At 41.7% G+C, this 71,907-nt stretch overlaps 1 protein-coding gene and 1 long non-coding RNA gene across 5 annotated transcripts; one reads left to right on the top strand and one right to left on the bottom strand.

Annotated features, from left to right (window-relative positions):
- Window positions 1-34,187: 34,187 nt before the first annotated feature.
- Window positions 34,188-47,436, bottom strand: LOC123803987 (uncharacterized). The gene is made up of 5 exons (XR_015723171.1): window positions 47,305-47,436; window positions 45,916-46,038; window positions 37,384-37,472; window positions 36,024-36,136; window positions 34,188-34,355 (listed from the first exon to the last, which is right to left on the bottom strand). It is a non-coding gene; the product is annotated as an uncharacterized LOC123803987 (long non-coding RNA).
- Window positions 47,437-47,832: 396 nt separating this feature from the next.
- ARHGAP11A (Rho GTPase activating protein 11A) lies at window positions 47,833-71,694 on the top strand. 4 transcript variants are annotated; one of them, XM_045815844.2, is made up of 12 exons: window positions 47,833-48,722; window positions 52,248-52,318; window positions 54,752-54,848; window positions 55,773-56,026; window positions 56,667-56,830; window positions 56,992-57,084; window positions 61,403-61,477; window positions 62,240-62,407; window positions 65,458-65,587; window positions 66,621-66,729; window positions 68,753-68,891; window positions 69,265-71,694. In XM_045815844.2, the coding sequence occupies exons 1-12, from the start codon at window positions 48,594-48,596 to the stop codon at window positions 70,830-70,832; spliced, it is 2,997 nt and encodes a 998-aa protein (XP_045671800.2). In that variant the 5' UTR covers window positions 47,833-48,593; the 3' UTR covers window positions 70,833-71,694. The 4 variants fall into 4 exon arrangements, with proteins under 4 accessions (XP_045671800.2, XP_045671789.2, XP_045671782.2 ...); XM_045815833.2 differs by having other exon boundaries at window positions 56,992-57,108; XM_045815826.2 differs by having other exon boundaries at window positions 56,992-57,138.
- The last annotated feature ends 213 nt before the right edge of the window (window positions 71,695-71,907 follow it).

Genomic DNA, 71,907 nt, shown 5'->3' with positions numbered 1-71,907 from the left:
AATGATCAAAATTTCTCCCCTCTTCCTCCCAAACCATCAGCTTCTCCTCTTTCCCTGAAACCACTGATCTGCTCTCTATTTCTCAAGTTTTGTCATTTCAAAAATGTCCTATTAATGGGATCATATAGTATATACCCTTTTGGGATTTGCTTTTTGTTACTCAGGATAATTCTCTGAAGATTTGTCCAGTTGTTGTGTGTGTCAACGGTTAGTTTCTTTTTATTGCTTTGTCATATTGCATGGTGTGTGTACACCACACTTTGCTTACTCATTCACCTGTTGAAGGATATTTGAACTGATTCTGGTTTTTGGCTGTTACGAATAAAGCTGCTCTGGACGTTCATTCATGAGTTTTTATGCGAACATAAGTTTCCATTTTTCTGGGATAAATACCTCAGAGTACAATTGCTGGGTCATATGGCAATTACAGGTTTAGTTTTATAAAAAAACTTCCAACCGTCTTTCAGGGCGGCTGCACCATCGTATGTTCCCATCAGCAATGCATGAGTGATGGATTTCCTCTGCATCCTTACAGGATCTGCTGTTATCACTATATATTTTACTAATCTCAGCCATTTTGATGAGTGTGTACTGATAGCTCATTGTGGTTTTAATTTGCATTTCCATGATAGCTAATAATGTTGAACATCTTTTCATGTGCTTATTTCCATCTGCATATCAACTTCAATGAAGGTCTGTTCATATCTTTTGCCCATATCTTTCAGATCTTCATATCTTTTCTTTCTTTTTTTTTTTTTAGATTTTATTTATTTATTTATTTGACAGAGATAGAGACAGCCAGAGAGAGAGGGAACACAAGCAGGGGGAGTGGGAGAGGAAGAAGCAGGCTCCTAGCGGAGCAGGGAGCCTGATGCGGGGCTCGATCCCAGAACGCTGAGATCATGACCTGAACCGAAGGCAGACGCTTAACTACTGAGCCACCCAGGCATCCCCTCTGCTAGCCTTTTAATACATCACAGTCATGCTTTAGCCTCCACCATCAAAAGGAATGTCTCTTATTGAGTTTACTCAATGGTGGTGATTAATTTTATGTGTCATCTTGGCTTGGCCACAATACCCAGATGTTTGCTCACACGTTACTCTAGATGTGTCTGTGACGTTATTTTTTAGATGAGATTAACATTTAAATCAGTAAACTTTAAGTTTAGTTGATTAACCTCCATAATGTGGGTGGACCTCATCCAATCAGTTAAGGGCCTTAACAGAAAAAGATTGACCTCCCTAGAAGAAGAGAGAATTCTGCAGGCAGACCACATTTAGACTCTAACGGTAAGTCCTGCCTGGATCTTCAGACTGCCAGACTTCCCTGCAGGGTTCGGACCTGCCAAGCCTCCACAACTGCATGAGCCACTGCGTTAAGATAAATCTCTCTCGATAGATAGGTCGGCATAGATTTAGATATAGATCATACATGTGTATATATACGCACGCCAACGTACTTCATGTTGCCCGAACCAATGATTAATTCTCTCCCCATCTCACCTACACTCTTAGCACTTTCATTCCTGAAAAATTCTTTGTCTTAGATGCTTTGATTTCTCCTTACTTCACCGCCACTTCTTTTCAGTTTACTTTGTTGACTTCAAAATGTGATATCGAAATTCCTCAGGACTTAGTCAATCCTGAGTGCTTTGCTCTTCCGCCTCTTTGCTTAGTCCCTGGGTGATCTCATCCAGCCCCTCTGAAGCTGATGACACCCACATTTTCATTTCAGACTAAGCCCTCTACGCTAAACTGATAGATCCATGTCCACATCGCCTGCTCACTTCCTCCACCCGCCTGGCTCATAGGCCTGTCCAACTCAGCACATCCCAAACTAAGCTTCTGATGTCTGCCCTCTACCCCTTACAAACCTGTCCTCCCTCAGCCTTCTCTACTGGGGACCTGCCATCATCAACCCATGCCAGCCTGCCCCATCCTGCTAGCTGACACTACGGATCCATGAGCCGCTCAAGGCAGACTCCAGAGTCACCCTGGACAGCGTCCTCTTCCTCGACCTCACACCCAGCTTCACAGTGCTTCTGATCCTGTCTGTCTCTATAGTTTACCTTAAATCTACTTTTTTTTTTTGATCTCCACAGGTCTCGTAGTCTAAACCCCATCTGTGGCCCTAACACCACTCAGTGCCTCTCATGCACAGTCATCATCCATCACTTCCTCTGTGAATTTTTCCCGGACTCCTCCCTCCTGGTCCAGGTTAATGGCATGTCCCACGTATTTTCACGGTACTTTGTTTTTAGAAGTAGCTTAATCCCTATTATACTATATTATAATTTGATGTTTACTTGTTTGCCCATCCTGAAAGTCTAGATATTCCTTAAGAGCAGCAAAAGTGATTTTTTTATATCTTTATTCCTGGTGTTTAGTTTAGCATGGTGCCTGGCCAGAATAAGTATTCTATAAATATTTGTTGAAAGTTTAGTGAATGAGGGACACTTGAGTGGCTCAGTCGGTTAAGCGTTTGCCTTCAGCTCAGGTCATGATCCCGGGATCCTGGAATCGAGCCCCACATCGGGCTCCCTGCTCAGCAGGGAGTCAGCTTCTCCCTCTCCCTCTGCCCCTCACCCCCGCTTGTGCTATCTCTCATATAAATAAACAAAATATCTTAAAAAAACAAATACATACATATTTGCAGTAGCCAGCCAGTAACTTTTGAGAAAGACGAGTGTCTGGAAACTGAAAGGCCCTTTAGGAATGCTGACAACATCTCAGCACTCTTCAACCCAAATTAAAGACGAAAAAGTGAAGTTGATGCCAAGTGGAAGTAGCTTCTCTACTTCGGGTCTCCAGTGTTTAATTCATATGCTCTCTGGGGCGGCTTCGGGTTCTGGTCTGCCTAATTGCTTCCCCACAGAACATGCTGGCTCAGCAATGAACTCAACCAGCAGCTGCAGTAGAGCCCTCCGCCCTCCAGTCAGGACGGGGGCGGGGGGGCGGGGGGGGAGACACCTCGGGCTCAGTGGGGGGTGTATCTGGGGTTTGCAAGCAGATTCTGCAGGATGTCCACCCCTGTGCGAGGACTGAGAACTTCGATAAGCATCTTACAGAACTAAGCACGGAAGGTTTAATCCCACTAAGCGGGAGAATTCTGTCCTTCTTGGCCTGGTGGGCAGGCTGATTTTCTTTTAGTCCCCATATAGTATACATGATCATATAAAAGGAATTCATTTTTTTCCTGACGAAAGAGGCTTTTATGCCTATATCAGAGGATCATAATTTAACTTTTAGTAAAAAATATAAATTCAGCCTGTTCCCATTACATGCATTAGGATCTGTGGTAAGTGAAAGAAGCCATGGGGGAAAGGTGAGCACCCTTCTACCACAGGCACCTAGCAGGAATTCTACCTTAATGAGAAAAAGCACCCTCTGCAGGAAGACAAACTGTAAAGAGGCGCCCCCACTGGCTGTGGCGATGAGACACAGGCGGTCCTCAGATCAATGAGAAGACAGTGGCCCTTCCCGTGGGCCACCAGGGCTTGTGGCTGGGCCCCAAGAGCAGGGGCAGAACTCAGCTCCTTCCTTCTTACCTACCAGAGGGACCCAAACCACACACTTTATCCCTCTGTGCAGAACAGTCTATTTGATAGCACCCAACCTTCAGGGGTTAAGAATAGGAGATGGAAGGGCACCTGGGTGGCTCAGTCGGTTAAGCGTCTGACTCTTGGTATTGGCTCAGGTTGTGATCTCAGGATCGTGCCCAAACTGGGCAACCTCTGAAACACCCAGGGAACGTCTACAAGATAGCTCCTGGGTTCGCAGATGCTCCTTACCGTCAGCCAGGCTGAGCTGGCTGACACAGGAAAGGGAAGAAAACAGAGCTGGACATTGGGAGGGTGGAGGAGGGAGCGTCCCTAAAAGGGCAGGGGAGCTTGTTGACCTCAGGCTCCGAGAACATTGCCCTCTTTATGCGCTCCCTCTACACGTCTCAGGTCTGTGTGTCACACTGATGCTGTGGCAGCATCCGGGCTACTTCAGGTCGACGGCCTCCAGGATGACAGCATCGTGTCCGCTGTCCCTTTGGATTTGCTGTAGGTCATCGGAGTAATTATCTGCGCAGAAAGGCAGCAGAGTGCTCAGGACCCAGCCCCTCACAAGGTTCCATCTTCCAACCTCTCCTATTCGAATACAGCTTCTAAGCCAAACCACTATTCCCACCAGCTCCCACCCCCACCCACCACCCCTGTCCTCACCCTATGAAAATCCTCCTTCTTCCAAAACTGCATGACTATTATAGGGTGTTTCCAGGTCACAAGGGATCACATCCCCAAAATTTCTTTGCTGAATAGTTTTTTGGAACTCGAAGCACATTTTCCAGGAAATAATGCTTGACAGATTCTTAGATCACCCATAAAGTTCTTTTTATTTTAAGATTTTATTTATTTATTTGACACAGAGAGAGAGAGAGTACAAGCACGGGGAGTGGCAGGCAGAGGGAGAGGAAGAAGCAGGCTGCCTGCTGAGCAAGGAGCCTGATGGGGGGCTTGATTTCAGAACCCGGGGATCATGACCTGAGTCGAAGGCAGCCACTTAACCGACAGAGCCATCCAGGTGCCCCTAACTTCACCAATAAAGTTCTATTTAATATATGATTAAATTAAGTCATACCATTTTACCCTCTTTAGTTGCTCCTTTAACCGATGGGTAAACCCAGGCCCAGTGGAAGTGGGTTGCCAGCCAAGTGACTTGCCCTACCCGAGGCTCTCAAGGAGGATGGAGTGAGGGCAGGCAGTGCTTGCTGGTTGTGTGGCAGACATAAAATGTGGCTCCGAAGGACTGGAGCTCAGGCAGTGCAAACAGACCGGCCACAGCTCTAAAAGGCATCAAGGGAAAAGGACAGGGTGGCCATGTGGTCTCAATATCCAGCCAGAGTGCTAGTGGCAGGATGTGGGGACAATCCGCCTTCCTCCCCCATCTCTCCTCTCCCCCGTGTTTATAAGAACAGGTCATTATGTAGGCGAGCTTATACTTAGGCAGAGTTCCCACTGTGTCGAGCACTGTACATATACACTCAAACTCCAGGAAGTCGCTACCCCTGCTTTACAGATGAAGAAATAAGGCATAGAGACGATCAATAAATAACCCAGGCCCGTAGCTGTTGGCTGTTGGCGCCAGAATTCTTAACCGCTACACAGTACCACCCTTTCGCGTGTAGCTGGTCTGGATTCGTCTGCCACTGAACAGCTCTCCTGGAAGATCCGGAGAGCTGCTGACAAAATGCACGCCAGGGGCATTTGGAAAAAAAAAAAAAAAAAAAAAAAGGAAAACCCTCTTCAACGATCCAGTAGAGGGCAGTCTTCTGAGCCTGCAAACTGGGGGCTTGTCACTAGTTATGTAACTAGAACGAACCCTTCCACTTCTCCGGGTGCCTGTTGCCTCACCTGTTAAAGGTGCCTCTTGGGTGACATGGGCACCGTCCGCCTCTCGGTGCTGTGTTTCTAATTTCCGGGAAACACAGTGTGTAGACAGGCCCTCGCGCCCGTCTGAATATAAATACTGCCTCTACCTCTTTGTGGCCATGAGACTTCTCGAAGCCTCAGCTTACTCTCTGGAAATGGGAGTAACACTATCTACCTCGTAGGGTTGTTGAGAAGATAAAATGAGAGAATAAATGTAAAGCCTTTCCCATGTGATTTGGTTTTATCGGTGTGATTCGCTCATAGTACGGGTTCAAGAGCTGCTCCCTCCTCCTCCCCATCAGCTTGTATGTGGGTGTCGCCCACCAAGGTGCTCCAATCCTGAAGCCCTGCGTACTGCAGGAGCAATAAAGAGTCGGCGGGTTCTCGGAGTTGGCAAATCTGGAACCATGGGTACTGAACCTGCCTTCTTTTTACATTCAGAAAATGTATTTTTACCTGGCCTTCTATTTTAGAACAGACATTCTGGAGACTTTGGGGAGAGTGATTACTCGAGATTACCTCCCTTGAATCAGCCCCACAGGCACCTGCGGCACAGTCAATGGAAGGGGAAAGAGTTCACTAGTATCTCTAGGAATGCCCATCATCATCCTCAGCCTCCGGCCCCAGACAATCACATGCAATTCTTCAGCAATAAATTGAAGGAAGGCAGGCCCTCTTTTCTGCTCTTTGAGAAATTCTCCTATGCTATATGGCGTTCCTATTATGTGTCATCTAGAAAGGCACGGAACTGGGAAAGGAGTTGAGAGACTCAAATTTTAATCCTCCGTTTGCCACTAAGTAGCTCTGCGACCTTGGGCAGGTCACTTCCCCTTTCTGGGTTCACTGTCCGTCTGCGGGAGGCTGCGCCTGAACGAGACGGTTTTTCTGATCACTTCCAAATCCAAGATTTCGTGGTTGACTTTTAATCAGGTGATTCTGTTTTTCTTATGACAGACTATCCTCTCGTCCTCTGTTTCCCCCAGTGCAGGGTCTACCCAAACGCCTGAACTCATGCCCAGAGCTCCATTCACATAGTAATCATCGGCCATCAACAAGAGGGGTGTCCTGCTACTACCACGGCAGCGAGGACGTCGGTGTCACTGGAGCCAAAACCTCTGACCTGGAGAGTCCCTAAGAACGGATAGAATCTCATCCCGGAATATCACAAGCTTTATTCCCCATAAGGACAGAAAAAGACCCAAAGAGTGCGATCTAATCTGTAGAAATTGTCATGGCAACTCACATCGGGGTCGTAATATCACTGGAAAGCAAGCATCTGAGAATGGTATTGCCCGTCCTCTGGTTCTCCGGGAGGGAGCTGAGAGTCCTTCAGGAGGATGAGAAGGCAGCCGTCCGTAGGTCACAGCAATGTCTCCCACGCACACCTCCTCCCCAGGAGTTGAAAATATCTCACAGCTGGGCCATCGGGACTGGACATAACCTTCCTCTGTGGGCGGAGGGGGTGTTTCCTGTTTTGCCCTGACTCATGCCTAGTGTGTAGGTGTCCAGAAAGCCTCGAGCCCCAGCACTTGCAGACGCGCTCCCTGTGGGCCCAGGGACGACTTAGACATGGGCTGCGAGGGCAGCCAGGGAATGTCCTCATGTGTGCTCAGGAAGAAGCGGTGTGGGAAACAGGGAGCAGCCACTGTACCACGGTGGTCCTCTAATCCACATGGGTATTCAACGTGGAATGAGCCCCGTGATGGGCCGGGTACTTCCGCATTTGTTTCCTCCCATGTCCTTGAAGTGTGCTTTAATTTGATTCTACCAATACGAGAGTAACGGAATTGTGGGGAGAATGGGAGGAAGGGTTCCCTCCCACCATGACCTTTATCAGTGAATATTTATTTTACCATTTTCATAAGTATGTAAAGAAAGCCTGCTTTGTGCAAAACATTGTGATAAAGTGTATGTTGCGGCAAGAAGCAGGAAAGGCTGCAAATATAAAAATAGTCCTTCAATAGAGTTTGCAATTTACATGGGGAATCAAATGTGCCTCAATCATAAGGGGAAGTCAGGCAGAGGAATGCTGGCTATGGAAAGAGTATACAAACGGTCAGCCTTAATGTCTCAAATTGGAATACTGCTCCTATGAATTCACTTTTTAATCGTTTGTTGTTTTTGAATAAGTAATGCACGCACACAATACTGACTCCGATAGGGACAAGTGATATTCCGTGGAAAACATTTCCTTTTTCTCCTAGCTTTTCAGGTCCCATCCCCAGATGCAACCACATTTAGTTTCTTACACAGCCTTCTGGAGTATTTTGCATATTTACTTATGTCCTTGTATTTCTTTTCCTCCTTGGTTTACTTTGCATAATGGCATATCTTAGGAATCTTTCCGTAGCAGTATATATAGACTTGCCTCATTCATTTAAATTAGGGTGGGCAAACTACAGCCCACAGGTCTGCACCTCCTTCTGTAAATAAAGCTTTACTGGAACACAGTCATGCCCATTCACGTATTCACTGTCTGTGGCTACTTCTGTCCAACAATGGCAGAGCTGAGTAATTGCAACAGAGAACGTATGATCTGCAGAACTTAAGATTTTACTACATGGCCTTTTACAGAAAGAGTTTGCCGATCGCTGCTTTAAAAGCCTGCCTAATATTCGATGTGTAAAGTGGCGTGGTTTAATAGTCCCCTATTAAAGGATATATCAGTTATTTCTAATCTTTCATTAAAAATACCTCTGTAATTAATAATATATGTATGTCACTCTCACATCTGTGAGAATATCTGTAGAAGTACCTAGGAGTGGGATTACTGAACAACCAATGTCATGGGCTTTTCATGGATGTATTTTGTTAATCTGCTGCTACCAGCATTAATGATGTAAAGGAAAGCCGTGGCCGGATGTTAGACCAATAGCAAGAATTAGCTGAGAACTCCGTGTTATGGAAGATGAAATGAAGAACTCCGTCTCAAAGGAGAGTGAGTGGTGGTTGTTTTCAGCCATAGCCCTGAATGCGACTGGGGGAAGCTGACAGATGGGAAGTTTGCTCTGCCATTCAAATAAATGAGCTACAACGTATCGGGACTGTAGGAACCAATGCAAGAGCATTCACTGCTGTTAAGGGCACTCTGTCCTAGTTGCAAACTCCTCCCCACCTCCCTCCCTGTTCTCATTCTCTAAAAAGAGCTACTCCACAGCCTTGGAGGCAAACACGTGTGACTGTTGGAGCTGCTGCTTTTGAGGACAGCTGTGGAGATCACAGAGGTCACAGAGAGTTTGACTTTCTGGGGACAGGTTTGACTCTGACTTTGCCAGAATGAGCAAGTCTTGGTGATGGGGCTTTGGGTTCCCCAGCCCTTGGAGGCCAGTTCGAGCTCATCTTTAGGAGGGGGGATCTGAAAATCAACAAGCTTTGGGAAGAAAGTCACCCTTAGAAGACTCAGAAGAGTTCTGGGGCGCCTGGGTGGCTCAGTCGTTGGGCGTCTGCCTTCGGCTCAGGCGTGATCCCGGCATTCTGGGATCAAGCCCCACATCAGGCTCCTCCGCTGGGAGCCTGCTTCTTCCTCTTCCACTCCCCCGCCTGTGTTCCCTCTCTCGCTGGCTGTCTCTCTCTCCGTCAAATAAATAAATAAAATCTTAAAAAAAAAAAAAAAAAAGAAGACTCAGAAGAGTTCAGATCTTTTCTATAGAGAATGAGAGGTAGAACCAAGAACAGAACAACTCAGACCTCTCCTTCCACCTACTGTGTGCTTGTGTGCCAAGCCCTGTGCCAACGGTGAGTTTTATGCGGATGAATAAGAGAATATGGCCGCGATCAAATGACTCACAGCCTAGCGGAAAGAAACAGATAGACTTGCACTTCCCCAACAGTTAGCACCTTTTAAATTTTTAAGAAAAGCAGAGTGAGACTTGATATCTGTCAGATGTGGCACAAACAACTCGCTCAAAGTAGTTCATTCACAGTGTCAACATTAGATCGAAACACTCCTTTTGATAGCACCGTACCTTTTCAAAGCTCGGTCTTTGGAAGTTGCTGAGCTAGAAAGCAAGTAACATGCAAAACTCAACAGGGAACAGAAAATGAGGCTGGTGGTGTCCAATTTGATTCCAAGTTCGAGAAGCCATGCTTGTCAAGCAGGTACACCCATCCCACCAGTAAGTGATGGGGTTCTTCCAGGAATGAAACAAAACATGTTATTTTTTTCTTCCAGTTTATGTGTACTGTTTCCTCGGATGACTACTAAGTCGTTGGGACAGAAATATTGATAAAGTTGTTTGCACCTAAGTACATAATAAATGCATCTGTTGGGTGTTTCTCTTGGCCCAGGTGCACTGGGAGAACATTACTGAAACACTAAGCACATTATGAACCAAAAAAGTCCGGGAGCTTCTGAGATGGATACCGAACGCTACTGACCAGCACTGTGGCCTTGGGAAGGTTAACACTTCTAAGCTCCACCAGTTCCTCTAATACAGAATAGCGCTAATAAGACAAACTGCCCTGAGGGCTATGGTGAAGGTTAATGAGAGAGTGCAAGTCAGGCGCCAGCACAGGGGTAGCGCTCCATCATCCCTGCGCACTGGCAAACGTAGAGCCATAGAACTCTGGGCGCTAGAGGAGAAGTAGTATTCAGTCCCTACCCTAACTACCTCCACCTCGATTCATTTGTAAGCCTACGGCTTTTCAAATCAAGTGCTGTTGCCATGGGTGATTACTGTACTATCTGTAATATCTGGGGTCAACTAAGTCATTAAACCAGAAAATTAACAGCCCGCCCGAGGTTTGTCATGGTCCTACGTGATGATTTCATCATCAGTCTTCTGTTAGAGCTTTCCTCCTTACACTAGTTCACAGATTGCTTATTCTGCGTGATTTAAAAAAAAAAGGGTTTTAGTAAATCTAGTGATATTTTAAGAAGTAAATTTAGGACAAATGCATCAAAACTATTCCCTGGCATTCTGAAATATGTCTGTTTCAAAAAGTCCTCTTGGTTTGACTTGAGTACAATTTTATGGTGGTTTGTATTTTTAAAAAACTAATTTTGGATCTCAGGTCTTTTCCTCCAAAAGATTAATCTGTAGTAAGATTCATGACTCCACGTTTTAAAAACACAAACAACAAAAGCCCCTTTCATTTTGGATGCTGTCTTAATTCCAAAGCATCCATGAAGATGGCTATTTTCATCATTAAACAGAGCCTTTCTGGCCTGTCTGCAAAGCTGGTAACTTTTCTGCCAGTTCCAGATGGGTTTTAAGAACTTATTAGACTTGTTAATTTTAGGGAAGATAAAGCAGATTTAGATGAAGAAGAAGGAAAAATCCACACTCTAATTCTCTAGATCAGTGGTTCTCAAACGCAAGTTGCAGGTACACACCAGGAGACGTTTGGCGATGCCTGGAGACATTTTTGGTTGTCAGCCCTGGGGCGAGATCGGTAGTGCAGATCTAAGGAGTAGAAGTCAGGGACGCTGCTGATGCTTACAAGGCACAGAAAGCTCCCCGTCACAAGGAATAATCGGACCCAACAGGTTAAGGCTACTGAGGTTGCAAAATCCATGCTGGTTTCACTGTTACGGTTTTTCTTCGCTGAATCACACAACCTTTTCTTACTTCTTTCTAACACCTCTTTCTCCTGACCCAACAGGTGTTTTGGAATGATTAGTGTCTGAAATTAGCTTACCAGCAGCTGCAGAGAAATACTAAGTTTTTATCCGAATCAGTGGTCCTCAACATTTCTACACGTTAGTATCCCCAGAGGAACTTTTAAACCACGTCAGTGTCTGGACTCCGCCCTTGGACCCATTAAATCCAAATCTTCAGGGATGGGACCACATCACAGCATGTTTTAAAACTTTCCCAAGTTTAGGGGCCCCTGGGTGGCTCAGTCGGTTAAGTGTCTACCTTTGGCTCAAGTCATAATCCCAGGGTCCAGGAATGGAGTCCCGCATGTGGGTCCCTGCTCCGTGGGGCGTCTGCTTCTCCCTCTGCCCCCCATCCCTGCTCATGTTCTCTCTCGCTCACTCTCTCAAATAAATAAATAAATAAAATCTTAAAAAAGAAGGGGGGGGGGCCCTGGATGGCTCAGTTGGTTGAGTGTCCGACTCTTGATTTCAGCTCAGGTCACGACCTCAAGGTCCTGGGGTTGAGCCCCACGTTGGGCTCCACGCCCATGGGAAGTCTGCTTGAGGATTCTCTCTCTCGCTCTGCCTCTTTCTCTCTCTCTCTAAAATAAATAAATAAATCTTTAAAAAAAAAAAAATCTTTTTAAAAAAAAACAACACAACTTTCCCAAGTGATCTTCTTGTAGACCCAAGGACGGGCACCACGAATCTAAATACATAGAAAGGTTATTGTCTATGCTAACCATGTATCCATAAACAGAGAACTCAGTTATGGGAAGAAGAGACTGATTTCTATCAATGCAATGTAGTAATGCCTTTTTTTCCCCCTCGGGGGCATGTTGACTATTCAAATCAAATGTTATTTGAGATTTTTCACTCACGTGGCTTAATCCCTTGAGATGTTTCACTTTTCGTGGCTGATCCGTGCATGCATAGATACAATTTTACGTATCTGTAAGCCCTCAAGGGTTTTCTTAGGCTTTTCAAAAAATTATAAAGAAAAGAGAATTTTATTCTGGTGCCCTAAGGCTTGGCTTTCAGCTTTGCTTACATCTGAAGACGACAGGAATGTTTTTTTCTATGGCTCTCGTGCACCGGTTGAATCTGGATACCTCTCAGCACCCTGAAAGGCCAAAAGAAAGTTTCCCAATTTGCTCTTTCTCTGTCCCTTTCACCCCTACTCCCAATCCCCCTAGCAAATACCGGTCAAGCAGATGGTTTTGGTGTTCTGCCCCAGAGGTTAACAGATGTGAATTCTGATGGAATAACAAGAGGACAGACCTTTGCCATTGCCGCATTCAGACCAAGCACATGGTCTGCCCCCCAACAAATAAATGGTGCTTCATATGGCTGATTTTAAATATTCTAAGCCATGGTCAAAGACTTTTCAGAATAAGGGGAAAAGCAGAAGTTAGTAAGAAAGAACTGATTTCAACATCACAGAAAATAAACATTTTTTAGTAGACAACCTGCTTCTCATTTCCAAGGGTTAGGGATTAACATGATAAGACTGGGAGCTCAAGAGATAAAAGGCTCAGCACCCAACCCTGCAGAGCAGAGGACATTTCGTGTCACCTTCTGACCCTGCCCAGTGCCCTCCTTGAAGGACCCTGGATGTTTGGGGAACTAGGCCTCTTTCTCTTGACAGTCTTTGATAAACTTATAAAAGTGCCTTTATAAAATTGTGGTCCAGGCCCATACCTATATCCTCAAGGGTCCAAGGTTTTTCCTTATTCTATTTTTTTAAAAGATTTTATTTATTTATTTGAGAGAGAGAGAGAGAGAGAGAGCATGTGCTCTCAGGTAGACAGAGAGGCAGGCAGAGAGGAGAAGCAGATTCCCCGCTGAGCGGAGAGCCCAGTGCGGGTTCAATCCCAGGACTCCGGGATCATGACTCCAGCCGAAGGCACCCCCCACGAAGGGTTTTTCTTTAATAAATATTTTATTTTCTTAAATAAATATTTTTAATATTATGCCGTCACTTTATTCTGAACGGTATGTTTAACACAATTCCAATCACCTGAATAACTTTCCCTTATGATTAAGATGCCACTCACTGCTGTTGCCTGAAGTCGGCTTGTATTCACACGCAGACCCTGCTAGGGGTCACTGATGTTGGAGGGTTCTCCTAAAGCTTTGGTCGCACTTTGACTAGAGAACAAGATGGGAGCAGGGATTCATCACATGGCCCACAGTACAGCAATCCTACAACATTCACTTTGTGAATGGATACACTGCATACTGGATTCTTGATTTACTAGAAACATTTGATTATGAATATTAGTATTCTCCGCTTGAATGGTTTTATTTTGATCTATAAAAATGTGTCACACTAGAGGCTAATTCTTTCTAGCACTAAACCCAATATCAGCTGTTCTGCTTCCGCGAGAACATTATTTGTTTTGGTTTGGTATTTATCTAAGAGCCATAAGTATATCAACGTTTATACATCAATAACATAAAAAAATGTTAGTTCGTTCAAGCACTTATTTTTTTCCTTTAAAAATGATTCACCCATTGGTCATTTGGGAAATGCAGGACCGGAAGATTTCTTTTAAAACTAGGCAGGTTGAAACCTCAGATTTCCAATAGATGTGAGGTTGGAGCCTGGCTGAGCAGACATAGACTTATATTTTCAACCCCAGTGCCTGCACAGGAAGGCAGATTCAACCCAGCTTCCCCTGCCTCCATCGGAAGGCTGCTGGCTGTATTTGTTTCATGTCATCCCAGGTAGACTTGCTGAATACTTGCAAATAAAAAAATCTGAAAATAACATTCCAAATAAGAAGAATATAGAACGTAAACTTTACTTAATATTGGTATAATTTCAGAACTAATGCTCATAATGCTTTTGTCTAAAATCTGCTGGGGCGCCTGCGGGGCTCAGTTAAGCATCTGCCTTCAGCTCAGGTCATGATCTTGGGATCCTGGGATCGAGCCCCATGTCAGGCTTGCTGCTCAGCGGGGGGCCTGCTTCTCCCTCTCCCTTTGCTGCTCCCCCTGCTTGTGCTCTCTCTCTCACTCTTGCTCTCTCAAATAAATAAAGAATAAAATAAAATAAAATCTGCTATAACCTATTTCACTGCATGACCCCAGCCCCCCGCAAAGTCCTCCTAACCAAATTCTTTGGGGTCCCAAAGTTGCTCACAAACTTGCCTCATCAGATATCATCTGTTGCTTTCCGCTTCTTTCTCTGGGCCTCCTGGTAGCTCGGTAGAAACTGGTCTCCCCGCTCTGCTATCTCCTTGCTGGACACTGCCCCCGAGGCTCTGGCCTCTTGAGTTCAAGGCAGCGAAGTACAAGAATGACCATCACCCCTTTTTTATGTAACATTTTGTTAGCACGATACCAAATATCTTGTGGTTCAGCATCTTACAGATTTTCTCTTTAAAGGAAAAGGGGGAAAAAAACAAAACAAAATAGTTTTTACCTACAACTCTCTTTCCCCCAGATCAAAAAGTAGAATTGTGGGAGTCTGGCTGGCTCAGTCAGTAGAGCGGGGGATTCCTAATTTTGGAGTCATGAGTTCAAGCCCCACATTGGGCATAGAGATTACTTTTTAAAAAAAATTTAAAAAGAGAAATAGAATTGCTAGCTCAAAGGGAGAAGGGAGAAGACAGTCAAGGAGAGGGGCCTCAGAACATGTTGACTCTGCTCACACCTTGATCCCAGACTTCTGGCCTCCGGAACTGTGAGAAAACAAGCGTGTATTGTTTCAGCCACCCAGTCTGTGGTACTGTGTTATGGGGCCCTAGCGGACTCACACAGGGAGAAAGAGCTCGACACTTCGGAAAACTGTAAGTTGTACTGAGGGTCCCATTAGAGGGGTGTCATCTTACATTTCTTCAAAATTCTATGTGTAAGCAAGTGTTTATGGAATAAAGGATTTAATAAGTGAATAAACTGATAGAAAAAAAAAAGAAATACTTTAAACCAAAAGAGAACATGAGGGAGTTTTTTTCCTAGGGGATTTACTATTTGCTCATCCGTTCCGTCAGCATTTCTGTGGCAGCGAGGCACCAGAGCCGAGCCACCCAGAAGCCTTTGCACTTCTGGCAGCCAGGAGTGAGATAGCCGGTACCCTGCCTCAGCAGGCATTTGGGAGGGATGAGCCAAGGTCTAGTGCCCTGGGAAATCTTCTGTGGCCTCCTATCCCTGAGATGAGCCTACTGATGAATGCCAGCAAGGAAGACGCTAAAGGAAGTAAAAGCTTGGCACATTCAGACACATTGTTAAAAAGATAACATCTCTCCCTTCTCAACCGCGTTTTCTCCTTGGGAGCCACTTGCCTGTTGTATAAACAGTTTACCCTAAAGGGGGCAGCAAGCACTTTCTGTAAAGGGCCAGGCAGTAAGTACTTCAGGCTTTGTGGGCCCTGCTGCCTGCAAGGTGCAGGGATTGAACTTTGCCCTCGTATTGCAAAGGCAACCTTGGACATCGTGTAATGAGCATGGCTCTGTTCTAGTAAAACTGTGGGCACTGCGATTGGAATTTCATGTAATTTTCACATGTTACAAAATATCCTTCTTTTGATTTCTTCCCCCTACTATCTGAAAAATGTGAAAAATCATTGTTGGCTCGTGGGCTGTTGGAAAACAGGTGTCAGGCCAGATGTGGCCCCCAGGCTATAGTTTGCCTCCTGTGGCCCTAAACCAGTATCTTCCCCTCAACCTTGTCTATTCCCTTTTCTTGTCTGTTTCCTTCTTTGTCTGTTCAACCTTGTTTGTTTCCAACCTTGTCTGTTTCCTTCCTTGTCTATTCCTTTTGCTCCAGTTAAACTGATACTCGAATATGACCATTTCCAGAAAGCAATGGACTCTGTCCTTTACAGCTCGGTGCGAATGAGTAAATGTCAAGGCCTTGGCTCCGAGCCTGGGGAGACAGTGAAGACTAAGGATATTTCAAAGGAAGCAAGAAGACAAAACCAGGTTTAACCTAACCAAGCTTTGTTTGTCTGCAACCTACAACACAGAATTCACTTTGGTTGCTGCTCAGGAAAAGTTGATTTCCCATTGAAAAAAAGAATGAGTGTATTTCTCTCATGAGAATAGAAGCTCTCGTGTCAGCTAAATCAGGGAAGTTGATGATGAGGTCTTGGCCTCACACTTCCGCATGCGTGATTCGCTGACCTCCGATTGTGAAGGGCCGGTCTGGGCCGTGGTGTGAGGGAAAGAGGACTCACGACTGACATGATCTGGTGTTGTGCCAGTCTGCGCAGAATTAGAAGACGGATTATTGTGGATTTGTTTTCCTTTAGGAATTAGGGCTGGCACTGGCTTAGCCTCAGTGCAGCCGAGGTATTAACTGAAATGCATTTCTATCTTAACAGCCGCATCCCGTTTAGCCACAGTGACTTTGGAGCGACTTCCAAAGCCATCTCATCAGAATGAGTCGGCAGATGAAGGCTGACTTTCATGTCAGAAGGGTAGGCAAGGAGAAATGAAATGCACCACATAGGGCTTCCCACTGCCAAAAAAAAAAAAAAAAAATGAAGCCAGACTGTGTCAGGTAGGCTAACGAATATTGGTTGAACTTTCCAGGGGATCTCCTTTAGTCAACTAGCTTCAGGAAGAGGCAAAACAATATGAACATTCAAGGCAGGTAAAAACACTGCTTCTGCCCTGGTCATGCCCCACGTTGGAGGCGCAGCTGATTTGCGGACTTTTCCCCTGTATCCGTCCCTGTCTGCTGAGTTCACTAACTCCATCAGAGCAAACACGTGCACTGAGGACGGCTCCCTTTATGACTCTCCTCTTCACTGAGCAGTCACCTAACCTATGGGAGCCTCAGCTTCCTCATCCGCAAAATGGGCCTTAGGCTCCACATGCCAGGATTGCCCTAAGGATTACACAAGGTGACATGTGTGAGGATGCCTTGTAAACTCTGCACATACTGACTTTCATTTTACCCTGTCTTCTTGCCTCAACCCACACAGGAATGTGCCCCCGCCAGCTGCAGGGAAACTGGGGAACAGACAGCTGAGTCAGCTACCCAGGCGGTCTTCTTGCCTCTTGCCCCATCACTAAGCACTTCCCAAAAGGATGTGTGACTGGGGCAGGAGACATCTGATTTACAGAAACATGAATCTCTTGAAGGGTCAGGACTGGAAATATTTTTTTCTGATGTGATTCAATTTGTTAGGAGCCCTTCGTTTTTACCTGTGGCATCCCTGCTGGGCCAGTTCTGTACAGGTCACCTGTCCTTCTGTCCTTCAAATACACAGAGGACATCCCCAACACATCACCATGCGAATAGGCACCCCACACACATGCAGATCAGCCTTGCAAACAGAGAGCAAGGTGGTCGCCCATACTCTGGTGTAGGGAGTACCACCGAGGGTTCTCTGCCGTCAAGTACCTCCCGATGAGCTTGTGAACCGATGGGTCTGATTAGCCCCCTAAAGTAGGAGGCTCTGGGACCTCGGGGTTCAGATCTTCCCCCTTATCATTCATGCATTCACTTTAAATGTTAATGAGGTTCCCATGGCTAGCAGAGCCCTGCGCTAGCTTCTAAGGGGTTATCAGAAGTGATACAAAGTGCAAGCATCACCCTAAAGGAAATTACAGTCGAATGAAGGAGACGAGGCATGAGGGCAAGTCAACAAGTGTCTCTTAACTGTGGATTGTGTTCCCAGAGCTCTAGAGAGTAATTACAAAGCCCTGTGTGTCACGTATGATAGCACCACATGGCTAAGTGCTAAGGATGTGCAAAATGAAGGAGAGGAAGGTATTGGGTGAGACAAATCAGAGACTATACCCTGGAGAAACTGATTCTTTTTTTTTTTTTTAAGATTTATTTATTTATTTATTTATTTATTTGACAGAGAGAGAGAGACAGCGAGAGAGGGAACACGAGCAAGAGGAGTGTGAGAGGAAGAAGCAGGCTTCCTGCTGAGCAGGGTGTCCGATGCAGGACCCTGGGATCATGACCCGAGCCGAAGGCAGACATTTAATGGCTGAGCCACCCAGGCGCTCCTGGAGAAACTGATTCTTAAGCTGGGCCTTAAAAGAAAGACAGGATACAGATTGTTCAGGAGAGGAAAAAAAAAGGAATATCCCAAGATTGGGGAACCTCCAGAGCAAAGACACAGAGGCAGAGGCAAACAGGCAGTGGACAAGGGACAGTTCTGGGACTGGTTTCATTCTAATTGGTGGGAAGGGGGCTCCACAACAGAGTATCGAGGGATGAGGGTGGGAAGCACAGGGGACCCAGCCGTGAAGAACTCCAAGTATCAGGCTTAAAGGGGTTCTGATGTAACCCCACTGAGGGTTCCTATGGGGCTGAATCACATGTCAGAGTGAGCCAATAAAGGGATTGATTTGCAGCATGGCCCAGGACAAGAACCCAAGATCTAACCCCTTGGGAAACGGGTAGTCCTTTGGGCATGAGTGACCAGGGGCCTAGAAAAGAGCAATGGGTGTGAATGAAGAGAAAAAAATCCTACGTCAAAAGCATATGGAGGGAAGAGTGAGGAGTCCTGGTAAGATGAGGATCCAGAGGTAGGATCAAGAAGATTCTAAGGCCTCCAGGAGCCTGGAGAATGGTAGTACGTCTGACAATCATGGAGAAAAACAAAGAAATGCTAGTCTGGGTGGGGAGGGAAGACCGGGCAGGTCAGATTTTGAAATGACCTCTACGGAATCACAGACACCTCTTCTGTGTGACCTGCACGCCTCACCTCTGAGGACCTTAGGTGGTTCTATTCTAACTGTGGAGAGAGAAGGCGAGTGTTACGGAGAATAATACAGCATCTTCAGGCTTACACAGTCAAAGATGAAGCTCTAAAATACTTAGACTTCAGGCCTCAACCACTAGCCCATCGTTTCATATTCTCTCTAGTATTTGTGACCCGTTTTATATTTTTCTGGAAGATTCCCCCATAGTGTCTCCTGTGAGGTTATGAAAACTGAAATAAACCAGGCAGGCACGTCTGCTGGAGACTGAGGTGTACGAAGGTGAAGCTGGTCCCAATCACATAGCTAAGAGCACTGGTCTGCTGATGTCTGTGCTGTATTTTTGCCGTGAATGCGGTTGTCTTCCCCACCCGGTATTGTGATACTCACCATCTCCTTATAGCGTTACTGAGAGCCTTGTATGGGCTGCTGCTATGCTAAGCCCTTTATGTATACCACCTCATTCAATTCTCCCACCAACTCTGCAACATAGAGGTTATTTTTATAAAAAACTGAAGTTCAAAGGGTTTGGGTAACTTACCCAATATCATATGCCTGGAAAGTGGCAGAGGCAGGATTGGAACGTGGCCTGACTCCAGAGCCTGTGTCCTTCATCCCACACCATCCCCCAATACACCTCATCTAATAAAGTGACCGTATTCTTCTCTGTCTTCTTTCCTTGGCCAAAAAATCAAATTACTTTAGGTTTCCTCATAAATTCTGTAATTTTATCCTTTACTAATACTAGCTCCTGTCCTCTAAATCTTGAGATCAAGAACTCAGAATGAATTGTGCTAAGGTTGTTAGTGAGCAAGCTTTGCATAGATATGTATATATTTGTTTTTTATTATATGTATATACGTATGTATTTCTAGAAACTTAAAGTTTCAAAATAATCAACAGATAAATAGAGGCATTTTCTTTGTTCCTTTCATGTAGGTGCTTATGTGGAGGTTAAATTTTTCTGATATGTTTTAGATTGTGTGTGCATTAAAATAAGCTTGAAGGAAGAGAAAGAGAAAGAAGTGTAAATGATGGAATAGCAGCACTGAGCTAGTCATTTTAGAAACATTATTCCATTTAATCTTTACAACAACCCTATGAAGTAGACACTGTGCTCCCCATTTTATAAATGAGGAAACCAAGGCTCATAGAAATTCAATCATGGGCACGACAGCAAGAAGCTAAGGAGAGCAGGGATTTGAATGAGAACAGTCTGGTTTCCAAGCTGGTGGTTTTCTGTTATTTGACACTACCTTCAAATTAGTAACTAAGAGATGATTTTAAAATTGGACCGCACAACATAGCGTTACATTGTTAAATGGAGCTGGGTTCCGGAGGCTGTAGTTGGTGAACTCTATAACGAAGGAGCTCATGACTTTGGGGGATTGTTTTTGTGATGGAGATAACGGTTTTAGTTTTCCTCTTCCCCTTTTGAGGACCACAGATCAGTCCAGGATACTCCCTCTGGTTCTCTGACACTCTCCTTCTCCTTCTACTCCCCAAGCTAAAGCAAAAATGTTCACCTGCATGATTCTATCTTCTAAACTTAAAAAGGAAGGGGAGAAAATAAAAGGTCATAGATGACTTCCTTGCCCGTATGTAGCTGACATCCAAGATTCATATTCCAAGAGATGATCCTGAAAGGAAATAAAGGGTCCTCATAAGCCTGAAGACCCTTCTGATGCTATAGGTCTTGTTGCGATAATTACACCTCTCCAGAGTCTTCATTTCAGACGCTTAACTGACTGAGCCACCCAGGCATCCCAAGATTTTATTTATTTATTTGTCAGGGAGAGAGCACAAGCAGGGGGAGTGGCAGGCAGAGGGAGAAGCAGGCTCCTCGCTACAGAATCTTCATTTCAAGAATCCGTCTGTCACCATCACATCCCATCTTGTGAATGGGAGCCTCCACAGTGCCATCATCCTCTGACTTTTCTGTCTCTTTGCGGAAAACCCTAACTAGCATATCGAACTGACTAGATGAGCCTTCCTATGATAGCATGGTGGCCTCTCTGGCTCTGCTGCTGACTGGACAGTTGCTTTACCTCCCTAAGCTTCCAAACGGGCATTATAATAGTACCTATTGCGTAGGGCCATTGCGGGAGTTAAAGAAATCTCTAGCACTGTACCAACCACCAGGACGCTTTCAATAAATGATCCTTATCCTAAGAAAACATTAGAAAGTGGTCCCTGGGACATGGCACAAATAGCTTGGGGAAGCCTCTAGCCTAACACCGATGCCTGTCGTAAGTAGGCTTCTAGGAGCTGGAACCAGCTAGATCTGTGGCAGGCACTCTCTGCGTAGGTGCTGGTGAAGCGAAAATCCCCGGGGGCTGAGTTCACATGCATACCACAGCCTGACCCCCTCTTCTTGGAGCACAACACAGACAGCACTTCCAGAGCAGCCCTGACGCCAGACTCGAGCAAGAAGCCCAAGGGCACAGGAGCTCCGGCACACTTAGGGGGCTCCGGCTGCCGGAGGGCTAACACCAAAACACGTCCACCATGGCATCTGCTGAGATGAGTGGATTGAAGCCTAATCGTGAATGGAGGCAACAAAGAAGCGTTCGGTTTTTTAGTCAGGTTAGAAAAACCCCAGGACGTAAGTTGACTTTTTTAAAAAAGAATTTTGAAATATCTTTCTGCTGTATCATGGATGGAGTTAACAGGGCCTCCATCCCTGCAGACAAACTCCAGCATGGGTTTGGTGCCTTTCCCACAAGGCCTGACTCAGCCCAGGAAAGCAGTCCCAGCACTTCCCTGGGGCCTGTGAGGATTCAGGACCTACTACGGGGCGTGTGATAGCCGTCTGCCAACGTTGGGCAGGCTGGTGCATGGAAGACAGAGTGAATTGTGTGACTCCAAAGGTCAGAACGAGGATCCATGTGTTAAAATTACAGGAGGATTTTTTATTCTTTTTATAATGATTTTTTATTATATTATGTTAGTCACCATACAGTACATCCCCGGTTTTCAATGTAAGGTTCGATGATTCATTAGTTGTGTATAACACCCAGTGCACCACGCAATACGTGCCCTCCTTACTGCCCAAGGAGGATTTTTTTTTTTAAACTTAAGGAAGACCTTTGTGAAAGGTCTCTGATTGCAAAACTCCTGATTCCTTTCCAGTTTCCACTCTTTGCATCACCCTACCTGCCTTACTTGCCAAACAAAGCAGCAGGGGAACTAGCAAGTGAGAATGAAAGAGTCAGCCTATCAATACAAGCTTTGCCCCAATTCAGAGATGTTTGTCTTCACAAATCCTTCTCCTTGGGAAGCCTCGGCTGAAGACGTCTCATTTCATGGATTCCTCAGCTTAACTCGCCTTCTGGCACCAAGGCTATCTCTCCTGTCCTCCCCAAAGCCCAGCTTCAACATATCAGACAAATGCAAACTTTACATAAATGCTAAGTATTAACCAGGCAGAGAACAAAAGCAGTGTTCTAAGAAAAAAGAAACAAAACCAGAACAGTTCGCTTTGTTGAGTACGTAAGGGAACGCGGAGTGGTACAGGGATGTGAATGTGCTTAATGCCAGAGAACAAGAGGGAAGAAGCATTGCCCGCAGCCTCAGTTCCAGTCTTGTCAGACTAACTGAGAGCCCAACGGAGACCTCCTGGTTCCCAGTCTTTGTTATAGATCAGCAATTTGCCTCCAAACTCCTGCGAACTCGTGAAGGCTCTTTTTTCTAGAATAGAAGAAAACTCAAGTGGCCGGTTCCTTGACTCCTTTCCTTTGACTCTGCTGTGGGTCTGTTCTCTCAATCTCTCTACTCTGTGGGCTTCAGGTATAGAAACTAGAGCTTGCTCCTTAAGAACTGGCCACAAAGCCTCTCTTTTTCTTGGACTTGACCCTGGTCCTATTAGGCCCCTCAGGACAGAGGGCAGGATTCCCCCTAAAGGGGCACAACTGAACCTCTGTAATAGTTTACCTTATTTGAGTACTTGTCGTATGCCAGGCACTATTCTTGAGAGCTTTGAGATGGGGAAACTAAAGGGACCCCATGAAGAACTGCTTCTTTTCCTACTTCTATTCTGGTGAAGACCTACACCCCCGCCTTATACAACAGATAATGTATGTCCTCCTTATAAGGGTCAGGATTTAACAATTTCATTGGAGTCTTCCAGCATAATAAATACCATCTAAGGCCTGGCGGGGGAGGTCTTCATAAACGTTTTCCAAGACCGCTGACTCATCAAGGCCCCTGGCTCCAGAGTGTAAGTGACTTTGCTCCTGGATTACTGAGAAGACACTGCACCAGACCACCATCCTTAATAGAAACCCCAGACCCCGAGCAAAGATGAGACTCATTCTCCTTTCCTTTCTGAGTCTCCTGAATGGTCTGTCCATATCTACACTCTCAGTGTCTTTAATAAACTCTGCTCTCACTTCCTCTCAGCTCCTGTTTGATTTCCATCCTGTATAAAGCCAAGAACCCTCTTGACTGATCCGGAGGGATCATCTCCAGGTCCTCGGACCCAGCCAGCCTGTATCAGTTTTATGTGCTTGAGTTCATTTAACTCTCACATTCATCTCATGAGCCAAATACTCTAATAACCAACACTTCACACATTAGTAAACTGAAGCACACAATTAAGTCACTTGTGCAAATTTAGAAAACTGGTTAAATGGGAAAACTGAAACTTAAACCTTACAATCTGACCTCAGAAGCCATATTCATCTGCAACTCGGGGAAGAGAAAGAAAGGAAGGGAGTGCTCCCAAAATGTTTGCCCCTTAGCCCCATAGCCCATATAGGTGTGGCCAAGGATGCCACGGTGTCCACATCCTGGAGTAAAAGTCTCTTCCCTCAGGTTGGCAGTGGTCTCCACACTGGGATCTGAGTGCCCTTAGGCATATGCAGAGGCTTTCCAAGACTTATGTGGGCACAGTTTTAAGGGGACCGACTTCCAAGTTCTCAGCCTCCCTGTGTACTTCCCTGATATGGCTCTTGTAAACTTAGCAGGGAGAGACTGGCAGGCTCTCCCTCTCACAGTTTTAAGGGGACCGACTTCCAAGTTCTCAGCCTCCCTGTGTACTTCCCTGATACGGCTCTTGTAAACTTAGTAGGGAGAGACTGGCAGGCTGTCCCTCTCGCCTCACCCCCACACTAGCCCTTCTCATTTACAGCAGAAAAGTACACCTCTTATCCTTCCCACAGGTTGATAAGGTGCATTGCCCCAGGTTGTAAACCTCTAGGGCCAAAGAAAGGCACAGTTGGAAATTCTGGAGCTGAGAAACTAAATAACTCTAATGACTGCCTAACATGTTCTTTTGGGAATCAAACGTTTCTAATTCTTCGCTTTCAACAAAACAAACACTAGTAGAGCTGATGGATCATTACAAATCATTGTTGAGGCTTGAGCACTACGTGACCTCTGGCGTGTCATTCAGGAGTTCGAGAATTGAGTGCCATTGCTATCATAAAACACTTCAGATATTCGTGTGAACAAGATTATTCAGGGCTTACATCTATTGAAATAGAACTAGTGTGGAACTAAATAAAGGAACCCTCATTTAAAATGGAGTGGGGTGGGGTGGGGCGCCTGAGTGGCTCAGTCAGTTAGCGTCCAACTCCTGATTTCAGCTCTGGTCGTGATCTCACTATCGTGAGATCTAGTCTTGTGCCCTGCGAGGAGCCTGCTTAAGGTTCTCTCTTTCCCTCTTCCTCTGCCGCTCCCCGCTGCACAAGGGCTCTCTCTCTCCCCCTCTAAAAAAAAAAAAAAAAAAAAAAAAAAAAATATATATATATATATATATATATATATATATATATAGTGGGGTGGCCAGGAGGGGGAGCCCTCACACCCCTGCACTCCTTGTCAATGGCAGACCCAGTAGGAAGAAAAGTACCTGCAACAAGCTTAACCAATAAGAAAATATCACAACCCAGCCTATAGGAAACCATCACCATCTGAACTCTGGCCTCAGCCTCTCCCAAGTTTTTTTTTTTCTCTACAAAGGAGCTCTATAAAGCTCCTCTCCTTGCGTGTCTTGCATTACAATTCTTCTGCTATTCCCGAATAAATCCATCTCACTGGTAAAATAGCTCGCTCTTTTATTTTTAAGGTCAACAATAGGAATATAATTTTACATTCATTTGTAATATTCATCCAGGGATACATAAAACTGTTCATGCACAGGTATATAATTAATGGGGGGAGAGGGACATTCACTAGAGATGCATTTCCAAAATGTTTTACTTTTTATCTTTAACAATTATCAGAATTAATAATATTATTTTGATATATTACATACTAATAGTCTAATATGTCAATTGATATATTACATACTAATAGCTAATATATCAATTGATATATTACATACTAATAGCTAATATGTCAACCCAGAAGACAGTTTCACAACACACAGAGGTTCCCAAACTCTCTTTCATAGCACCCTTAATGAATCCATAAATTTCCACTGTGTCCCCAAACCAAAAGAAAAACCTATCCATTCATTCTAGTAAATACTTAGATTCAAACAACTTACTATGTATATTCTAACAACATAGTAGCCATGAAAGAGGACTTCCACTCCCTCCATGTGGATCTCAAACTTTCTAATTAAGTTCCTCTTTCCTCCTTATCTCTTAACTCAGGCAAAAGACCCTGCGGGCAAAGCATCCCATGATGGGAACGAAAATTACCCCCTCAAGCAATAGGAACTGCCCGGAGCCAGCATGACCCCGTGGGATTGACCCCAAGACAATGATCCCCCTGACCTTTACTATAGGTTCCCACCCACCTTCACCCCACAATTGCCGTACATAAACCGAGAGGTATTTTCAGCACTTGGAGACAGTCTTTGGGACCCTAGTCTGCTGTGTCCTGGCATTGGCCTCACTGGAATAGATTTTTTTCTTGTTTCACCAGCACACCTCTCTCTGCCTTTGGGTTTTGTCATCGGCAAATGGCCAAACCTGGTCTGTTTGGGACCCCTAGGGTCAGGTGCTCCTGCGTCCCTGTACCTCAGTTACAGTCATTTGGGAAAAAAAGACAAAAACAAAACAAAGTGAAAGAAAACATAATATTTTTGTTTCAGTCTTTTTTTTTTTTTTAAAGATTTTATTTTTTTTCTTTATTTGACAGACAGCCAGTGAGAGAGGGAACACAAGCAGGGGGAGTGGGAGAGGAAGAAGCAGGCTCCTAGTGGAGGAGCCTGATGTGGGGCTCGATCCCATAACACCGGGATCATGCCCTGAGCTGAAGGCAGACGCTTATCGCCTGCGCCACCCAGGCGCCCCTTGTTTCAGTCTTAAATAACCACAGTTACTAGTGATGTGTGCCCCCATGGCATGCTGCGCAACTTCTCAATCCTGGGAATCAGATTCGGCCCCACCACCCTCATTTCCTCTTCCAAGCTGACTTTTGTGCTGACTGCTTTGTGATCACGGCAACTGCCAAAACACCAGCTTTGCAAAAATAATGACATCATCCAAGGAATATAGTTCTATCTAATACGGAAGCCGTGAATGACTTGCAAACTGGTGGTTCATACTGTAGTACCCTTGAAAATTTAAGACACCCTGTAGTACCCACTTCACCAAAAAGCCTCTGAAACACCTGCATAGTTCGGGAGCTACAGACTTAGAACCTTGGGGTCACAGGAAATATTTTTAAATTTTTCTATATATCTATATACAGATATATAGAAATGGATATGTATATTGTTGTCATTGTTGTAGAGAAAATGGTGGTGTAATTAGCAGATTTACAAGTATAAACTATATGACATTGGAATAATATTCCTCAGAGGAAGTGGAATGGAAATATACTTTGTTCATGTATCTCTTGAAAAGGATGATTTTAGATATCACCTTGATACAATGTTCAAATAGTACTGGATGCATTTAAAAGAACGATAGGACTTTAATTTTTAAATATCAGTGTTAATGATATACATTACATCCTTTGCTACTGTTTAAACTTATGATGAAACATTTACCTGCACTCCTAAATGTGCATGAAGGGATCATGGGTTTTCAAGATTCCTTTAGGGCAAGGCTTCTCCGCCGTGGCACCGTTGGCATTTGGGGCTGGATAAGTCTTTGCTGTGACAGGCTGCACTCTGCATGTCACAGCATCCCTGTTCTCTTCCCAATAATACCAGTAGCATTCATCCTCCCAGTTGTGACAGCCAAAATTGTCTTCAGAGATTGCCAAATGTCCCCGGAGGGCAAAATCAGCCCCAGTTGAGAATCACTATTTTAGGGGTATTTGAGCAGAAGAGGTATAAAGACCATAAGCTAGACTTACAGGAGAAGCAATAAAGCAGAATCCTCAGGCATTCAGCTCTTAGTTGGTCCTACCCTTACTTGGCTTGGGCAAGATAGCTAATTTCTCTAAGCCTATCCGTTCATCGGTAAATGGGAATACATTTTATTAGCACCCCGGAGACGAGTTGTGAGCCTTAGGTAAGAATATCCATGAGAGATCCTTAGTAGAGCCCAACACATAGGAATCTGTGAATGAATCTTAAGCGTTATGAAAATAGTCATTCCCAACACTTCAGACTTCCCCGCAGAGGCTCCTTGAGTATAGTGTCGTCTGCCTGAACTTCCCTGCCCAATACTCAGATCTTTCGTCATCTGTCCTCCCACTACCTAGCTAACCTCCTGTTCTAGTAAGAAAGACGCCAGACTCACAATTACATGATCTAATTTCTTGTCTGAGTGCAGTTCCATGTTCTGTCACCAAAGAACTGTGTGTGGTGTGAGCCACTCTGTCTACCTTCTGGTGTGTGTGTGTGTGTGTGTGTGTGTGTGTGTGTGTGTGTGTGTCGGGGGGAGGTTTAGCAAGACTTGGTAGTCTCGAATCGTCTCTTACACTTCAGAAAAAGGAGAAGGGGGAAAGGACAATGAAGAAGGAAGGATTATTCTGTAGACGTTGGCATGAAATTCTTTTCTAGGGAGACAGCACTCTTCGGCAGGTCATCCCCCCCTGCTTTTCTCCTTACTGCCCCCTGCTCTTCTCTGCCAATTCTGATTCCACCTCTTCTCCTCAACCCGCTCTGCTCAGCCCGCCCACACAGCTGTCTCTCACTTTCTCTAAACTTCTTTAGTATGTAGGGTCTATGCCATGCAGTTTAGCAAGTATGTCAACTAAAAGCAAAACAGCCAGTTATTTTACCAGCAACTGTGTCCATTCCAGAAGAGTTGAGGAATTGTGATAGAGGACATGCAAACTAATGGTAAACTCTATGCAAGTCTGAGGAGACAAAGGGGAGGTCAGCTTTTATTAAGTTTTAGGAGGAAATTGGAGAGGATTGTTTTGAACTAAAATTTTTTAATTTTATTTATTTGAGAGAGAGAGAGAACGAGGACAGGGTGAGGGGAGAGGGAGAAGCAGGCTCCTCACTGAGCAGGGAGCTTGATGGATGGAGTCCCAGGATCATGACCTGAGCTGAAGGCAGATGTTTCACTGACTGAGCCACGCAGGCGCCCTGAACGAAGTTTTTTTAGAGGACAAGTTTGAAGTTGGGGTGGCTTCTCATTGGCTACAAGTGAGGCTTAGTGCAATGTTACTTTCTTTTTCTAAAATATATTTTTATTTATTTACGTAATCCGTACACCCAACGTGGGGCTCCAACTCACGGCCCCGAGAATGAGAGTCTCATGTTCTACTGACGGAGATAGCTAGCCAGGGGCCCTGCCTTCTTTTCCTTTAAAAGCAGGAAATAAAATTCCTGTGTGAAAAGTGTCCCCCTTGTCAAGATAAGAATTCTCTCCCTTCTTCCTGCTGGTTATGGAGGCTGAGAGGAGTGCTATGAGCGTGAGCACTCTCCCTTCAGCGCTTCCCCACTCCATTGTAAGTGAGGCTTCCTTTCCTCGTTTTCACAGTTATGTATTATCAGGTCACATTGGTCTCCACTTGTTTCTTGCGTCCCTGGTGTGGCCCCATTGAGATAATGACTTCTTCGGGGCAGAGGGTCCCTCACATCCCCTTTCAGGACGTTTGTGGGACACTCAAACTACATCACACAGGGTTGAACGAATACTGGCTAAACAGCTGCCCAGGTCATCATATTATAGTGTGTGCTCCATATCAGGCGTGTGTCCTAGAAAAGTTTCTCTGGCAGTGATGGGGTTCGGGAATAAATAGCCACTCCAAGTTATACGAGCGTAATCAGGCAGGGCTGTGTCCTGGAAATCCCCCAGTCATTCCATCTTTAATGTGCCCTTCCATGATGAAGGGTGACGGGAAGGCCTGGGAACATTCGATACCCGAAGTACTCTTGTTCATGTACTTTTATAGACTCTGAGAGTGCTCTCCTAGGTGATTCCCTCAACTGTGGTTCATTAACAGCTGTTAACAATCCCCTTCTGGCCTTAATTAATTACCTTGCCTTGGCGTTGAAGAGGGAGAATGGCTGTCAAGGGCATTATTTGCTCAATTACCCAAAAGCCACAGATGATGTGTGGTAATGAACTGGAAGATGGAACACCCCAGCCCTTCTCCAATCCCGCAGCTGTAAAACCTTGTTCTGCCCCTTAGGGTGCATAACACCAGCCCTTGGAAAGAGCTTGCATTCAGGGTGACCCAAAACGCAGTAATGGATGTAATATCTTCATTTTTCTTCCAGCAGAAACACTAAAATCCCCCATTTATGATAAGGCTCAGCTTTCTAGATCATTCAAGGACCAGGTGCTAAGGCCTCTTGCTTTTCTTTCATTGTCTACTCTACCTCATTGCCAGCTTTTTGGTCATTTCCTAGCTACCTCATAGATGCCTTCGTTCTTAGACCAGTTATACCCTCTATGGTATAATTAGACTTCCGATTAGAGGGGCTACTGTTGTAAAATTACGTTTTACTTTCGTTTGCTTTAAAAATCATGTTCTGTTAGCCTTGGGTTTATAACTATAAAAGGAATGCTTTCTTCTTTTTTTAAAAAAAGAAGTAATCTTCATAAGGAAAGAGATAAAGCTGACCCTATTTGAGATGGTTGCTAAGGAGATACTTGGTGTCATGTTGGAAATAACAAATCTTCAGGGTAAAGAGCTAAGGTGAAGAGAAGCTAAGGCCAAGTGCCTCTTCTCTGATAGCAAAAGGAGATAATGGCCTTTCCAGTTGATAAGCTTGTTCAGATGCCAGAGATTTTTCTCTTTTTACTTGAACAAAGAAAATGGAAAGCAAATCTTTTTTTTATTAAATCACAAGCTGTCAGTAGTTGTGACTTCCTTCTACCCACCAATAACAGATTTTGAACTGACATTGACTTGGGGTCCCAAAATTATTTCAGTTCTAAGGTCAGTGGGGCTGGGAGGGTGGGGTTGGATTCAGCGGTGGTTGATAACCCACTTTGAAATTCACTCCACATGAGGGGCGCCAGGCTGGCTCAGTCAGTGAAGCATGCCATTCTTGATCTCAGCATCTTAACCTCAGGGTCGTGAGTGCAAGCCCCATGTTGGGTGTGGCGATCACTTAAAAATAAATCTTTAAAAAAAAAGAAAAAGAAATGCGCACCACCTGAAATGTTCTAATTTCTTATTATAAGGAAATTATTGTTTAAAATTGCATGTTGCGAGTAAAAGATCCTCAACTTTGGGGTGTGTATGTCGGGGGGCGCACGCGTGTGTGGTTGGTGTGGGAGTGCGTGGTATGTGCGAGTATACGTATGTGTGGTGCGCGTATGTGTGTGGTATGTTTATCTAGGTGGTGGTGGTGGTGGCGTGGTGTGTGTGCGCGAAGGCTTTACTCAGAAAGTACCTTCTGCACTGAGTCTGGAGGAATGAGCGTTCCAGGTGGGTAAGTAGGATGAGGACCTTTAGGCGGAATAAATCGCACTTGGGCAACAGAGAGTCACTGAGGACACAGAAGCTGAATCCTGCTGAAGCCCAGGGCAGGCTGGGAGATGCCAGCCGGCTCACAGATGCCTGGTCTACCCAGACCCTGGGGCGGAGGGGGGGGGGGGGAATTGAGAATTGAGAAAAAGGCAGCTACTTCGATCAGCGATCAGACAACGTTAAACTGGCCATGTGGAACCTGTCCTTCTGCGCTGAGGTTTGGGAAATTGTCCCTGGATGTGTCTGCTCCCTGCCCATTCCTTGAGCTCCCTGGCCCTCAGATGCTTACCTTAATCAATTTGTTTAGACTCACCGGTGTCGAACTTTGGCCCATTTCCTTGGTCGGCCTGTGTTCTCCTTCAGGCTCTGACTCCATCTTGCTCACTCTGAATCTGTATCTTTTCAGCTCAAAGGCACATTTGGATCTCTCCTCAAAATGGAGATTTCCAGATCATTCCCTTTGTGCATACCTCATTTCTGTACCTTTCATATCTACCTCTCCAAGCAAGTGTGTATTGCGGACATTTTTTTTTCAGCCCGTGACACAAACGTCAATGCCTTTGCTTACCTATTTGAAAGAAAGGTTTTCCGTTTATTTTTATTTTGTCTCAAAACACAATTGAATGAAAAACTATGTGCCCTTCTTTCCCCACTGTGGCATAAGGAGAAATATATTTGGTCTTTGTCCCTGGTTCCTGGCACAAATACCCTAAAGCTCTTGGGATTTCCCCAGCCATAGGAGTGTCTGTTGTCATTTATAAGGAGCCCCTTTTGAGCCCACCTGAGTTTATGCTAACGAGGTGACTTGGAGTGGGGCCCCTGGTAACCTCCGGATAGGGCTGGTCACCAGAAAGAGCCAGTGATTGCTGGGGCTAGAACTCTCGGCCTCACCCACCTACCTCTGGGAAGGGGAAGGGAGTGGCTATAGATGAAGCCCTACAAAGTCCCATGAACAGCAAGAGTTGGTGGGCTTCCATGTTGGTGAATACACCCACACATGGGAGGGTGAAACACCCCAGTTCCCTGGGATTCTAGAAATCCCTGCACTTGGGGGCCCTCCAGAGCTCTGTACTCTCTGTACCTCTTCATTTGGCTGTTTGCTGTATCTTTTATAATATCCTTTATAATAAACCGGTAAGAGTAAGAAGCACTGATAGCAACCGGGCCTTGCGAAGGGCATTTGAAGTGAGGGCAGTCTTGCGAGACCAAGCTCTTAACCTGTGGCGTCTGACACTCCAGGTACGTAGGGTCAGACTTGAATTAAATTACAGGACACCCAGTCAGTGTCTACTGACAATTGGAAAATTGCTTGGTGTTGAAAAACACACACCTGACCCACCAATCAAATCCATTTGGGCCATTTAGGCCAAAAGCTCTCATCATAAGTGTTCCCCCATCCTTCCTCAGTCATGGTTTGGCACAGTCCTTCTTAAAGATCTTTCTAGATGAATTTGGAACCTATCAAAGTTCCTCCAGTTCTGATGACTTCATGGTTTAATTATTTGCGGTCCATAAATGCTATTAACAATGAAAGCTAAATAATACTTTTTGCACTACTTCTTTTCAAATTTCTGATCCCTGTAGATCACTTTTCTGTATCAGAGGAAACCATGTTGACACTCTCACAGAAAATGAAATGTCACCAGGAGCTCCCCAGCTGCCACCCCCTGAGGAGAATGAGAGCTGATCCACTGGCTGGCATCAAGGCATCAGCCTGGAAGGCTGGCATGGGGCTCCCTCGTTCGAGGCTGTAATGAAAACAGACAGCCTTTCTAACTTCAGTAAGCATTTGACATCCAAGCAATTTGACTGTAGTATTTTGAAGTGATTTCAGCCTCCCAGTTCATATTTTATTATAGCTCAGCACATGGCTCCGTTCTGACACAACCCCGTGTGCACCTCATCCAGATTTTCTCTGTAAATCCACCTCTTTGCAACTTGCAAAATGATCAGATCTTGTCTTAGTGAGTTCGGGCTACTATAACACAAATATCGTAAAAATACCCACTAACATTTATTTCTCACAGTCTGGAGGCTCCGAAGCCCAAGATCAAGGTCCTGGCAGTAGAAGTGTCTGGTGAGTCCAGTTCTTGGCTCATGAATGTGTGCGTTCTTGCTGTGTCCTCACAGGACGGAGAGCTGGCTGGGGAAGCAGCAGTATTATGGACTGAACTGTCTCTCCCCAAAATGCATATGTTGAAGCCCTAAACCCTAGGGCCTCAGAATGTGACTGTTTCTGGAGAGAAGGCCTTTAAAGAGGTAAATAGATTAAAATGAGGACTTTATGGTGGGCTCTAATCCAGTCTGACTGGTGTCCTTAGGACACAGACACTAGGGTTGCACACGCACAGAGGAATGACCCTGTGAGGACGCATGAGAAGGCGGTTACCTCAGAACAAGGAGAGAAGACCCAGAGGAGACTCAGACTGCTGACACCTTGATCTCGGACATCCAGCCTGGAGAACTGTGAGAAAATACATCTCTACTGTTTAAGCCACCCCGTCTGTGGTACTTTGTGATGGTGGCCCTACCGCACTCACGCAGACAGTCATAGACAATTGCTCCTACGTATTCGGACGAGCAAAATAAGAGACTTCTTTCTGAGGCGACAGTGGGAACCAGAAATAGAATTGCCCAATGGTTTTGCAGTTTCCCCCTTGTTTGCAGGGTCTTTGGAGGGAAAGAGCATCCCCATGAACCCCCGAGACACTGAAGTGGGCCGATCCCTGATCTAGATTACCGCCGATACCCAGGGGCCTAGTGGTGAGTTAGTGCCCAGCCGTCCTGGTTTTCACCAGCTGTAGATCAATTACTGTCCCTTAATTCTTCTGACTGACCACTTTGACTCGGAAATGTGTCTTGTTTTTTGTGAGAAGTTACATGGTCACCATTTACAGGTAAAATTGGGGTACCGTGCCTATCTACAAGAAATCTCTTTCAGCTGGGATCAGAAGACCAAGCAATCGTTTCCCAGGATGATTTGCTGAGGGAGAAAAGGAGTCAAATGTCAGTGGCTCCGTGTCAGACTCACGCCAAAAAAAAACCCACAAAGAAGCAAGCAAGCAAATAAAAAGCAAGATTTCGCACATTGTTACAGGTCTTTGCACCACACAGGCCATCAGCCTGGAGACACTCCACTGCCTCACATCAATGCCTCCATATTCTTTCAAAGAGTTTCTAAAGGATTTCAGCTTTTGTGATTTCTCCCCTTAAGCCTGCTCTTTAAAGGAATTCACTGTTATGTAGTGCCATCTGCATAAATACATGTGGGCCTGGGGAGGCGATCTCACAGTATAATAGAGCGGCTCCCCTCCATTTCCTGCCTCTGCACAGAGCAAAGAAGGACATTTCCCCTTCTTCCAAGTAAACTTGCTGACAGGCAGAGCTAGATTCAAAATGAAATTTGAAAAGAGCAGCTGTAAAGAGAGTAGTTCCTAAGTGTTCTTACCACACACACAAACACACACACACACACACACACACACACACGTAATTATGTGAGGTGATAGAAGTGTTAACTAACCTTCGTGTTGGTAAACATTCCACAGATAGACATGCATCAAATCATCACAGTCTTCACACCTTACACAATGTCAATGATGTCTCAATAAAGCTGGACAAATAAAGAAGCAGCTCGAATGAGGAAATGGTCAGCAAGCAACAGCAGCTCAAGGAAAAATACAATCTTTATATGAAATAACAGGAATCCGGGGAAGTGGCCTCCTAGATGCTATTTTTATTTTCAGCTTTTCAGGTTAACACAGATTGAGTTAATGATGTTTTTCTATAGCTCCCAGGCAATTCAAAAATGGCAGGGCTCAGACTAGCGGAGAAGCACTTCCTGCAGATTTGGAAGGGATGAGAAGCCAGGCCTGGCGTTCGTGCTACGTCCCCAAGCTGCAGATATAGAGGAATGGAGTATTATATCAGGGATTTTCTCTTGCACCCTAGGCACGTGGCAATTTTCACAGGTCCCCTCCTTGTCAGTTTCGCCAGTTTGAATCAACTGCTTCAATTTCGGCGGCTAACTGGCTTTTTTTTAAATTGAAGTAATCCCAGAGGTTCAATGATGGAAAATGAGCCACATTAGAGTAGGGAACATTTAAGAATCCTGAATTCCATTTTACCCCTGGTGTTTATGTTTTCCATGGGAGAGATAAAAAATGTATAGGTTCAGAAAAAGGAAATTTCTGAAACCCTAAAGGGAATGTGTGAGATGTTTCCTGCTGTTAAAGGATCATTAAAGACCAAAAACTCTGCTCAAAGGGAGGTCCACTTTTTGGATGACTGGTGACTGCTCTTTGTGGATTTCGTGTCAACCTTTTTAAGTTAATGAAGCTCGGCAGAGACGTTTGGGATTTCCTGCTTTACCTTCTTCTTTAGAAACATTTTCTCAACATACGCTAAGCTGTCAGGGAAATATGTATTTTCTCAACATTACTTAGTTATTCTAGAACCTGACTCATGAATGTGTCATGAGCTTCAACAAGTGGGGTGTGTGTCTGTGCGAGTGTGCATGCTCACGGGCATGTGTGTATATTTTCTTGTGCACCCTTTGGTCAGCTAAGCTTTCTAGGTAATTGTCTGCATTGGGTCATAGCATTCAGGCTATAAGCTCCAAGAGAACTACTGCCAGGTCTGTTAATGTTGAACTCTATCACTATGTGGTACTCAAAACTCAAGCATAATGGAGATGGTGAAAGGGTAGAGCACCTTTCCTGAGAAAGGAAATGGAATTTTTTGGTTATTCATACCATATTATAATCCATCCCAGCCAATTCACATTGTCATGCGTTGTTATTATATTCAAATATTATGCTATTTGTATTATAGAATTTTTTGCGAAGAAAAGCATTCAAGGTAAATAATATAAATACATTCAGCCTGATATGACCTATTAAAAGCAGAAGTCATAAATGTTTAGTCTTCCTATCAAGCCCTTGGCCTCCAGACAGCATCTATTCCATGTCAAGTATATTGTGTATTGTGCTTTTACTGATTTTTTTTATTGTGGCAAGAACACACAACATAAAATTTACCATGTTAACTATTTTTAAGTGTACAGATTAGCAGTGTTAAGTATATTTGCACTGATCTCCAGAACCTTTTCATCTTGCAGAACTGAAACTCTATATCCATTAAACAGCTCCCCCTTTTCTCTTTTTCTTAACTCCTGGTAATCACCATTCTTCTTTCTTTTCTTCTTTCTTTTTCTTTCTTTCTTTCTTTCTTTCTTTCTTTCTTTCTTTCTTTCTTTCTTTCTTTCTTTCTTCTTTTTCTTTCTTTCTCTCTCTCTCTTCCTTCCTTCCTTCCTTCTTTAAGATTTTATTTATTTATCAGAGAGAGAGAGAAAGAGAGCACAAGCAGGGGGAGTGGCAGGCAGAGGTGTGGGACTCAATCCCAGGACACTGGGATCATGACCTGAGCTGAAGGTAGATGCTTAACCAACTGAGTCACGCAGGTGCCCCTCTTCTTTCTGTTTCTAAGAATTTGACTACTTTACATGTATCATATGAGTGGAATAATACCATATTTATTGTTTTGTTTTTGGCTTCTTCCACTTACCATAATGTCCTCAAATTTCATCCATGTTGTAGCATGACAGGATTTCCTTCCTTTGTTGAAGGCTGGATAATATTCCATTGTATGGATAGGTCATGTTTTCTTTATTCATTCATCTGTTGATGGACATTTGCATTGCTTTCACTCCTTGACTATGTGAACAGTGCTGCTATGAATACGGCCTGTGCAGATATCTCTTCGAGACCCTGCTTTCAATCTTTTTGGGTATGTACCCAGAAGTGGGATTGCTGGTAGCTGTATTTTTAATTTTTTTAAAAAAAACACCATACTGTTTTCCATACTGGTTGAGCCTTTTCGAGGTCCCACAGGTAGTGCACGAGGGTTTCGATTTCTCCATATTCTCACCAACACTTGTTAGTTCCTGTCTTTCTGATAGCTGTCCTAATGGGTGTGAATCTTATTGATTTTTCTTTTTTTTTTTTTTTTAAGATTTTATTTATTTATTTACTTGGCGGGGGGGAGGGCAGAGAGAGAGAGAGAGAGAGATCCCAAGCAGACTCTGTGCTGAGTGCAGAGCTTGATGTGGGGATCAATCCCATGACGCTGAGATAATGACCTGAGCCAAAATCAAGACTCAGATACTCAACCGACTGAGCCACCCAGGCACCCCAAATCTTACTGATTTTTAACTAACAGGCTAGACAACTTCTATTAGGGTCTGTTTCCCTGTCCTCTAATGTTCACTCTTGAAATAATTTATGTTTGTTCATTCATTCACTCAGTCTTTGTTTAGCCCCTACACTGTGCTAGGGATAAGGGGACATAAGGACTTTTTGAAAAAACTTGCATGCCATTAGAGAGCTAACAGTTTCATCAAGGACAGACCTGTAAATACACAATCAATACATTATATTTACATCACATACGTGAATGACAAATATCAAAATACATTCAGGTAAAATGTGACAGAGCACTAAGGAGGGAGTACTTAAGTACTGCCTGGGGAGAGAAGCCAAGGAGGTGATGGTTGAGCTGATTCTTCAAGCATGAAGCTCTTAAAGCAGAGAAGGAGAACGGGGAGGCCCAGGGGTTTGCATGTGTGAAGGTACAAAGGGATGGAAGAACATTCAAGCTTAGGAAACCACAGGATGTTTCTCATGGAGTTGGTCAGGTCATAGGATGTGCAGTGGAGTGTGACAAAGGCACAAAGGAGTGTGACAGAGCAAATAGTAGAGTTGATGCTAACATGTAGTTAAGAGCAAAATATGAAGGATTGGTATGCCATGTTCTAGAAGAAGGTGTTAATTCCATGATCAGGGAAGTGAGATGGGTGGGTGGGAGGAGAGGTGGAAAGCACAAGACTGATGGTAAGGAGGACAAGAAGATATAGAGAGATACTTACAGTGGTAACTGGAAATCAGCCTGGAGCTCCAGAATGAGGTCTGAGCCAGAACACCAAAGACTTGGAAGTCACCACAGAGGGGAAGTCACCTATGGGAGGGGATGACATCATTCAGCAGACCACACAGCATAGGAGGAGAAGACTGAGGATAAAACTCAGGGAAGCCCAGCATTTACAGGATGAAAGAGACATGCAAAAAGGTCAGGAGAGCCAAGACTGAAAATTGCTCAACGTCTTTCTCCATTATTAAAACAACAACATAAATACAAATCCTGCCATCTAAATTTCTAATCCTATCTTAATCATTGAACTCCAATGAAATCTTTTGTAAAAAATCACCAAAAACAATAGATGGATGCCCCTAGGTATTGCTCCTTATGATTTCCCAGTAAAACAGGAATCCTGAGTTCGTCCATGACAGGGTTGCTAAGCGACCATGTCACCATCTAACATTATCTACCAAAATGGCCTGACACACAAAATAACCTTACTCTAAGTGCAAACGTAACTCCCTACTTCATTTTGTTCTCCCCTTCTCCCCCATAAATTTGGTGGTCTTTATGAAAGGGAGAATTTGCCATCAAGTGCAAGGGATAATTGTTTCCTTAACAGTGAAATTCATTTTAAGGCATTTAGCCCACAATGCAAAAATAGTACCTATGTGCATTCCAGAACAGAAGCCGGGGAAATGCTTGAGTTGTTAAAGTGATTTCATTTAGAAACATTCCCATCCATTGTACATTTGCATTGCATCTGTTGCTAGAGAAAAATAGAAAAGATTTGCCTTAAAGAATTATTGATAGAATTTAACTGTGAACATTTTTTATGAGCTTCAAGGGACTATTTTCTTGAGCACACAGCACAAGAGGGTGATAGAGAAATACAATATTTATTATTTATGTTTATATTTATTATTAAAATTCTTGATGATAATGTGCTTTGTGTAACATTCTGAGATTTATAACATTTAATGCTTACCAACTGCCACTTTCTTGGAGAATAGTATTTCTAGGATGGATTTTGATGACTGGGGAATGGAAAGGAAGTTAATATTGGTTAGGTACCCATTGGAGCCTGGGAGACACATACATATTCTCATTTACTTCCCAAACTGTGAAACCGTTATTATCCTTAGCCATTCAGTACATCTACATTTATTAATTTAGGGAGAGAGAGAAACCAACTGGAGTCGCTCCCATGTGCATGTGTTAGACTCCAAACAGTGCCCTTTCATTTCTCCATGTTTTCTGGTAGGGCATCCCTTCAACTCTGGAAGACTAAGGGATCTTCACTACTTGAATCCTGCCATTACCCATCATTCCTTATAATTCACCAGGTACTGTCTAGTATAGAACTGTGTTCTTACTAAGCACTTTCCCCTACCTGGATTGCCTTTCTACTTCCCTTTTAATGCTCATATTCTTTCCTTATCTTTGAAACCCAGCTAACGTTCCATTTTTTCATCCTTCCCCAGCAGTCCCAGAATTCCTTGATTGCCTGGTGTGCTGAGCTCTAAAACCCTCGCCAAGACCAGGAACAAATCCAGCCTACCTTAGCAAATGACAACACAGTCTGGAACCATGGTGGAACCATGGATGATATATTAAGTCTTTCCGTTCAACACTTGATGTGCTGGCACTGGAAAACATCATATATGAACAGAAGACCTTCAAACCTGCTAAACCAGGTAAATAACAATGTATACGGTCTATTCATTAAAAAAAGAGAATGGTGTGACTCCTAGATCCTATACAAAGCCAGTGAAGATGAAATTGATGAGTGGACATTTCATGGAGTGAACTCTAAAGCTGACAATTTCCTTCTCTGGCCTACCAGACTGGAACTCTCCGTGAGAGCACAAAACTCTGGTTACTGCTGTTAAATTAATTAAACAAGGAGACCCCTGGACTGAAGTGGCTCTCACGTCTCAGCAGCCTATGTAAGTAAACCAAAATCCAAGCCTGTAAATGCCTCAGGTTTACAAAATCAAAACCCAAGGACCACCAATTACAAAGAGCCAACTAGGCTTTAAGCCATAGCCAATCAACAATCTCCTTCTCTGTTTTCACCTTTTCTTTATTAAAAGTCTCTCCCTGAGCTCCTGTCCGTGGAGCACACCCAACCACTCCCAGTTGGCATTGCAGGATTCCAATAGACTGTTGTTCAAATGAACTCTTACATTTTTTAAACACGTCTCAGTTTATCTTTTTTTTTTTTTAAGATTTTTTATTTATTTATTCGACAGAGATAGAGACAGCCAGCGAGAGAGGGTACACAAGCAGGGGGAGTGGGGGAGGAAGAAGCAGGCTCACAGCGGAGGAGCCTGATGTGGGGCTCGATCCCATAACGCCGGGATCACGCCCTGAGCTGAAGGCAGACCCTGCTAAGCCACCCAGGCGCCCCTCAGTTTATCTTTTAACACTGCTCGAGAGGAACTATGGAATGAATGAAAAGGAAGGAGAAACTTGGTGAATAATACCTTGGTTAGATATTGGGATCCTCATTTATTGGTGGTTGGCCTTCTGTTTCCTACAAGAGATATCTCATTGCAAAATAGACTCTCATCTGTCTCCCCAACTTGATCGCAGTGACCTCTTCAATATCTTTTTGTCTCTAATTCATGCTAGCGCAGGAATCCCTCACCAGGTATTTCAAGTTACTGACAATGACTGTGCAATCTATTCCCTCTAGGTAAGGATTCATAATTCTAATCCTCAAAGTCACCTTCTTTCAAGATATAGGGAAAGAGGTTTTGGAACATTAACCAGCGTTCATCCAGAGGTGAGTAACTGGCTTCTCAAAGGTTGTGTGTGTGCATGTACTTCTGGTGAATTCTGAGCTGGCATCAGATCGTGTTCCCACATCCACTCTTCATCTAAGTAGAGGCTGCGTATGTCTGAGATACAGTTTGTGCAAGTCATATATCCATCCACCAGGATATAGAGTTGTTTTAAAAAATGCATCTCACTAGGGGCGCCTGGGTGGCGCAGTCGTTAAGCGTCTGCCTTCGGCTCAGGGCATGATCCCAGCGTTCTGGGATGGAGCTCCACATAGGGCTCCTCCGCTGGGAGCCTGCTTCTTCCTCTCCCACTCCCCCTGCTTGTGTTCCCTCTCTCGCTAGCTGTCTCTGTCAAATAAATAAATAAAATCTTAAAAAAAAATTTTTTAAATAAAAAAATAAAAAATGCATCTCACTAGAATATCCTTCTAAATGAATACTCAAAAATCGGCATGCAAAATTAAGAAAAAGTTTAATTTGAGTATAGTACAATTGATTTCACCATAGTTTCAAGAGACTTGGAAAGTAAAACTTCATACTTGGCAAACTTGGCCATAAAAATGCACTAAAATGGTCCCTTCTTCTCATCTCTTACACCTCCCAGTCAAAAAGGTCAATGCCTTTATGACCTACAGATCTGTTTGTTTGCCTCCATTATGGACTGAGATGTTCATAAAATTTAATGTGTTCACATGGATCCACTGGCTAATATAAAGGCATGGATTTGCCGACTTTTCTACCCTCTTTATGCACAGAAATTTACCTAAACTGAAAGGTGTTTTGTGTTCCTTTACTCCCCTCTGCTGGTAAATTCTAATATAGCACTTTTTAAAAGATTGATAGAAACACTTTTTAATATAGGAGAAAATACTGTTGAAAATCACACACACAAAAAAGGATTTAATCTTTTCCTAGAAGGCAATTATTTCAGTTTGCAATATTAGACCTTATTTTCTGCAACAAATCTGGTCTATATAATTTGGTCTATGTAATATGTTTCTAGTGTCCAGATATTTTTTTCCCACTTATATTTGATGAATGGTCAAGAGAATGGAGCCACGTGGATAAGGAAGAGTGAATTTGGCCACAAAATATGAATTCATTCACAAATTAAACCAGCACCACGCCACACCTTCTTTATATTGGTTCATTTACATTACAAAGCCTTCTTACATACACATGTCCCTTGTCTTACAACGGTACCATGAAATAGGTATGTACATTCTAAAATATAGAACTTACTCTTCCTAAAAAACAAAAAGGATCACTGAAGACAGCCTCAGATAAAATTTTGAAATAGATTCATGTATTTGATACCTCCAACTGTTCCCTTTTTGCCATTTCCTCTATAAAGCCCTCTGTCTCCTCTCCAGGTGACCCATGGTCTAATGCTATCAAGATTGCCCTTTAGAAAATAAAGTATCTGGGGGCACCTGGGTGGCTCAGTCAATTAAGTATCCAACTCTTGATTTTGGCTCAGGTCATGATCTCAGGGTCGTGAGGCTGAGCCCCCCTTGGGCTCTATGTGGAGCGTGGCACCTGCTTAAGATTCTCCCTCACTCCCCCTCTCCCTATGCCCCTCCCCACTCCTTCTCTAAAAAAAAAAAAGAAAGAAAGAAAATAAAGTATCTGAAAGATTTATTCACAGGAAGTGTCTCATCTCTTTGGATAATTCGCATTTTAAAAGAAAACCAGAACTAAAGTAACCAGCCACTCACGAGAAATTACAGAGATCAGTGAGAGAGACCTGTTTAGAAAGAAAGGTTTTCAGTTGCCACTCAAAAGGTGGTGGCTTTTGAATCACGGCTGCTCCCAAGGTTGCCAGTGTCCCCCACAGGGAAGTTGTCGCTATCAGTTGTGTGTGTGTGTGTGTGTTACACTGGGCATGGATTTTGGAACCAGGCAGATCCAGATTGGAATCTCAGCTCTGCCAATTAACAGCTTAGGGTCTTGTACAATTTTCTTAACCTCTCTCAGCCTCAGCTTTCTCATCTGTAAGATAGGGCTAATACCTACCTCCCTAGGGCTGCTGTGAGGATTAATGTCTGGTGTGTTGTGTATAATAAATGCTGGTTCCCTCTGCCTCTTCCCTTGATGTGCCTCTCACATGGCAGAATAATCCATGCGTTTCAAAAGGTTACACACTAACACCTGATAACTTCGGTGATAGGGTTGTGCAGCTCAATTAGCTCTTTCCTAGCTAATTTTTCATAGAAAACATTTCCTAGAAGTATTTCCAAATCAGACCCCGCTCGCTGCTTCATCCAGAATTCCTTCCGGTAGTAAGGAATTTCACATCTCTTCTGGATGTGAAATACCCATGTAGCTTCATGTTTCTCTCTGTCCACTCTTCCTGGGCTGTGAAGCCACTCTCTTTAGTTAACAAGCACTTCTGCTTGGTGTGGTGCACAGGGATAGAATCTGTGGAGAGCTGTCCCCGCTGCATGGCCAATGGAAGGACATGTCATGCATTTGAGCCAGTCAACAGCATGGACCCCGGGGGTCGGGTGCCCAATATCCTTGAGAAACCATCAGCACTCCCTTCACCATCGGCCTGGTCTCAAATGTGTGACGATGTCTCACCAGCTGGTTCTATTACCACCCATCTTGCTTTCTCTCCTTTCTCTTCAGGGAAAGCTCCAAAGCAATAACCACTCCCCAAAACATCAAGTTCCATACAGAATTCTGTGCACACAGAAGGCAGTTCCAAGAATTTCAGGCTGCTGGCAGGGGTTAAGTGAATCCACCCGTTTTAATTTCGGCCATAAAAATGTACTGAGGTAGTTCATTCTTTTCATCCATAAATTCTAACCAAAAGTCTAGGCATTAGGATTTTAATGCCTCATATATTCTGTGCATTATAGTGATGATATACTTTACTGCCATGACCTTTTCAATATTTTGTACTTTGCTTGACTGAGCCAGGAGCTCTCCTCTGTTTACAGCATTATTGACCTCCTTAAGAGGTGCACAAGATAAATAGAAAAATACACTAAACTCTTCAAGGGAAACTTGCCAGGGTGGGATCTGGGAGGATCTCACACCAGCCCTGTGAATCTAGCAGGGAAATGGGAAGGCGATCCTTTTCTCTTATAGTAAGCATTTGGAAGTGAAGTTCAGCAGAGAGAGCCTCTGTTCTGAGAAGCAGGGGGAGGAAGAATCACATCTGAAAGATGCTGGAGAAGAGTTCCACACACAGTGTAAAGACTTTCTCTTACCTTTTAGCATTTCATCCAGCTGTCAGAATTCCCTGAGGGCTGAGACTTTTTTTTTTTAATTTTTTAAATTTGTTTTGAGAGAGAGAGAGCACAATCAGGGGGGAGGGACAGAGGGAGAAGCAGACTCCCCGCTGAGCCCAATGCAGGACTTGATCCCAGAACCCTGGGATCATGACCCAAGCCGAAGGCAGAGGCTTAACTGATGGAGCCACCCAAGGACCCCAATCTTTGGTGGTTCTTAGACACAACACTTCAATCTCTTTCTCTACCATCACATGGCATTCTCACCTCCCATGGCTGTGTCTCCTCTTCTTAGGAGGACACTACTTAGGTTGAATTAAGGATCCACACTATTCTAGTACGGTCTCATCTTAACTAAGTACATATGACAACAAGGTCACGTTTTGAGAAGCTGAGGGTTGGGACCTCAACATATCTTTTGTGGGGACAGAATTCAACATCATATAATATACTCATTATTAAAAAATTCAGATGATAATAGCAGAAAAGCACGAAGAAGGATGCAAAAGTCACTGCAATGATACCACTGAGAAATAATCACCGTTACTATCTTTTCATTTTTCTTTGCATACACACGTATAAAGAACAACAGTCATATTATATATACTATTTTGTGACTTGCTTTTTCTCAAATTATATCCTGAATATCTTCTAAATCAGTAAATATATATGACCCAGGTAACTGGTACACAATAATTTATCTAATCAAGTCTATACTGTGATGGAAAGCACTATAAACTGCCCATTATTTAGCTTCGTAGAAGACAAAAACTTCCTAAGGCTTTATATACTTAACAGTTTTTATTTAGTCATTTTAGTTTATCTATCATTATCCTTTTCCATCTTATTTTTCCTATAGCTCAAAAAAAATAAAAAAGCATTCCTATTTCTTGCTCCAGAACACTTGTATGGTCTTAGAAGGCTATTATTCTATGTTTGACATATTTTGTCAATCATTTCAGAGTTGGGCTATGAGCAGTCAGGGGCTAACACTCTTGCAATTGGGGGAGCAAGGACCTCAGCTCTAGAGGGGATCTAGGTGAAGCACCACAGTGCCCATCATTCTGGTAAGTGCTCCAGTGACCTGAGGAAATCATTATATTATTTTCCACCTAGGTCAAGTCCAAATTTAAGACAGATGTTTCCTCAAATGGTTCTGTTTTATTAATAAATGAGTCACGTGCCTGTGCAGTGTGCCAGGCCTCAGAGGCAGTGATTTCAGGGACAATCATTTTGGCTTTACAGAGAAGAGCTCTGGATCTGATTTGAGAAGCTACACCAGTCACCTTTTTCGAAGCAAGGATTCGGAAGAAGTTTCAGGGAGGCAGGTTAAGAGAATTTTACAGAAAAGAGGTCTAAGTGAGGTACTAGATAAAGAAAGTGGCGTGTGCCAATATGGTGACACTAACTAAAAGCAAAGTCTAATGTTTCACTAAAGATGATATCCCTTGACCCAGTCAATGTACAGATTTTCCTCAACTTAAATGAGGTTACATCACAATAAACTCATAAGTTGAAAACATTAAGTCAAAAATACATTTAATACACCTAACCCACCAAACACCATAGCTTAGCCTAGCCCACCTTAAACATGCTCAGAGCACTTACGGTAGCCTACAGTGGGGCAAAATCATCAACATAAAGCCTATTTTACAATAAAGTGTTGAATATCTCATGTAATTTATTGAATATTGTACCAAAAGTGAAAAACAGAATGGTTGTAGGAGTCCAGAATGGTAGTAAGCGTATGGGTTGCTTCCTCTCATTATGGCATGGCTGACTGGGAGCTGCAGCTGGCTGCCACTGCCCAGCATCATGAGAGAATATCTCACAGCATATTGCTAGCCCCAGGAAAGATCAAAATTCTAAATTCGAAGAATGATTTCTATCAAATGCATATGCCTTTCATAAAATAAAAAAATTTAAGTTGAACAATCATTAAGTTGGGGACCATCTGTACTCTATGGGGCTTTCAGTAGTAGTGTTTTGCTACTTTTGGAGGCAGGTGTGGGAGTTTGCTGAAGTGAGATAAAACAAAAATTTATATGGTTGGATAGCCATATGGAAAAAGAGAAAATTCTATTCTTTATTCTACACTGGCTAAATCCCAAATGGATCAGAGATACAATTTTTTTTTTAAAAGAAAGAAAACCATACCAGTACTAAAAAATGAGTGAAATCCTTTATAACCTGAGAGTGGGGTAAACATTTTTACCTACGACTCAGAATCTAGAGCATTAAGGGAAGAGATTGATTACAATTTAAACAAACAAAAATGCAAAGCAAAAAGTCCAATAAAGGCATTAAAAGAGTTCAACGTATTTCACATTGGGCTAATATGTAAAATGTTTCTAAATTTTTTAGAGATCATCCGATAGAAAATAGGCCTTGTTCTCCTTCTACTGGTTACCATTTTTATTAGATTTTGGTTTACCCATTATGTTTACTTTGAAAAAACAAACAAGTGTCCACTTGTGTATTTCTAACCCCGCCCACCCCCCCAAAGTAGCATACCTACACCTTCTTTTGGGCCTTGGCTTCCTCCACTTCATTTCATAGCTGTGTATCTCCCACATTCCTTAAGACTCATCATACTTCACTGTATGCATGTGTCATTTGAAAAGATGCTTCACCTCACTTATAAAAAGATAAATGCAAAACTGTAATGAGATACCATTTGCCACCTATCAAATTAGCAAAAGTCCACTCTGTTGGAGAGGCTATGGGGAAACAGGAACTCTCATACATTGCAAGTGTGAATACAAAATCACACAACTTCTATGAAGGTGAATTTGGCAACATAAAACAATATAACATTTTCTTTCACAAGGCAATCCCATTTGTAGGACTCTACGCCAATGAGCCATTAGCAGAAGCATAGTGTATATTCACGGGGAACTTTTTGTAATAGCAGAAGACTGGAAATATCCCATTATCTACCCATAGAGGCCTGGTTGAATAAACATCTACACATAACCAAAGAGAAGAATTATGTCCAGTTCATTTAAAACATGGTACTTTGTTAGTACATCCCTCATGGGACACAACATGAAGACAAAAAGAAACACACAGACTTAAACTTCACTCAGCAGTCTTATTTAGCAATATTGTTATCGTTGTTTTATATGTATGTGTGTATATATGTATACATGGATAAGGCAAATAAGTAATTATGTTAATATCATTAAGAAACAATAATTTCATCTTAAAAGGAAGAAGACAAAAGAAACAAAATAAAAGGCAGTTAATGTTCAAGAGCAGGGGCAGGTCTTTAAGAAAAGGAAATCTGAGACATCTAAAATCCAAAACAATGTGAAGCTTGGGGGAGGGAGGAGGCGAAAGACAACATAAGCAATTTTTAATAGTTATATCTGAAGCAAAAAGAAACGAGTAGGAGTGGGTTCAGTTTAGCTTCTGATGCACTGGCTCCTGTTAAAATCGATGGCTTTTCTGCAGTGCTTTTGTCTCCTGAATGCTGGTCCCCCTCCACCATCCCACTTTCACTTTTTACCAATTTCTACTGATTCTTCATGACCCTCCGCGCATCAAGGATCTTTTTTATACTGTATCATATAATAGTATTCCCCGCTTTACTATGCTTCTCTCCGTTGATAATTATACCCCCATTAATATAATTGTTTAATATTCTCCTCCCCTAAACTGTCTGGTTTTGCTCTTCATCCTACACCATATTGCATAGCAGGCGCTCAATGAATAGTCGTTACAATACAGCAAAATGCTTCACTTCCATTTTGTTCCCGTTTCTTCAGAGAACCTTCTTTAGACTCGGACAGGTAGAATACCTACGGACTGAACTCCAAACGGGGCAAAATGATTCTAAGAAAACGTTCCCTACTTAAATTTGTTCATTTGGCAAATACTGCTAGGCGAAAGGGCTCCAACCGTGGATAAGGCAGGTGACGTTCTGTCGCTCCTCTCACCGAGTTCACACGGGCGCGAGGCGGAGTGACGTAAATGTTCGCTCTATGGCCTGTATTTAAATTGAGTCCAAGTCTCCTGCAAATGAGCGTTTGCGAACCCTGACTCAGGTTGTCTCACCTCGGGTTCCGTAGAACCGGTTTCCCCGTTAGGGGGCCTTCCGCCTCAGCCAAGTGCTGAAAAAAATGAGAATGGGGTGTCTATTACATTTCCCCGAAGGTATCGTCCCAGTCGCAGGCCAGGTGTATTAAAATACGCTCTGAGAAGTATTTTCCTTCAAAAATATGGCTATGAAGAAGCAAGTGGAACTTAACTTTTTTGTTTTTTCGTAATGCTTAGTTTTTTGCCCACCACGCCCTTCGCGAGCTCCCACTTTGCCTCATCTCACTAGACAGGCAGCTCCTGGCCACTCTCTGAGGTCCTGATTTTGAAAAGAGAAGCGGGCCAATCAGAGCGCTGAGCGCTGTTTGGCGCTGCCATTTGAGCCTGGGCTGGAAGTGAGGGTGGGACGGTCGCGGCTCCAGGGCTGCTGAGAAGGTGGAGGCGGAGGCATGAGGAGAGCTGCGTGGTTTCAGTGAGCACCCCGGGATGTGCAGGCCGGGGGCCGCAGGCCGGCGGCTGGGGGAGGGAAGGAGCAGCCCGTGAAACGGGGTGACGGCGGCGACCAGCCCGGGCGGGGACCGGGACTGGAAAAAGCGCCTGAGCAGCCGGCTGGTCCGGCGGCTGGGCTGGGGCTGGGGACACCGGGACTTGAGAGACGAACGCCCGGCTGAAGCCGGCCGGGGCAGGAGGGCCAAGAAGGGTCGTCTTTGCTGTTGGGAAGGGCTGAGGGCGAAGTGAGGTTTGGAGGAAACGGGATCTTAGGAAGTGGCCGGAAGTGGTGAGAAGCTGGTAAGAGGCGTCGGTACAAGGAACCTAAAGGGTCAGGGAGAAAGAAGGGAAGTCTGTGTAAGTAGCTGAAAGGATCAGGTGACGAGAGTAGCTGAAAGGAGCAGGTGACGAGAAAGAAGGTCGGTGGAAGTGAGCGAAAGGTGAGGTGTGGCTAGATCAGAGGAAAGTAGAAGAAGGTCGGTGCAAGTGGATAGAGCACCAACGGAAAAGCCGTGGAGGTGGCTGGGGGCCGGGGCCGGAACAGTGCCAGACTTGGCCAGAAGGCAGCGGAGCAGAGCGCAAACCTGAGAAATTGGAAGACCTGGTGGCGAACGAGGGTCAGGACGCAGATCCTGCCTCGGAGAGTGGGCGACGTGTCCGGGATGTGGGATCGGAGGCTGGTAAGGTTGGCCTTGTTGCAGCAGCTTCGGGCGGTCTATGGCATCAAGGTCAAGAGCGGCCGTGGGCAGTGCGATCGCAGGAGACATGAAACAGCAGCCACGGAAATAGTGGTAAGTTCTGGGGAAAGAGGTTTGGGTTAAAAAAAAAAAAAAAAGAGCCCACCCTGAACCATCACTTACTACAGTTCATGCTAAAATGTTCATTATGCGTGGATCCCAAAGAGAATGTGGCTAAGCGTGGCTAATTCAATCCAGATGGTCGACTGCTGAAATTTAAAGAATGACATTATTGATTCTTTACAGGGCTTTTTGATCACCGAGAAAGTTGCAGGGTTTTTCAACCTCACCATGTTGATATTTGGAACTAGATAATTCTTTGAGGTGAGACGTAGGGGCTGTCCTGTGCTTCGTAGGGTGTCTAGCAGCATCTCTGGCTTCTACGCACTAGATGCCAGTAGCATCTCCCAGTTTTGACAATTAAAAATATCTCCAGATATTGCCAATTTATTGTATTTTGAACAAGTAGCACGTGGGAAAGGAGACAGACACTACCCACCACCACCACTGTTGTAGAATAAAATTTGTAAAGGGACAAGGAGGATCAGTAAATTTTCTAAATGAGTCAGTAAATAAGGTATGAAAGAGCATTAGAAATAGGCTTCAGATAATACCTCTGTGTTCACTAATTTGAAAAAAACAAGCTTGCTGCTTGGTTATCTTTGAGATATAAGGCTATTTTTTTAAAGTGAGTAAATTGAGACAGCGGAATGGAATAATTAAAAAGCTGTTGATCTGAGAGTGGTTGAAGTAAGGGGATTTTGAGTGAAGTTTTATTATCTACTGCATCAGAAATTTCATTGTGAAAAATAAACTGAATATAAAGCATTTTATTTTAAATTTATTTGCCTAATTCTATGGTATTTTTTAAGTAGAGATGAAAACTGATAAAATTTGCATAGTTCTTAATTTATAATTTGTGAAAGAAAATAAGTACTTGGATAAGTAAGCTCCTAACAGAATCAATTGCATATCTCTCAATACCCTAAACATTCTGGAGAAAATAATTTTTGTTGTTTGCAGCTTAATGGCAACATATAAGTTTGTATTTAAAAACTAGAGTAATTTCTTCTGATTGAAAAACTGATTTTCCAAGATCTCAAATATAGTTGGTTTTGTAAGTGTATGAAAGAATTTGAATGTGGATTTTTTTTCACCCCTTAAGAAAATTGATACCGGGGTGCCTAGGTGGCTCAGTTGGTTAAACGTCTGCCTTTTTGGCTCAGGTCATGATCCCAGAGTCCTGGGATGGAGCCCCAGGTCACACTCCCTGCTCAGCAGGGAGCCTGCCCCTCCCTCTCCCAGATCCTTGCTCAGGCTCTCTTGCTATCTCTCTCTCTCAAATATATAAATAAAATCTTTAAAAAAAATTGATACCTAGGCTTTTAGAGTCAGATAGGCCTGAGTTTGAATCCTGCTTTACTCCTACTATAGGTTGTGTGATCTTGGGCTGTTTGTTTAATTTTCCTACGCTTCAGTTTCCTACTCTATATAAAGTGGGAATAATGGTATCTCTCCTTGGGTTATTTAGGGTATTTAAAAATGATAAGATCTGTAGATAGGACTAGCACAGTACCTGTCACATGCCATTTATTCAGCTAATGATAGTTGTTATGGTAATCAATGGCTGATATTGATAATTGGTAGTCAGGCTAGAAATCATAATAGAAATATGCTAATAAATATAGAAGATCTTTGTGTTATAAGAATGGGAACAGGATAAGTAATATATGAAAACTAGATTTCTTTGGCTCTTTGGTGTTTGTTAGCTAATAAGGGTGTTGAGCTTTTAAAGAACAGTGCTAGAAATCTTTTGAAGATAACATTGTAATTGATATTCCAGTACATAAAATTAAAAAGCATGTTATTAGTTTTATTTTATGAGATTATGTTACTGTGAGGCTATTATTGAGAATAATACACTTAAGAAAAAAACCCGTGAGTTCTAGGTATGTAGGACCTCTGTAGACTTGTAATCACTTCAGCATCTGATTTTTGCATTTTGTTTGGTTGCATAGTATCAAAATTATGATTTACCCGAAAAAGGGTTTTCACACACTAATTTTTTTTAATGGCTCACCTTGAAACGGTAATCGTAACAGCAACAAATATTCTTTGAATGCTTACTCTATGTCAGAAATTAATATAAACGTTTTACATCTTCTAATTTATTTAATTCTCTCTACAACTCTGTGACTTAGAACCTATGTGAAGGTGCTGGGGCGTAAAGAAGTAATTTGACTGAGGTCATTCAGCTAATAAGTAGAAGAGCCAGGATTTAAAACGTGGCAGCCCTGCCACTAGGAGCCTGCTCCTTTAAGCACTATACTGTACTGTCTTCTATATTCATCATTTAAATGGAGCCAGATGCTTGAAAAGGACTTGTAAAATTCTGTTACTCTGTTGAATAATTAACAGTGTGAATGATTTCTTAACAAGTGCTTCAGAAGCATTCATGGAGAGCAGATGCATCTAAGCTAAATTAATGTTTATGAGATTAGGTATACCCACTCATTTAATTTTATATAAGACATATATATAGAGAGAGACACACACATCGTATGTATGTATGTATGTATGTATATATGTATGTATATAGGCTTGTAGTTAAGTCCAGTGCAAAACTACAACCTTCTTAATCAGTGACACATTTTTAAAAAGTTGGAATGCATGCACAAAGATAGTGGCAGATTCTTTATTAAGAAGTTTGTAACATACAGATTTACTCTTAGGATTTTCAGTGTCTTAAATTTGAATATGAGTAATTAATTTGAATATGACTTCTTAAAAATATATTTCAAAGTAGTTAAAGAAATTTGAATTAAATGTTTGTGGAATCCCTGCCTTGGTTACCTCAGAACATAGTTTGAATAGCAGTTTTCCTAGAGTGTGGAAAAGAAGATCAGATCTAAAAACCACTTCAGTGTAATTTTAGGTAGTACTCAATGAGTGACAAGAATTACCATTACCAATCAACTTACCCTTTTGTTCACATCAGTATTTAAAAGGTGACAGAAGGAAAGTATAAGGTCAGTGTTTATAAGGTTACTGAAAGAGACATAGTATTTTTAGAAAATGTTAGTGTTTGGGCCAAATTTTTTTTGAGGATTTCCTGATTAAGCACTAACTGGATTGATTTTCCATTATGGGTTTGGAAACTGATGGAATGTATTACATTGCTTAGGGCAATGACTTTATTTATTTATTTATTTATTTTAATTTTAATTCCAATACAATTAATATGCAGTGTTACATTAGTTTCAGGCATGCAGTATAGCAATTCAGCAATTCTGTACATTACTCAGTGCTTATCGTGATAAGTGTAGTCTTAATCTCCTTCACCTGTCTCACCCATCCCCCCCACCCACAATGACTTTATCTTGATCATTTTTGTGCTCCCAGTACCTAAGGGAATGGTTAGCATATAGTAGTTGCTTTTTACCAAAGTTACTTGTAATAATTATTTTCATTGTCTTGATTATTTTTTTAATTTCCTGAGGTTTTTAATTTGCTTAATATTTAAGAAAACTTACATTATGCCTAATATTTGTGTTGGAATAATTGAATTTGCCATTTTAGGGTAAAATATTTGGAGTACCTTTTAATGCATTGCCCCATTCTGTTGTACCAGAATATGGACACATTCCAAGGTAAGCTAAGTTTGGGATGAAGAAAAATATTTCAAACCAGTGTTTAGGTGTTTAAAAGTAAATAGTTGAGAGGTACCTGAGTGGCTTAGTTTGTTAAGTGTCTGACTTCTGCTCAAGTCGTGATCTCAGAGTCCTGGGATGGAGCCCCGCTTTGGGCTCCGGGATCAGTGGATAGTCTGCTTATCTCTCTCCTTCTGCTCCTCCCCCTGCTTGCTCATGCTCAGGCAATCTCTCTAATAAATAAATAAAATCTTTAAAAAGAATCAGTAAAGGGGCACCTGGGTGGCGCAGTCATTAAGCGTCTGCCTTTGGCTCAGGGCGTGATCCCGGTGCTCTGGAATCAAGCCCCACATCAGGTTCCTCCGCTGGGAGCCTGCTTCTTCCTCTCCCACTTCCCCTGCTTGTGTTCTCTCTCTCACTGTATGTCTCTGTCAAATAAATAAATAAAATCTTTAAAAAAAAATCAGTAAAAAAAATAAATAGCTGATTGACTTATACATTTGTTTTGAGCTAGCAGTTTCTCTCTACTTAAGAGTCTGTTTCACACCCTGCCCCCCCCTTTTCCTTTGTGGATAAAAGAACATTTAAGCTAAGATTAAATAAAGTGTTTGTGAATATAAATTATGTTAACACTTAAGCTTTACTGTATCACTTACTATTTAAAAGTAACCTTTTGGACTAACTGCATCAGAAATTAGTAGAGAAGTTTACATTTTTAAATAGTTTAAAGAAGCATGCTAAGAAACTTTCTTACCTGTTACTAATTCATTTCACCTCTATCCAAAGTATGGTTCATTCTGGCTACTCTATTTCAGTAACCTAGGTTTTTAACTGATGCATTGTTCAAAAGCATTCATTGAATACCTTGCAACCTTAGAGCAGTTTTCCCTCATTCACCATATAGGTGTTGATTCACAATCTCCATAAGGCAAGCACTTACTATTTTGCTTTTCTTTTTTTTTTTTTTTTAAGATTTTATTTATTTATTCGACAGAGATAGAGACAGCCAGCGAGAGAGGGAACACAGCAGGGGAGTGGGAGAGGAAGAAGCAGGCTCATAGCGGAAGAGCCTGATGTGGGGCTCGATCCCATAACGCCAGGATCACGCCCTGAGCCGAAGGCAGACGCTTAACCGCTGTGCCACCCAGGCGCCCCTACTATTTTGCTTTTCAAATGACCTATAAAAGTTTTGTTTATAATGATTTTCTACCTGTAGAATTGCAAAGTCATATCCCCGGTAAAGATGATTAAATCTTTGTTTTAATTTCTTTGCCTGCTTTAAACAAACATTAAGTTCTGTCAGTTACCCCCTGTGACATTCAGCCATTGTGCAGCAGCACAATGCTATCAGTTGCTTGCTGCTGACATCCATTCTAATTTGTGGTATCAGTTGTTAACTACTAAAGCCAACATTGATGGTTAAAAGTTGTTCAATATAAAGAAATTGAGCACACACCTCTAAGTATGAGAAGGATTGTAAGGCCTAAGATATATCTGACTTTTCTGAGAGGCAATGTTAGAGTGACAGGCACAATGCCTTATTTTTGGGCAAATGTAACAGATGGTGGATATTTAGAGCTATGGGGGTACCTGGGTGGCTCAGTCAGTTAAGCATCTGCCTTCAGCTCAGGTCATGATCCCAGGGTCTGGGGATCGAGCCCCACATTGGGCTCCCAGGCTCCCTTTCCCTTTCTCTCTGCCTGCTGCTGCCCTGCTTGTGCGTGCGTGTGCGCTCGCTCGTGCTCTCTCTCTCTCTCTGTGTCTCTCTCTGTCAAGTAAATAAAATCTAAAAAAAAGAAAAGAAAAGAACAAGGTCTTAGGGCCCGGGGTCATATGAGCATGTAGAGGTCTGACAGAAAAGGAGGAGCCAAAAAAGGAGTTTGAGAAGGAATAGTTAGGGGACAGCAGGAAAACTGGAAGTGTCATGAAAAAAAAGTTATTTCCAAGAAAAGCAGGGAGTGGTTAAGTGTGTCAGATGGGGCAGGACAAGTGATATGAAGACAATTGACCATGGATTAGTGACCTTAATGTCTACTTAAATATCTACATGATATTTAAGCTGAGAGCTGTTTTGTTGTAGTGATGGGGGTGCGAGTCTGATTGGAGAGGGTTGAGAAGAGACTGGGATATGAAGTGGAGGCAGTAAAAAAGACACATCTTGTGCTCTGAGTGGAAGCAGAGAAATGAAATAGGATTGAGAAGGATGTTGGATTAAAGCAAGCTCATTGAAATTGTCATAGATAAAAAGATGAGCTGGACAGAAGAATTTAGGAAGCAAGAAAAACTGGAATTAACCTTTTATCACAAAGACTGAAGAGATTTGTGACATCAGAGCTTCTGAAGGGGGGATGGTGCTTGGTCCATGTACTTTGGTAGAAAAATTGAATTTAGTAAGACGTGTATCTGGCCACCTGAAAAAAATTTCTCTTTCAGTTTTCTTGTTGATGCTTGCACATCTTTAGAAGAGCACATTCATACAGAAGGGCTTTTTAGGAAATCAGGATCTGTTATTCGTCTGAGAGCCCTAAAGGTATGCATATTATTGAACTATAATTTTTCATTTGTACTACTTTTATTTGGTTTTTAGAATTGAAATATTTAAACTATTGCATGAATTATTAACAGAAATTGAACTGCAAATAGCCTTTTTCATGGCAAAAGAACCTTTTTTTCCTGAAAGGAATTATACAGGGGTGCCCAGGTGGCTTTTTTTTTTTTTTTTTTTAGATTAATTTATTTATTTGACAGAGAGAATAAGCAAGCACAAGCAGGGGGAGCTGCAGAGGGAGAAGGAGAAGCAGGCTCCCCACTGAGCAAGGGGCCTGATGTCGGGCTCAATTTCAGGATCCCAGGGTCATGATCTGAGCCAAAGGCAGAAGCTTAAATGACTGAGCCCCCTAGGCACCCCAAGTGTCTGACTCTTGAATTTGGCTCAGGTCATGAGATCCAGCCCTGCATCCAGCCCCATGCTGGCTGTGGAGCCTGCTTAAGATTCTCTTTCTCACTCTCTCTGTTCCCCCCACCATGCAGGAGCATGCACTTGCTCTCTGTCTCTCTCTCTCTCAAAAAAAAAAAAAAAAAAAGAATTACGCATTATTTATCTAATGCTTTTTTTTTTCAGTTTTATTGGTATATAATTGACAAATACCATTTAAGGCATGTAACTTGATGTTTTAATATATGTATATATTGTGATTGTGAAATAATTGCCACAATCTATATAATGCTTTAAAAGTTTAGAATACTTTCAAATTTGTGGTCCTTTGTTCCTTTAAGTACTATAGAAAATGAAAAGATGTTCTTTGATTTTGTTGTTGGCTTTCTAAAATGGCATGATGTATATTAAAACAAGAGTTAAGAAAAATTTATTAAAGCTCTCTAGAGTATAGAAAAAGATATCTTATTTGCAGTAAACTCTTAAGCCCTCAAATGCTCAAGATTATATTTATTTCAGAATAAACTGGATCATGGTGAAAGTTGCCTGTCTTCTGCACCTCCTTGTGATGTCGCAGGACTTCTTAAGCAATTTTTTAGGGAATTGCCAGAGCCCATCCTTCCAGCTGATTTCCATGAAGCACTTTTCAAAGCTCAACAGTTAGGAACAGAGGAGAAGAATAAAGCTACATTATTGCTCTCCTGTCTAATGGCTGACCACACAATTGATGTATTAAGATACTTCTTTAACTTTCTTAGGAATGTTTCCCTTAGGTAAGTAATTGAAAGTCTTAGGAAATGACAGTTTGTTAATTAGCTAGATATACCCATATAGATAATAACTTTAAATTTCGGATGGAAATTTTTCTTAAAAATTATTTCCTTACTATAAGAAGTATACCCTGCATAATTTGGGAAACAATATGCCAAACGATTTGTGTTTTCTTACTGTCTTAAGGCCATCATTATGAATGGCTTATTGGTGTTGATAGGATTCTTTGTCCATTGAATGACTTCAGATTATTGTGGTTTTGATACATTTGTTTTGCTTCTCAAATTTGTCGCCTCTCTGCTTGCTGTCAGTGAGCCTGCTTGTTCTAGACAAACTTGCAGCCTTTTAATATAATTTTTCTGTGTGTGGGTTTGAAAATCAAATAGTCATGTTCAATTTGTGTGGAAAAACAAAGTGTGGACTCTATAGTTAGCATGGTTTTTATGATATATATTTAAACACACAGAAGCTGTTTCTGGTTCTGTCTTATTTCAAGCCAATCATGCAGTTAGGTAGACAAAGGGTAGCTATTTTGACTTGTGTTTGCCTGATAAAGTAAGAAGTCTTCAAAGTGTGCTCAATTTTTTTTACCTCTGTATGTTTCTCTTTGGCTCAGTCTAAGAAAACCTTGTTTCATTTAAGGTCCAGCGAGAATAAGATGGATAGCAGCAATCTTGCAGTAATATTTGCACCAAACCTTCTTCAGACAAGTGAAGGACATGAAAAGATGTCTGCTAACACAGAAAAAAAGCTACGATTACAGGCTGCAGTGGTGCAGACTCTTATTGACTATGCATCAGATATTGGTAAGATGGAGTTACATTATAAAGTAACAGGATTCGTTTAAATGAAGGAAATCCCAGCTTCCTCCAAGTGAACTGTGAAGACAACTATTAGAAATATATCCTAGTTGAACACTTTGAGGGACAGTAGAGGAAAAATTGTAACTCTGAACATTTTCGTTTAGGACATGTTCCAGATTTTATCCAGGAGAAGGTACCAGCTATGTTGGGTCTTGATGGTCTGTGTGCTACTGCGTCATTAGAAGGCTTGGAAGAAGGTGAATGTGAAACGCCCGGCGATTGTAAGAGAAAGCGAAGACAAAGCGTAGGCGGTGAGCGGCAGGCTCATTTGTGGAGGCACAGCAATTTGCTTTCCTCTAGAACGTGTTTAAACGTAATGAAGCATAAGCTGTGGGTGCGCCTTTTTGGTGCTTACAGCATAGGCGGAAAAACATGACACGTGCATGTGAAAAGCAAAAATGACAATACAATCTAATGTTAGATGCTAAATTTTTAACACAAATGTGAAATGTGTTCAAAGGAGAAAGGTTCCCTGGGTTATACTGATCAGGGACTCCAGAGAAGAGGTCAAACTGAACCTTCTTGAAAAATGGGTAGAGTCTAGGGGAATTGGGTAGAGTGTCAGAGTACCTGTATCCTGTTGTAGATACGCAGGATGCTCTAAAGAAGGATCTGTGTAGGGAAGAAGTAGTCTATGACTATTAGTAAACAGACTAACATGACTGGAATGCAGGGTTTATCCTAAGGGCTAGGAGGGTATTATGGTGAGCTCACTGTCAGGCTGAAATATTAGAGCATGAAGCTGGATTTTGGGTATTGGTATTGAAGGTTTATGAGTAGAGGCATAACAGGATTATAATGTTTTTTTCTGGTTTAAAGAATTGAGATTTGAGAGTAGGGAATACAGTCAGGCATGAGATCATGCTTTGAAATAGTGATATGAATTATTTAGAAGTATGAACTAACTAATGAAGGAAACATTGCCAAGGAAGAAGTAAAAGACCTAAGCGCCATCATGGTGGAATCAGTCATAAGATTTCTTATCTCCTTCTTGATCAAGAAGACTGAGGCCATTCTTCTTCCAGTTGCCTTAGGAAATGTCTCGTCTTTTGAATATCAGAACTAATTGTTATTAATTGTCCCATTCTTGTTTGAATCTTGGCTTATATGATACAGCCTTATGTTTCTTCTTTGCCTCATTTGTAGATTCCCCTATGCCTTCTGTGTTAGTTTCTTAGGGCCACTGTATCAAAGTACCACAAATTGTGTGGCTTAAAACAACAAAAATTTATTGTCTCACAGTTCTGGAAGCTAGAAGCTAAAATCAAGCTGCTGCCTGAGCCATGTTCCCTGTGAAACCTGTAGGGATTCGAGAATCTTCTTGCTTTTTCTGGCTTCTGGTGGTGGCTGTTGATTGTTGGCCTTCTTTTGTTTGCAACTGCATCCAGTCTCTGCCTCTGTTGTCACATGACCTTTTCCCTGGATGTCTCTCTGTCCGAGTTTCATCTTATAGTGACACCAGTTACATTGAATTAGGGCCTACCCTAGTAGCCTCTTCTTGAGTACATCTGCAAAGACCCTCATTTCAAATAAGGTCACGTTCACAAGTACTTGGAGTTAGGACTTAAACATGTATTTTTGGAGTACATAATTCATCCCATAAACTTCCTACCCCAAATGCAGGTCTTCTCAGGCACAGATCCTCTTTATTACCTTCATTTCCTTTGTGATTTTATTCACTCCGAGAGTTTCATTTATGGCTCTAAATAGGTGAACACTGGATCTGGATCTCTATCACTGTTGTCTCGCAAATGTCAGTTCCACTTTAAACAGTTTACTAGGCAGATATCTTCACTTCTGGTTTTTTTGTTGCTTTAAGCTCAGCATTTGAAATGATCATCTTTACCGTCTTTAAACTGGTTCTTCTTGAACTCCTTTTTTTGTTAACGGCACCATCGTTTTCTAATCACTCAGGCTTTAAACGATGGCTGCCTCACTCTTACTGTACCATTTATATTCCGTTCTCAGGTTCTGTAAGATGCAGTCTGTGGTATTTACTGCATCGTCTTTACTGTAAGAATCTCCTTATTGATCTTCATGCCTCGTCATTGAATCTGCCCTGCTTATTGCTGTCACGACTGATGTTCTTAATGTAAAACTCCAGTCACGTCTCACACATACTCATCAGAAACTTTCATAAAATTGATATTTATAGCCTTATATTAAAGGTCTTTCACAGGATTGCTTTAGCATGCCTTTCTACTGTTTTCTTTCTCTAATTTATGCAATGTACACTATACTTTGGTCCAACTGCATTTTTTATTTATTGTTTTTTAGACACTTTGGGTTTCTCTGCTTATCCTGTTTATTGACAGAATATTTTTACTTCCATCTACCTTTGCTGTCCAAATTATATCCAGTTGTCAAAATTCAGTTTAAGTGTTTTGTTAAGTATGCTTTACCTCTGCTGTTTTTTTTAGTGGGAAAATTATCTCTTTCCTGCACTGGAGTTCTATAATATTCTAGACTCTAACAGTTTTTATATGGTTTTATATTTACTCCTCATGTGTGACTGTCTTACCTATTATATTTAATGCTCTTTGGAGGTAGAGGCCATGTTTTATACATTGTATCCAGCCCAGTATTTACTTAATGGGCATAAACTACAGAATGAATACAGTAAGTCAGGTTACTAATATTTGGCTTAAACCCAGAGGTACTTTATCTGTTCAAGCAGGTTAAGATAGCATTTGTCAAGCATCATTAAAATGCAGTGATTTCATTAGCAATTTGAAATTCTTCAGGAGTCCTAGACCATTAGTGTTTATTTTTTGTGTGTTATAGCTAGCCTTTTTTTCCCCTTTTTTAAATTTAAATTCAATTAGCCAACATATAGTACATCATTAGTTTCAGATATAGTGCTCAGTAATTTATCAGTTGCATATGACACCCAGTCCTCATCGCATCACATGCCCTCCTTAACGCCCATAGCCTTTTTTTCCCTTTTTCTTCTTTTTTATTCATTTCATTCTGAAATGCTACAAGCATCCATGTGATCCAGTTGCATTTGCTTTGAAGAATCTTTTGACTTTTAAATTGTAGAAAAACATGTAATGTAATATTTATCATTTTAACCGGTTTTAAATGTATAGTTCAGTACTGTTAGGCATATTAACTTTGTTGTGCAGCCAATCTCCAGGAACTTTTATTTTGGGTATTTATTCTGACTTAGTTAGTCTAGTGTAGTTTTATGCTGGGTATGGCAATTCTCAATAATTGTTTTGCCCCAGATCTATATAGTATTTCATGGGCAAATTCTTACAAGTAAGAGGGATTTGGTCTGTCATATTTTCTTCTCTTTACCTGTATTTGCAAGTGTGTGTGCTCTTCTTTATTGTTATCGTGCTAAACCAATGTATTTCATGGTCAGTGATACAGTGTTGAGCTGATTTAATTAATATGCCCTGAATAGTCTCGTACTTCCTGAAATACATATGTCATGAGACCTAATTTTCCATTTCTTTAGAAAGATGGTCTGTATTTGCAGTGTGGCCCATGATGCAGTCAGGATGGTTTCAGATGATGGAGGGAATAGTCTGTCTTTCCATGCTTCTGATTTTGCTGTGCTATTCTAATTGTGTGGTATTTTTTGCTGCGGCTGTATTTGTTACTCAGTTGTTTCTTCTCTCTTCAGCTCTGGGTTTCGTTTTTCTTCTTTTCCTTCTTTCTCTTTTTCCTCTCCCATGTTAACTTTGTCTGCTCAGGTGCGGTGAAGGTTGGCTTTATAAGCCATTACCTGCCAGTTAGAGCATAGCCTATTTTTGGCTCTTCATTAAGGTCTTCAGTCTTCTCTGGTTTGTGCCTGTTTCACTTGAAGGTGTAAGATTTCTCAGTGATACACAAGTGGGCTATACCTGAACTTTATTTTGAGTGATATTTGGTGATTAATCAGGTAAGCAGACATATTTAAAGAACTTTGGTATTTCACTGTGGCTGAAAATTAGGGGTATATTTTTGCATGAAACTAGTTCTGTTGAAGTTACAGTTTCCTAATCACTAAATCCAATGGGTACTTTTTTAGGCCTGTATCATTCAGAATCTCTTTGGCCACTTAACTATTTCCTTCCTGGGTTTTTTTTTTTTTTTTTACTTGGTTTTTATAACACCATGCTTTTGTTGTTTCCCTACATCTTTAGCCACTTGTTCTGTCTTTTTTTTTTTATATATATATTTTATTTGTTTATGGGAGAGAGAGAGATTGAGCAAGCACAAGCAGGTGGAGGGGCAGAGGGAGAGGGAGAAACCAGACTCACTACTGAGCTGGGAACCTGATGTGGGGCGCGATCCCAGAACCCTGGGATCATGACCTGAGCCGAAGGCAGATGCTTAACTGACAGAGCCACCCAAGCGTCCCGAAATAATTCCTTCTAAATAAACTTAAGTAACTTTAAAATGTATAAGCTGACAAAAACTTAGATGCTGGAAAACCACAAATATCAATGTGAATTATTGGTGAAAGATAGGTAGATGTTAAATTATAATTGATTATATGATTATATGTGCTTTGCATTTCAGATTTTGTTAGTGGAGCATTAAATAAACTTAAATCTAACAGAACACCCTCTGTTACACCTCAACAGCAAAAAAATGGTTGGTATTATATATTTTTTATTTAAGTGAAAATTTCTGTATATTATGCAAAAGTAACCATTACCTAACTTATTTTGGTTTAATCAAATCCAAGTATTATTTTCAGTGGAGATACTGTAATTGTGTTGTGACATTGCTAATTACATTGGATATAATGAACACAAAATTGTAGGTAAGAATTTCGTTTAGTCTGTTGTTATATCTTTAGTCTTTTAAATCACGCTTTTCTGTTGAATGTAAGTTGGATGCTGTTGAATATGTGAAAATAACCCAAATCTCATTTTTGTCTTAGAACCAGAAGTTTATTAGCGTATGTTCCCATTTTTATCTTGGTTTGCATGTAGCTGAAATTAATCAGCCCAATAACATAATAACAGACAATATGATCATTCTGTTTTTCAGATCGAAGAAATTAAGTGGTTAGCACTCAGTTATGATGAAAAGCAAAACTATTATGTAGATCAGTTTAACTCCTTGATTATGATTTTATTCCATATGTTAATATTCTTTAATGTGGATTATATGCATCTTTCAGTCTGTTTGGTTTAAGTTACTATTATTTGTTAATTTTGCCTCTTTGTGATTTTCCTAATATCATTTTAAATAATTGCATGGTGTTAATTTAGTTAAAACATATATTTGATAATGTAAACATAGTCCCTCATTCTTTGGTTAGCTCTAAGTAATAGCTTTATAAGAAGAAATTATCAAAGCTTTTGTTTTTCCCACAGAGTTGATAAAATAAAGCAATTTTTTTTTCAGCCCAGGTATCGATATCACCCACGATTCTTACACCAAATGCTAAGCGTAAACTGCCTGTGGATTCCTCTCATGGTTTCTCAAGTAAGAAGAGGAAGTCCATCAAGCACAGTTTTAACTTTGAGTTGTTGCCAACTAATCTCTTCAGTAGCAGTTCTACACCAGTATCAGGTAGCAAAGAGAATTTATATAATTGGGTTGTAAACATTAATGTGCATGCCTGTTCTGAACAAAGTGCTATTTCATATCAATGTCACCCCTTTTAGGAGCTATGGCTTCATTCTGTTTATCAAATCTCTTAATTTGTATAAAGTCCCCTATCTTTTAAAATAGACATTGGCTCAGTATAATTAATGTGTATGTGTGTATGTTGACTGACCATGCCTGTTGAAACTTACTGATAAGTAACTTAGAATGAGAGTTCGGGCTTCTGTGTATAGCACTGGTGCTCAGGTTTTAGGCGATTGGACATCCTGAATTCTATTTTAGTTACTTCCTGATCTATAGCTATGACTGTATTGCTGTCTCCTGTTGAGGTTGCCAAAATGTGATTTTCCCTAAATGCAGAGTGGTGGGGTACTGTCATTGGAGGAGCCATTGTGCTTGCAGTTGAAGGGGGGGTATTTTTTAGTTTTATACTCAAGTAGCTTTTATGAAAGTTTTAATAACTTTGTTTACGCTGTTGCTTATGACATGGTTTCCAGATTCTTTACCAGCCCAGCCATTTTCTTCCAAATGACCTATAAGTTCCTAATGTAGCCAACTGGAGCTTCCAGAGAAAAATATAATTTTGCTAATTGGACTACCAGATTTTTGTTAGTATGGTCTTAGATTGAGTTGGCTCCTTTAGCAGGTATAGAATACAAGTTGGCTCATGGTCAATCTTACAAGTTAACGTTGATCACCAAAATGAAATGAAATCCTAACCAAGCCCAGAGTCCTCGATCTCCTGTTTGTCTCACATTCCATCAAAAAGTGAGTGATCTCAGATTCTTTTAGGTTTTTATTGATTTCAGACAATGTTGAGAGTTTTACTTTAAATTTGTTAGCTAGGTGGAGTTCTTTCCAGGGGCGCCTGGGTGGCTCAGTCGTTAAGCATCTGCCTTCAGCTCAGGGCGTGATCCCGGCTTGCTGGGATCGAGCCCCACATCAGGCTCCTCCTCTGGGAGCCTGCTTCTTCCTCTCCCACTTCCCCTGCTTGTGTTCCCTCTCTCACTGGCTGTCTCTCTCTCTGTCAAATAAATAAATAAAATCTGAAGAAAAAAAGTTCTTTCCAGAAGCCTGCCTTTGGTTTCTATTATCCAAGAAGTTTAGATTTTCCTTGTTTGTTTTATTAGAAAGTAGAACAGAGCAGCAACTTGTTTTTTTATGGTCCTTCATGGGTTTTCTGTGTGTGGTTTGCTAAAATGTAATGATAAGAACTCTGAAGCTATGTCTGTATGTCTTTCAGTATTCAGAGGTTGGAGACTTAAATTCTTTTAAACTAACTTAGTGTTTTCTCTTTTCTTTTTTTTTTTTTTAGAGAGAGAGAGAGTGTGAGCAGAGGGGAAGGGGGAAGGGCAGAGGGTGAAGGGGAGAGAGAATCTCAAACAGATTCAGCACAGAGCCCAAGGCTTGGCTTGATCTCTTGACCTGAGCCGAAATCAGGAGTCTGGGACTTAACCAACTGAGCCCTCCAGACACCCTTAACTTAGTGTTTTCTTAATTAAAGTTTTTTCCACTTTGGAACACTGTTTCCAAATGGCCAATGTGAATCGTAATTCTCTCTGCCTTTGCTTATTAGCATTATAACATCTGCTCCAAGAAATGAACCTGTTGATTCCTTCTCTTCAAGCTCCCAAAAAGTGGTTTAAACATTCTTGTGCTACTGGAACATTAGTATGTGCCTGCTTATTAATCAATGATTTTTTTTTAATAAATCTAATTCAATAACAGTAATCCTATTATTTTAACTCACCATTTTTCTTTCTTCCTTTTTCTTTCCTTTTTCTCTTTCTTTCTTTCTCTTTCTTTCTTTCCTTCTTTCCTTCTTTTTCTTTCTTTCTTTCAGATTTTATTTATTTGAGAGAGAGAAAGTATGAGCAGGAGGAGGGGTGGAGGGACAAGCAGACTAGACTCCCCACTGAGCGCGGGGCCTGGTGCATAGCTCCATCTTAGGACCCTGAGATCATAATGACGGAAGTTAATGAGCCGAAGTTAAGACACTTAACTGACTGAGCCACCCAGGCACTCCTGAAAGATTCAGTTTCTATATTTGTCTAATTAGTTACAATAATTATATTTTAATATCTTAGGGAACAATAACACCTAAGTCCTTATTACCAAACATTACGTTTATATTATTAAAAAAATTACAAAAATATAGTTTACATTTATTGATATTGTTATCAGACCTGTGAAAAACGGGTAAGACTGGAGCCATTTTAAAACAGAGCTCGAGTGATCACTGCAGAGAAACTGCCTTACCCACTTGTTTGTTTGTTTAGTTTTAGCTTCTTTGTGTTTTTTAAATTTTTTTTTTAATTTAAATTCAGTTTATTAACATAATATATTATTGGTTTTAGAGGTAGAGGTCTTAACTCACCATTTTTCTTCAGCCTTACTTTTGCAGCTACAAGTCAGTAAATTCCATCTGCAAAATTGAAAATGGATTGGTTTCTAAGTTTGGATAATAACAGATATGTGCTTTTTTTAATGTATAAAGGCAGCTATATTAATCTACAGTCCACAGAGTACCTATTTATAATATTTTCCCTATATTAATCTACAGTTCATTATTAAATGAGTTTAAAGCAAAACTTTAATATAAAAGTCATGTCCAATCTGACCCTGAATTGGCAACTAAAAAGTAAGAAATTGATACTTTTTTTTTTTTTAAGTTGAATTGGGTTTATTTGGCTTCTGAAGTTTCTAACCAGAAATTATGTGATCTTGTTGTTGCTTAGGGTTGGAAATTAAGACTTTTTTTTTTTTTAAGATTTTATTTATTTATTTGACAAACTGCGAGAGAGGGAACACAGGCAGGGGGAGTGGGAGAGGAAGAAGCAGGCTCCCAGTGGAGCAGGGAGCTCGATGCGGGGCTCGATCCCAGGACCCTGGGATCACGCCCTGAGCCACCCAGGTGCCCGGGAAATTAAGACTGTAAATCTAATTGCTATTAATATTTTATACTTTGAAAAGAAAGTATGGGTGGTATGTTACATGTGTTTATATTTTTATAGTTCCCTTTGATACAAGCCCAGAAGGATCATCTCAGAGTTCACTCTCTCCTGTAGCCATCAGTGGGAACCATTTGATCAGTACAGGAGTGCTAAGGCGAAGTAAGAGGATTGCAAGCAAAAAAGTTTGCAGGTAATAAATCCAGGACACTTCGCTTCACTGGATAAACATTTGGTATATATTTTGTTTGTCTTTCTGCTGAGAATCATATTTGAGTCATAATTTTTAAAAAAATTCCCTCTGCCTTTATTGTCTTATCAATCAGTTGCCCTTTATATATCCTCCAGAGAATGATGTCTTTTTTTTTTTTTTTTATCATGGGTCATTTTATTTATGTATGGCTCAAAATTTTCCAAAATGTGTATGAGACAGGTTATAAAAATTCCAAATAATAAAATGGTATATGTAAAATTTCAGAATCAGGGAAAATAGAAATTAGAATAGAAAACCAAGATGAGAAGAGAAAGTATAAATAGATGTTCAGACCATTAAGTCTTTCCCAAGTACTAATGTGTACTAAAGTACAGAATTAGCTCTGGGCTTCCTAGCAACCCAAAAGAAAATGGGAAAATGTTTGATTACAAAATATCCCTTCATCAGAGAATGATTTCTAATTTGAGTCCACTTTGCTTGCTTAAAATTGCTATTGTATGTTAATGTGTATAATTTTTAAATTTCCCATTAATTTAAAGGCTAGTCTATTTTTTTTCTTTAAAAAAGAAAGATTTATTTATTTGAGGGGGAGGGGCAGAGTGAGAGAGAGAATCCTCAAGCAGACTCTCCGCTGAGCGTGGAGCCAGACATGGGTCTCAATCCTGGGACCCTGACATCATGACCTGAGCTGAAAGCAGGAGTCAGACTCTCAACAGACTGAGCCAACCCAGGCGCCCCAAGCCTAGTCTATTCTAATGATTCTGGTTTATAAGTGACTAAGTAACTCTTGTGATAAACAGGAGAGGCCATTTTATATACAAATATAATGTGTTCGTATGTGGTATCTTTAAGCTTAACTGATTTTAGAAAATTATTACTCTGTTTAATTACTAGCAATATAATTTGCTCTGGACTTTCACATTGCATTTTGCAAGAATGCCTCCAGTTTTTATGCTAACTTTTTTTTTTTTTTTTTTGTAATGCTGACATTTTTAATCCCATGCTTTTTTAGGGTGGAATCAGGAAAAGCAGGCTGCTTCTCTCCTAAGATCAGTCGTAAAGAAAAGGTCCGAAGATCTCTTCGTTTGAAATTTAGTCTGGGGAAAAGTAGCAAAGACATAGTAAGTGTCTTTCACCATTTCACTGATGTTCATATTAGCATAAAGCTGTAGACTTGATGGTAAAAGACACTCTCAACTCTGCCTCTCCAGCTACTGTCCCGTTCTCTACTCCCCTTCATACCAAACTCTTACACATGAATTGATATCTATCGGTCCCTCCTTTTCTGTTCTGCTTAAATCGATTCCATTGAGGCTTTCATCCCCAACACTCAATGCAACTGCTCTCAAGATAACCCATGAATTCAGTGGTGCTCAAACCAGTGGACAAATAACAGTCCTTGTTAGACTTGACTTGTCAACAGTATTTGACCAGGCTAGTCGCTTGTTCCTCTTTGGCATACTTCCTTCCTTGCATCAGGGGCACTGGTTTTCTTCCTTCTTCACTGGTTACTTTCCTAATTCCTTTACATCGGCGTGCCCGAAGCCTTGTCCTTGGATTTCCCTTTTCTCTTTCTACACTCATGCAAGGTGCTCATTAGCTTTAAACATCATATATTTACTTAAGACTTCCAAATTTGTATCTCTTGCCCAAATGCTGTCCTGAACAACTTGACTGTTTCTTAACATCTGCTTATTTGACTTCTCTACTTGATGTCCATCCAATAGTCATCTCAGGCACAACCTGTCCTAAATACAGCTTACAAGATGCATTTCTTCACTGCTGCTATTTCTCCACTCCTCCCCCTCTCCGCCAGACACATCCCCACCTACAGTCTTCATCTCAGCTATGGCAACTCATTCTTCTAGTCTCTTAGGCCAAAAAGCACGTAGGCATTCTCGACTCCTCACTTTCTCACATGCCCTGTGTAAACCATTAGGGACTCTTATGTCTTCTCCGCTTTTAGAGTATATCCAGACTGACCAATTCTCACTGGTACTACCTTTCTAATAGTCTATAAATTCTGTCCTCTCCAATTTGGATTACTGCAATAAGCTCCTACTAGCAGGTCTGCCTGCTCCTGCCTTGCTGCAGTACTACAGCCAAAACGATCCTGTTAAACCCCAAGTAAAGTCCTGTCACTCCTCTGCTGCTCAGAATCGTCCAGTGACTCCTCATTTTCCTCTGAAAAAAAGATAATGTTTACATGTACCTCTCTGCAGAACTGGAACCAGCCGGCCTCCCGGAGCCCTCCTCTCACCACTCCCTCTTGCTCCCTCAGCTTCTTGCCTCCTTGCTCTTTGTCAAATATGCCAGACCTGGTTTCAGCCTTGGACACTGCCCCGGCCTTTCTTCTCCCTGGGATAATGTTCTTTCCCCTTTTATCTTCATGGCTCTCTCACATTTTTCTTTACTCACAAATCATCTTCTGATCAGTCTGTTTAAAATGACACCCACCCCCCTGTAGCCTTCTTACCCTGCTCTACTTTTCTCCATAGCATTTCTCACCTTGTGTATTGTGTAATATTGTATAATTTACTGGTTTTCTTGTCCTCGAAATCTCCCCATCTAGAATGTAAATTCTGAGGGTAAGCGTTTGGTCTGTTTGTTTTGTTCTGTTCACTCACTGTTGTAAGCAGGTCCTAGCACAGAGTCATCACAAAAGAAATTATTTTAGTTAATATGTGAGGCTGTTTTTATTTTAGATCATAAAATATCAAGTATTAGCCAAGTCACATGCTTACAGTTTTTATCAACATGCATGCAAGTATCTTTGTGTTTATATGAAATTGTTTTTTTAATTTTATATACCTTTTTCAATCAGCTGTAGAGGATTTTGATAACTACAAAAATTTACTTTGTTTTAATATTTGAATTAACTAGGTTTCTTTTTTTTTTTTTTAAAGATTTTATTTATTTATTCGACAGAGATAGAGACAGCCAGCGAGAGAGGGAACACAAGCAGGGGGAGTGGGAGAGGAAGAAGCAGGCTCATAGCAGAAGAGCCTGATGTGGGGCTCGATCCCTGATCGCCGGGATCACGCCCTGAGCCGAAGGCAGACGCTTAACCGCTGTGCCACCCAGGCGCCCCTAACTAGGTTTATTTCTTAACCAAAACATTTTCAATTTTTCTTTTCTGTACAGAATGGGTGTTCTGGTGTTGACAGATATGAAAATGTTGGTCGACGACTTGCAAATCAACAAAGTTTAAAAAATAGGATCGAGTCTGTAAAAACAGGTCTGCTTTTTAGCCCAGATATTGATGAAAGATTAACAAAGAAAGGTATAGTTACATCATATTGTTAGTTTTACCTGAAAAGCCTACTTTCATTGCTTTTCTGGCTTTCTTGAGATACAATTGGATATAATTGACATGTAAGCTTCAGTTATTTTATTGTAAAATATATTAATTTACTGCTCTAGAAATTAATAATTCATGTTTGAATAGTGAAAATATTTGGTGTTGTATTTTTGTCTGAACAGTTGGAAGACACATAAAATATAAATACAAAAATGTTTGACATTTTTATATTAAAAATTATTTTTAACACAAATCCTTAATTTATTGAAATTTAATGCTTAAAAATGTGTTTGAATAATATTTCAAATATGTTTCAAATATAAGTGATTAAAAAGACTGAACTGCTTTATTTTAGGTTCAAAAAAGATAAGTAAGTCTGAGGAAAACTTACTAACCCCAGAGCGTCTAGATGGAGCAAGTTACCGGATGTCTTGGACAGGACCTAGTAATTCCAGTTTTCAAGAAATAGCTGCAAATGAAGCTTCTCCGATCAAAGGAAATCTTGAGGTGGAAAGCTCTTTGGAGCCTGATACTACGGTTGAAAAGTCCCCTGTTAGTTCATATGAATTCACCCCTACTAACATACATGATAAGCATAATAACAATGTAACCGGAAGCTCTCTTAGTGGGGATGAAAATAACTTGACCACGGAGACTTTGGTGAAAATTCAGAAAGCATTTTCTGAATCTGGAAGTAATCTTCATGCATTGGTAAATCACAGGCAGTCATCAATAACTAATGTGGGGAAAGTAAAGCTAAATGAAACATCTTCTATAGAATATAGCCCAGAGAAAAATCTATTTGAAACTAATGATTCGACTGTGATAGAATCAGATGAACATCAAACTAAACCAGATGAAAATAGTGTTTCAGAGCAAGACATCTCACATCAAACTCAAAAATTGGATAGAGAAGCAATTATAACATGTTACTCAGCTCAGACGATTGAACATGAGAAAAGCATCCATTCAAATATACCTAGAGATCATTCAGTCAAGCCAGAATTGCCTAGTGATGAACACATAAAGAAACCGCAGTCCCCAAGGGATAAACTAAATATTCAGTTAAAGGAGAGTGAGAATATGATTGAAGAGAACTTACTGAAATGTGCAGCTTCTAGGGAGCATGAAGCTGACACCTCTACTTCAGGGCAGATTACATGTAATATAACAAACTTGCCAAGACCAAGGCCTGTGAGAATCGTTCAGCAGCAGTCACTGGTGGAAACCTGCCATACAGCCGGCTCCGAAAGCTTACAAACGACAGAACACGGGAGGGTGTCAGACCACATACAGTGGTTTAACAGGCTTTCTCTCAATGAGCCAAATAGGACCAAAGTTAGGTCACCTCTTAAGTTTCAGCGTACACCTGTCCGTCAGTCTGTCAGAAGGATTAACTCTTTGTTGGAGTACAGCAGACAACCTGTAAGGCACAGATTGGAAGGTCTTGGTGATGCTGCTTCTCCCCTGGTTAAATCAGTGAGCTGTGACAGTGCTCTTTCCTCTGGTATAGAAAGTACATCAAAAGATTCCTTGATGTCATGTACCAAATCAGGTCCTAAGGAACAGAAATTTACAGCGTGTGAAGTGCCAAATGATGCAATTTCAAAATCAGGCATGGAGTTAACTTACAAGTCTTTCTCAAAGATGAGGAGGCACCCAGACTCAAAGAATGCTTCTCTTGGGTCTACCAGAGTTTGTAAACAGGAAGTAGTATCCGATGGCCAAATTAAGGTTCCCTTGGATGACCTGACAAATCATGACATATTAAAATCTGTTGTAAATAATAATATGGGTCCTGGGATAAATACCAGAGTCCTTAGGAAACCGTCAGATAAAGAAAGGGTCTGGTATAAAGGTTCTCCAAAAAATCCTATTGGCAAAGCTCAGCTACTACCAACGAGTAAGCCTGTAGACTTGTAATTGATAGATGTTAATACTTGTTAATGTAAATAAAATCAGCGGTTGGCAATAGGACTGGCAGGATAATCTGCATGTTAGTTTGTTAGCTCAGGAAGATTAAGTGATAGATTATAATTTCACCGCACAAGCAACTTGAATTCTTATGCTTGTATAAATGGACTATTTTGTTTTTCTTAATTATGGCAGTATTTAAATTTGTGATCTCTTAAAGCAGAGGTTACACTTTTTGAAAGAAATTGTTGTCTGGGTTTGTGAGAAATTGATTTTTGAAAACTGTATGAATTTTATATTAAGTGTGATAGGAAGAGTGGAACGAGTTGTCTATTTCCTGTTATTCCTCCTAAGTTGAGAAGGTTTCTACAAGAAATTTCTAACATGTAAAGGGAAGAGATAAGCCTTACACATCTTATTTCTTTAATTACATTGATATTTATGGTTTTTGCCAAAATCCCTAAAATTTAACTTGCTTCAATAGAATCTTAATCCTTTATTCCTATTTGGGGCAGAGTAATTAGGTTTTTATTGTCTGTAGTCGTGTACAGTGTGCTCACTTGGACTAAGAATAATGGCTGAAGCAGAATGACTCAAGTGTGCTCTTATAGTATGATGCTGCAGAAATCATTGATGACTTTGAGCCATACTATGTGTTTAAAGTTCATTTGCACAAATACGTTTGTAGCTGTTTTGTCTGACATAGAATTTAAAATTATTTAAGGAGGAATAATTAAGCTTGGAAATTTTTAATCAAGGTGATTTCTTATATGCACACACTTGATTTTATAATTTAAAATAGTTGCTGTACCTCTGTACTTTAACTTGGATTCTTAACTTTTGATTCTTATAAAAGCCTATGATGGTTTTTTCTGGTGTGTAAATGTTATTTATTTAGCATAGACATTAAAGGTAATCTTCTGGAAAACGACTGGCCTGAATCTCTGATGAAATTCAAAGTACCTTTTAGAACCTAACCCAAATTGTCAAGCAAATCTGTCTAAATATATATAATTTAAATTATTAGAAGTTACAAATGTTTAAGCAAAGAATAATGTCAACGGTGGTGGATATTCTCAAGGCC

Source organism: Ursus americanus, chromosome 36, assembly GCF_024610735.1.
Source record: "Ursus americanus isolate L20-20 chromosome 36, mUrsAme1.1.p, whole genome shotgun sequence".
NCBI classification, from domain to species: domain Eukaryota; kingdom Metazoa; phylum Chordata; class Mammalia; order Carnivora; family Ursidae; genus Ursus; species Ursus americanus.
Note: the sequence above shows the minus strand (reverse complement) of the source record. Positions and strands in the feature narration are given on the sequence as shown.

What these genes read in the sequence shown, in the direction of transcription:
- ARHGAP11A (XM_045815826.2), top strand. Translation starts at nt 48,594, where the DNA reads ATGTGGGATCGGAGGCTGGTAAGGTTGGCCTTGTTGCAGCAGCTTCGG. An exon ending in CTTAGGAATGTTTCCCTTAG is followed by an intron (nt 56,027 to 56,666) that starts GTAAGTAATTGA and finishes GTTTCATTTAAG; the next exon opens with GTCCAGCGAGAATAAGATGG. An exon ending in GCGAAGACAAAGCGTAGGCG is followed by an intron (nt 57,139 to 61,402) that starts GTGAGCGGCAGG and finishes TTTGCATTTCAG; the next exon opens with ATTTTGTTAGTGGAGCATTA.